The sequence below is a fragment of the Lygodium microphyllum genome, chromosome 27, assembly GCF_053477565.2.
Source record: "Lygodium microphyllum isolate KBCC chromosome 27, Lygodium_microphyllum_v1.1.10, whole genome shotgun sequence".
In the NCBI taxonomy this organism is placed as follows: Eukaryota; Viridiplantae; Streptophyta; class Polypodiopsida; order Schizaeales; family Lygodiaceae; genus Lygodium; species Lygodium microphyllum.
The window spans coordinates 129,574,195-129,626,694 of record NC_141161.1 but is presented as its reverse complement, the minus strand read 5'-3'; the positions used below and the strand labels follow the sequence as shown (position 1 = coordinate 129,626,694).

Genomic DNA, 52,500 nt, shown 5'->3' with positions numbered 1-52,500 from the left:
TTTCGGAGGCATTTGTGGTGTGGCGTGGAGGGAGCGGGGTTTTTCGAGGTGGGGTGCGGGGGGGCGTCGTGGGGGGGTGCGGTGGGGTGGGGGGGTGTGCCGTGTCATGGGGGAGTGACGCGGGGGAGAGGGGGGCACGTCGCGTCGTGTCGTGTCATTGGAGGGTTGGGGGATGTCATGGGGGGCGCGTCACGTCGTGTTGTATTATGGGTGGGGGGGATGTCATGGTGAGGGGGGCCGAATTTTGGAGGGGGGGGAGAAGGGGGGAGGGTGGGGGGGCCGAATTTTGAAGGGGGGCGAATTTTTGAGGGGGGGGCGAAGGGGTGGGGTGGGGTGGTGTGTGATCGGGGGGGGGGGCGAATTTTGGAGGGGGGGGAGGGGTGGTGTGGTGTGGTGTGTGTTGAGGGGGGGGGGGGGGGAATTTTTGAGGGGGGGGTGTTACACACTAGGAGTGCGTAAGGTAAATATCCCCAAGTTGGTTTTGGCACAACATAACACGTCACGTCACAACACGTCACAGCACGACACGACGCGTCACAGCGCGTCACGACACGGCACGGCACGGCACGACACAGCACATCACGACATAACACGATTGCAAGAAGAGAGAGTGAGAGAGTTTTGAGAATGAAAGTGAGAGGATGTATTAGATTGAGAAGGATTTACAAAGGAACGGGTAATTCGAAGATGGCGCACCACGCAGCCTAGTCTCGTCTCAACACCGTTTTGTAAGGAAGCAAGAGGATGCTCCCTTATACACTCCCCCCCCACGAGAAAGCTCAATGTCCTCATTGGGCGAGAGAGGGACTGGATATTTGACTGAAAAGAAATCGGGGGTCTCAATCCACTCCTAGAGAGCAGATCAGTGTCTTAGCCCGCTATTTACAAGGGAAGTATGTACAAGCCACGTCTTATCCACGGAATTTTTACAAGTGTGAGATAAGACGGATAGTTAGAGATGGAGAAGTATTATGCCTTGCCCACTGACTCAATTACACTTGTGGAACAAAGGACTTTGCCAAAAAGATGAAGTAGATTGATTCTGTCCACTCCTCACTGTACAAATCGTGAGACAGAAAATCACTCAGGAGGTAAAAGTGGATGATAGAGATCTAGATTTTCTCTTTCGTTGTAGAACTGCAGCAGTAAATCACGGGCATGTTCGATGACTAAAGGTTCAATCACCCATGCAGCCTCTTTGATTGGGCGATTCTTCCATTTGATCTGGAATTCAGGATGTTTGCCGGTGAAGCGAGTTGCCAGAATGATTTCAGGTTCAAAGGGTAGTTGTTTAAGCTGATCTGGCAAAGGACGTTGGCGCCCGAATCTAGTGTCGGCATGGAACCTCCGAAGTAGTTGTACATGAAAGGCATCATGAATTAAAACGTTGGGTGGCAACTGGAGTTTGTAGGTGACATCATTAATGCTGGTTACCACATTGTAGGGGCCATAAAATCTGTTGTTGAACTTCGGAGTTAGGTTTTTGGGCAGATCTATATTTTTGGAACTGACCAACATCAAATCACCAGGGAAAAACTGTACATGTTTGCGGCGATTGATGTTGTATCTCTTGGCTACTAGAATCTTGTTTTGACGGAGGGTGTCTTGAGCGACTTGCATGCGCTGTTTCCAATTGAGCAGAAACTCTTCAGCATCTGGATCTGTGATAAATTGCTTACCTACTGCTAAGGCCATGGGAGTTATGACTTCTTTACCAGTTGCCATCTCAAAAGGAGTAAACCCAGTAGAACTATGGAGAGTGGCGTTGTAATGAAATTCAAGGATATCCAGAAATTGCGCCCAATCCTTCTGATCTGCTCGAACATAACTTCGAATGTAATCCTGAATACCCTGATTGAGTCTTTCTGTCTGCCCATCGGTTTGCGGATGGTATGCTGAAGAAAACCGGAGTTGCGTATCCAATACCTTGAATAATTCCCTCCACATGTTGCTTAGAAATCGGGGATCCCGATCTGAGATGATGGCCAAAGGTAGACCATGATATTTGAAAACTCTTGAAAAGAACAGTTTGGCCACCTTGGGAGCTGTAATGGGCGGTTCTGTTGGAATGAAATGAGCTTGCTTTGAAAAATAATCAACTACCACAAAAATCGTTGTACAACCATGAGACTTTGGAAGCTCTGTGATGAAGTCCATACTGACCACGTCCCAAGGACGGGACGGTACGGGCATCTCTTGCAGCTCTCCTGGTGGCTTCATGCGCTGTGCTTTGACCATTTGACAGGTAGGACAGGTGTGAACATATTGTGTAACATCCTCCCGCATCTTCGGCCAGTAGAAAAATCGTTTAAGCCGATCGAAGGTTCGGATCTGACCGGAATGGCCCCCAATAGGACTATCATGACACTCCCAGAGTATTTGGTTGCGGAGAGCTGCCACCTTCGGAACATATAATGCTGATTGATAATGAATAAGTCCATCTTTGAATTCATACATGCCCCATGGTGTGTTACCCAATTCTATGTCTCTGATTAGCTGCTCTGCTTCTTCATTTCCCTGCATGTGCTCTCTAACTTGATCAGCAAATCTACTTTCAGCAACTGTGATAGCTTGTAACTCAACTCTTCGACTGAGAGCATCTGGCATTTTGTTAGAAGATCCAGGCTTGTGTAAAATTTCTATATCAAACTCTGCTAGGAAATCCTGCCACCTGGCTTGTTTGGGAGAAAGCTTGGGTTGGGTTTGGAAATATTTGAGAGAGATATTGTCTGTATAGACCTTGGTGGGTTTGTCTTGAACATAGTGTCTCCACTTCCTTAAGCAATATACCACTGCGAACATCTCTTGTTCATGTGTTGCCCACCTCCTTTCTGTAGCATCTAATTTCTTAGATTCATAACAAACTGGGTGTCCATCTTGCATAAGGACCCCCCCAATGGCGTATGCTGAGGCATCAGTATGGACTTCGAATGTGGGGGAGAAATCTGCCATCTTGAGTACTGGTGCTTGTATCATCATCTGCTTGAGTTGGTCAAAAGCCTGTTGTTGCTTATCTGTCCACTGAAAAGTAGTTGTGGGGGATGTCAAATCTGTTAATGGTGCTGTAATCTTGCTGTAGTCTTGAATAAACCGGCGACAGAACACTGTAAACCCCAAAAATTCTCTGAGTTGTGGAAGCTTAGTAGGGGGTTGCCAGTTTGTAACCGCCTGCACCTTGTTAGGATCAATTGCAATACCATCCGGCTTTATCAGAAAGCCCAGAAAATCTATCTGCTCAACTGCAAACTGGCACTTCTCCGGCTTAACATAGAGTTGATGTTGACGGAGCCGCGAGAAGATTTTGTGCAAATGCTCCAAATGCTCCTCCAGAGTTTTGCTGTAAATTAAAACATCATCAATGTAGATGATTACAAAGTCATCTAGGAAATCAATAAAAACTTTATCCATTAGTTCACAAAAGGTTGCTGGAGCATTGGTGAGTCCCTCCGGCATCACCAGCCATTCATAACTGCCATAACGGCTTCGGAAAGCTGTCTTTTCTTCGTCGCCTTCTGCTATGCGAATCTGATGGTATCCCGACCTCAAGTCGAGACGCGTGAAGAACTTAGCACCTTGAAGCCAATCCAATAAATCATCAACGATAGGCACGGGATATCTATTTCTGACCGTGAATTTGTTGAGGGCGCGGTAATCGGTACATAGTCTGAGTGAGCCATCCTTTTTCTTAACAAATAGTACCGGAGCTCCATAGGGGGATCTACTTGGCCGCATGTGCCCAGAGGCTTCCATTTGACCAATCTGCTTCTTGAGCTCCACCAATTCCGTGCCTGTCATCCTGTAAATCGGCCCAGCTGGGGGTTGAGCCCCTGGCAAAAGATTAATCTTATGATCGACACTTCTGCGAGGAGGCAGCCCATCAGGCAAATGATCAGGCATGACATCTTGAAACTGATTGAGGAGCTGTTGCACCTTGTCATTCCCTATGGTCCAGATAATCTGCTGAATGACTGGCTCTTCCTCAATTAGGCGTGTAATGCAAAGACGTAAGTGTCCCCCATGTTTCAATTCTTTTTCTAGCTGCTTAGCTGTAATTTCTGACATCGGTGAGACTTGATTCTGATCCTGTTGTTCGTGATGGTGATCCTCTGTCTGCCCTATGAAGCTTGGAGTGGGACTGGGTTGGGGTAAAGAAGTCGATTCCTGATGTTGTTGAGGAACTTCGGGCTCTGTAGGTGTATCTTGCCGTTGGAGCGAAAAAGACTTATGAGGGTGGTGCACTGCTGCGTGACAACTTGTTACTGAAGGTTGCTTTGCTGGTGTATGCCTTGGAGCTGACTTTTTGGGACTCCATTTCTGTGTGTGGCTAGTATGAAGAGTAGAAGTTGAGGGACTCACCGGCTTATTGTCGAGATGACTAGTCACCGGAATTGGCGATGCTGAGGTCGCATGCTCCTGCAACCTTGTACGAAAATATGGAACCCACACCACTGTGGTTGGGGTTTGAAGATAAATCTTATTCCTTTGCATCCCTAAAATTTGCACCACGTGCTGATCTACCCAATCCATTCCTAAAATGCCCTCAAACCCATCCATGGGAACAACAATGAAGTTTAACTTTGCGCGCCACTGCCCTATTTGCACTCGAACATCCTTTACCATTTCACAAGCTTTGTATTTACCCTGCACGAATGACACTTCAAGGCCTGCTGCCTTCGAGAGCCTGACGCCAAGGCGTGCTGCTACCTGCGGTGAAAGAAAATTGTGTGTGGCACCTGTGTCCACCATTAAATTTTGGGAAATATCTTCCACTGCTGCCTGAACATAGATATTGTTGATGCGAGGAATACAAACAGGCATGGTAGGAGAGGTATTAGCCTCAACAGCACCCACTCTCGGTTTTTGATCCCAATTCTTACTGTCTTCTTCAATTTCTGTAATGTGAACTGTGGATGGGGGCAACGGGGTATTAGGTTGAACATAAGCTGCTCTAGAGCCACTTGTTGATGCCGTTGCCCCTTTGGGACAATCTCGAGCGAAGTGAGGCCCTCCACATAAATTACATGCTAGGGGGCCCCCTCTTCCTCTATATCCACTAGAATAACCCCCCCGTGATGAGAAATTGCTTCGACCGAAAGCTCCACCTGTAGATCTAAAAGATGTAGACGTACTGGCAGGGCTTGAGTCGGTCCTTGTGCCTTCAGTATATTCAATTCGAAGGGGTTGTTGACTTGACCACGCCGTTTCTGTACTAGCATTAGGTTGATTGAACCCTTGCGTTGTTCTGGGAGCCCATGATGTACCACCTGAAGACTGATTGCGCATGGACCCAACTTGCCTACCTTCAAAATCCCATAGCCTTTTAGCCATATTCATGGCATCTGCAACGGTAGCCGGCTCCTGTTTTTCTATTTCTTGACGAGCCCATCTTTGCAGACCATATAAAAAACCATGTAGTTTTGTCGTCGGGTCCATGTCGTGTAGCTGAAGCATAAGAGATCGGTATTTTTGAATGTATTCCCTCATTTTTCCATTGTATTGCTTGAGAAACCGCCATTCGTCTCTGACTTTGAAGGGTTCATTCTTGGGAACAAAATAGTCGATCATTGCTTTCTGTAGATCTTCCCAAGAAAGCTTGCCTCCGTGCTGTTCTTCTTCAAACATGAGCCACTTAGCCGCTTCTCCATCCAGTAGTTGAGCGGCTGCGAGACCTTTGCGGCGGCTTGAAATTTTCATCAATTTGAGGTAGCCATCCACCTCACGGATCCATCTATTTAAGCTGACAGAGTCTCTTTCTCCTCTGTACTTGTTCGGAGGTTGTGGTTTAAATTTTCCCATTTCGTCTGAAGACGAATCATCCCGATCCCTTCTGTCTTTCTTTCTGCGTCTTCTATGTGGTTCAACTTCATTATCTGTTTCAGCCTGAATTTTTCCCATAGCTTTGGGTAACATTGTAGCCAAAAGATCTTGCATCATACCCCGCATGGCCTCAATAGAGTTGGGCTCCCTACGAAGCGCCACCCTTTCCTTCACTGCTGCATCCAAATCATCCTCATGTTCCGTCGGGTACTCATCCCCGACCTCCATTTGAGGTTTACTGGCCCCAATTCCAAGAGCTACCGAGATTTCATCTCGTTCCTCTCTAGCCGCACTTTTGCTTTTGTTGCGTCCACCCATTTTTGATGACACAAATAGCTTTCCACTATGATCACTCCCACGCCCGTTGAAGGACCTGCCTTCGCGTGAGGAGAGGCTCTGATACCAAGTGTTACACACTAGGAGTGCGTAAGGTAAATATCCCCAAGTTGGTTTTGGCACAACATAACACGTCACGTCACAACACGTCACAGCACGACACGACGCGTCACAGCGCGTCACGACACGGCACGGCACGGCACGACACGGCACATCACGACATAACACGATTGCAAGAAAAGAGAGTGAGAGAGTTTTGAGAATGAAAGTGAGAGGATGTATTAGATTGAGAAGGATTTACAAAGGAACGGGTAATTCGAAGATGGCGCACCACGCAGCCTATTCTCGTCTCAACACCGTTTTGTAAGGAAGCAAGAGGATGCTCCCTTATAGGGGGGGAGGGGTGGTGTGGTGTGGTGCGTGTTGAGGGGGGGAAGGGGTGGGTGTGTGTGTTAAGGGGAGGGGAGCACGTCGGGTCGTGTCATGTCATGGGGCGGGGGGGGGGGGGGGGGGAGGGGGGCATCGCGACATGGTGTGGTGTGTGTTGGGGGGGGGCATCGCGGTGGGTGGGTGTGTGTGTTAAGGGGAGGGGGGTGGGGTGGGGTGGTGTGTGATGGGGGGGGGCGAATTTTGGAGGGGGGGGGAGGGGTGGTGTGGTGTGGTGTGGTGTGGTGTGGTGTGTGTTGAGGGGGGGGGGGGGGGGGCGGAAGGGTGGGGAGGTGTGTATTGAGGGGGGGGGGGGCGAATTTTTGGGGGGGGGGAGGGGTGGTGTGTGTTGGGGGGGGGGGGGGGCGAATTTTGGGGGGGGGGAGGGGTGGTGTGGTGTGGTGTGTGTTGAGGGGGGGGGATTTTTTTGGGGGGGGGGGGGGTGGGGTGGTGTGTGTTGGGGGGGGGGGGGGGGGCGAATTTTTTGGGGGGGGGGGAGGGGTGGGGTGGTGTGTGTTGAGGGGGGGGCAAATTTTTGGGGGAGGAGTGTGTGTTAAGGGGGGGGGCGAATTTTGGAGGGGGGGGGCCGAATTTTTGAGGGGGGGGAGGGGTGGGGAGGTGTGTGTTGAGGGGGAGGGTGGGCGAATTTTTGGGGGGGGGGGGAGGGTGGTGTGGTGTGTTGAGGGGGGGGGGGGGGGCGAATTTTTGAGGGGGGGGGGAGGGGTGGTGTGGTGTGTTGAGGGGGGGGGAGGTGGGGGGCGATGGAATTTCTGAGGGGAGGGGGGGGAGGGGTGGTGTGGTGTGGTGTGGTGTGTGTTGGGGGGGGGGGGGGGGGAAGGGTGAGGAGGTGTGTATTGAGGGGGGGGGCAAATTTTTGGGGCGGGGGGGAGGGGTGGTGTGTGTTGGGGGCAGGGGGGGGGGGGCAAATTTTGGAGGGGGGGGGAGGGGTGGTGTGGTGTGGTGTGTGTTGAGGGGGGGGGCCGAATTTTTTGGGGGGGGGGGTGGGGTGGTGTGTGTTGGGGGGGGGCGAATATTTTGGGGGCGGGGGGGGGAGGGGTGGGGTGGTGTGTGTTGAGGGGGGGGCGAAATTTGGAGGGGGGGAAGGGGAGGGGTGGTGTGATGTGGTGTGGTGTGTGTTGAGGGGGGGGAGGGGTGGTGTGGTGTGTGTTGAAGGGGGGGGGGGGGATTTTTGAAGGGGGGGTGAGGGGTGGTGTGGTGTGTGTTGGGGGGGGGGGGGTGGGGTGGTGTGTGTTGAGGGGGGGGGGGAATTTTTGGGGGGGGGGGAGGGGTGGTGTGGGGTGGTGTGTGTTGAGGGGGGGGGAGGGGTGGTGTGGTGTGGTGTGGTGTGTGTTGAGGGGGGGGGGGCGAATTTTTGGGGGGGGAAGGGGCGAATTTTGGAGGGGGGGGCGAATTTTTGGGGGGGGGGGGCGAAATTTGGAGGGGGGGAAGGGGAGGGGTGGTGTGGTGTGGTGTGGTGTGTGTTGAGGGGGGGGGAGGGGTGGTGTGGTGTGTGTTGAGGGGGGGGGGGAATTTTTGGGGGGGGGGGAGAGGGGTGGTGTGGGGTGGTGTGTGTTGAGGGGGGGGGGGGGGGGCGAATTTTGGAGGGGGGGAGTGGTGGTGTGGTGTGGTGTGTGTTGAGGGGGGGGGGGGCAATTTTTGGGAGGGGGGGGCAAAATTTGGAGGGGGGGGAGGGGTGGTGTGGTGTGGTGTGTGTTGAGGGGGGGGGGGGGGGCGGAAGGGTGGGGAGGTGTGTAGTGAGGGGGGGGGGGGGGGGGGGGCGAATTTTTGGGGGGGGAGGGGTGGTGTGGTGTGGTGTGTGTTGAGGGGGGGGGGAGGGGATTTTTTTTGGGGGGGGGGGCGAATTTTTTTGGGGGGGGGGGGGAGAGGTGGGGTGCTGTGTGTTGAGGGGGGGCAAATTTTTGGGGGAGGAGTGTGTGTTAAGGGCGGGGGGGGCGAATTTTGGAGGGGAGGGGCCGAATTTTTGAGGGGGGGGAGGGGTGGGGAGGTGTGTGTTGAGGGGGAGGGTGGGCGAATTTTTGGGGGGGGGGGAGGGTGGTGTGGTGTGTTGAGGGGGGGGGGGCGAATTTTTGAGGGGGGGGGGGGGAGGGGTGGTGTGGTGTGGTGTGGTGTGTTGAGGGGGGGAGGTGGGGGGCGGTGGAATTTCTGAGGGCGGGGGGGGGGGGGGGGGAGGGGTGGTGTGGTGTGTGTTGGGGGGGGGGGGGGGAAGGGTGAGGAGGTGTGTATTGAGGGGGGGGGGCGAATTTTTGGGGCGGGGGGGAGGGGTGGTGTGTGTTGGGGGCGGGGGGGGGGGGGGGGGCAAATTTTGGAGGGGGGGGAGGGGTGGTGTGGTGTGGTGTGTGTTGAGGGGGGGGCGGAATTTTTTGGGGGGGGGGTGGGGTGGTGTGTGTTGGGGGGGGCGAAATTCAGAGGGGGGAAGGGGAGGGGTGGTGTGGTGTGGTGTGGTGTGGTGTTTGTTGAGGGGGGGGGTTTTGAGGGGGGGGAGGGGTGGTGTGGTGTGTGTTGAGGGGGGGGGGGATTTTTGAAGGGGGGGTGAGGGGTGGTGTGGTGTGTGTTGGGGGGGGGTGGGGTGGTGTGTGTTGAGGGGGGGGGGGGGAATTTTTGGGGGGGGGGGAGGGGTGGTGTGGGGTGGTGTGTGTTGAGGGGGGGGGGGAATTTTGGAGGGGGGGGGGGGAGCGAATTTTTGGGGGGGGAAGGGGCGAAATTTGGAGGGGGGGGCGAATTTTTTGGGGGGGGGGAGGGGTGGGGTGGTGTGTGTTGAGGGGGGGACGAAATTTGGAGGGGGGGAAGGGGAGGGGTGGTGTGGTGTGGTGTGGTGTGTGTTGAGGGGGGGGGAGGGGTGGTGTGGTGTGTGTTGAGGGGGGGGGGGTGGGGTGGTGTGTGTTTAGGGGGGGGGGAATTTTTGGGGGGGGGGGGTGGTGTGGGGTGGTGTGTGTTGAGGGGGGGGGGGGGCGAATTTTGGAGGGGGGCGGAGGGGTGGTGTGGTGTGGTGTGTGCTGAGGGGGGGGGCAATTTTTGGGGGGGGGGAGGCAAAATTTGGAGGGGGGGGAGGGGTGGTGTGGTGTGGTGTGTGTTGAGGGGGGAGGGGGGGATTTGTAAGGGGGGGGTGAGGGGTGGTGTGGTGTGTGTTGAGGGGGGGGGGAGGAATTTTTGAGGGGGGGGAGGGGTGGTGTGGTGTGTGTTGGGGGGGGGGGGGGGTGGGGTGGTGTGTGTTGGGGGGGTGGGGGGGAAATTTTTGGGGGGGGGAGGGGTGGTGTGGGGTGGTGTGTGTTGAGGGTGGGGGGGGAGGGGTGGTATGGTGTGGTGTGTGTTGAGGGGGGGGGAGGGGTGGTGTGGTGTGTGTTAAGGGGGGGGGTGGGGTGGTGTGTGTTGAGGGGGGGGGAAGGGGTGGTGTGGGGTGGTGTGTGTTGAGGGGGGGGGGGGGGGGCAAATTTTGGAGGGGGGGGAGGGGTGGTGTGGTGTGGTGTGGTGTGTGTTGAGGGGGGGGCCAATTTTTTGGGGGGGGGGGCAAATTTTTGAGGGGGGGGGAAGGGTGGGTGTGTGTGTTAAGGGGAGGGGAGCACGTCGCGTCATCTCATGTCATGGGGGGGGGGAGGGAGGGGGGCGTGGCAACATGGTGTGGTGTGTGTTGGGGGGGGGGCATCGCGGTGGGTGGGTGTGTGTGTTAAGGGGAGGGGGGTGAGGTGGGGTGGTGTGTGATGACGGGGGGGGCGAATTTTGGAGAGGGGGGGGAGGGGTGGTGTGGTGTGGTGTGTGTTGAGGGGGGGGCGGGGAGGGCCGAATTTTTTAAGGGGGGGGAGGTGTGGGGTGGTTTGTGTTGAGGGGGGGGGCCGAATTTTAGAGGGGGGGGAGGGGTGGTGTCGTGTGGTCTGTGTTCAGGGGGGGGCGGTGGATATTTTGAGGGGGGGAGGGGTGGTGTGGTGTGGTGTGGTGTGTTGAGGGGGGCGGGTGGGGGGCAGTGGAATTTTTGAGGGGGGGAGGGGGTGTGTGGTGTGGTGTGTGTTGAGGGGTGGGGGAGGGGTGGGGTGGTGTGTGTTGAGGGGGGGGGCGAATTTTTGGGGGGGGGAGGGATGGTGTGGTGTGGTGTGTGTTGAGGGGGGGGGAGGGGTGGGGTGGTGTGTGTTGAGAGGGGGGCAAATTTTTTGGGGGGGGAGGGGTGGTGTGGGTTGGTGTGTGTTGGGGGACGGGCCGAATTTTGGAGGGAGTGGGGGAGGGGTGTGTGGTGTGGTTTGTGTTGAGGGGGGGGGGGGCGAATTTCTGAGGGGGGGGGGAGGGGTGGTGTGGTGTGGTGTGTTGAGGGGGGGGGGATGGGGGGCGGTGGAATTTTTGAGGGAGGGAGGGGTGGTGTGGTGTGGTGTGGTGTGGTGTGGTGTGGTGTGGTGTGTGTTGAGGGGGGGGGGAGGGGTGGGGTGGTGTGTGTCGAGGGGGGGGGCAAATTTTTGGGGGGGGAGAGGGGTGGTGTGGGGTAGTGTGTGTTGGGGGGGGAGGGGTGGTGTGGTGTGGTGTGGTGTGTGTTGAGGGGGGTGGGAGGGGTGGGGTGGTGTGTGTTGAGGGGGGGGCGAATTTTTGGGGGGGGGGGGGTAGGGGTGGTGTGGTATGGTGTGTGTTTAGGGGAGGGGGGCCGAATTTTTTAGGGGGGGGGTGGGGTGGTGTGTGTTGGGGGGGGGCGAATTTTGGGGGGGGGGAGGGGTGCGGTGGTGTGTGTTGACGGGGGGGGGGGGGGGGGGGAGGGGTGGTGTGGTGTGGTGTGGGGTGTGTTGAGGGGGGGAGGGGTGGGGGGTGTGTTTTGAGGGGGGGGACCAATTTTTTGGGGGGGGAGGGGTGGTGTGGGGTGGTGTGTGTTGGGGGGGGGGGGGGGGCGAATTTTGGAGGGGGGGAGGGGTGGTGTGGTGTGGTGTGTGTTGAGGGGGTGGGGGCCGAATTTTTTAGGGGAGGGGGTGGTGTGTGTTGGGGGGGGGGATTTTTGGGGGGGGGAGGCATCGCGGTGGGGGGGGGCAAATTTTGGAGGGGGGGAGGGGTGGTGTGGTGTGGTGTGTGTTGGGGGGAGGCATCGCGGTGGGTGGGTGGGTGTGTGTGTTAAGGGGAGGGGGGCACGTCGCGTCGTGTCTTGTCACCCCCCCATGACATCCCCACCCCACCCCCCACCCATGACACGACACGACGCGACGCGTCCCCCCCCTCCCCGCCCCCCCATGACATGACACGACGCGACATGCCTGCCTCCCCTTAACACACACACCCACCCACCGCAATGCCCCCCCCCCCCAACATACACCACACCATGTCGCGACGCCCCCCTCCCCCCCCCCGCGCCCCATGACATGACAAGACGCGACGTGCTCCCCTCCCCTTGACACACCCACCCACCCACCATGACGCCCCCTCAAAAATTCTGCCCCCCTCCCCCCCCCCCCAACGCACACCACACCACACCACCCCTACCCCCCCTCCAAAATTCGCCCCCCCCTCTCAACACACACCACACCACCCCTCCCCCCCCCCTCAAAAATTCGGCCCCTCTCAACACACACCACCCCCCCCTCCCCCCCCCTCAACACACCCCCCGTCAAAAATTCTGCCCCCCCCTCCCCCCCCCCACCCCCCCTCAAAATTTCGGCCCCCCCCCTTCAAAATTTGGCCCCTCTCAACACACACCACCCCCCCCCCTACAAAATTCGGCCCCCCCCCTACAAAATTTGCCCCCCCCCACCCCCCCTCAAAATTTGGGCCCCCCCCCCTTCAAAATTCGCCCCCCCCCCCCCCAAAATTCGGCCCCCCCTCAACACGCCATGTCGCGAGGCGCCCTTCCCCCCCCCCCCCCAAGGAAAATTTCGGGCTTTGTAGGTATGCCTTGCCGTTGGAGCCGAAAACACTGTGACAAACTCCAAAAATCACCCAAACATGCCCCGGCCCCATATCACACCTCAACTTGACATGATACGCCCCTTGGGACTCAACACGGCACCATAACACGACATATCGCGGCATAACACGGTTTTCCAACTCAACATAGCACCACAGCACGGCATAGCTCAACACGCCACGGAGGGCGACACGGAAGGTAACATGCCACGGAAGGTAACACGACGCGGCACCGCGACACGGCCCAGCGCCGACGCGACTCAACAGTCCACCTTGTTATCTCCCCCCATCGGGCAGGGAATTCCTCATGGCACTTGATATTTCTTGGTGCTTACGCAAGGACGCACCCCTGAAACCCTTCATAGTAGCACAAAGCCCCACTCACCTCTCGCCCCATAAAAAGACTACCCTTTCCCCCTCACTCTCACTGTTTGCACTCACCATCCCCACTCACCTATTCCTGGGGGAAGCCTTGAGCCACTTAACCATGCCCAAGCGACACGCACTACGGCCCCATGCCGCGACGCGCCCAAGGAGAGCCAAGCCTCGAGTAGGGTACCTCCCCTATACACACCCCCCCTACAAAAAACTCGAAGCCCACTTCGAGTTGAGTAGGTAATAAGAGTTTGTTATTTACAAGAGTAAACCCAACGCTCATACCTAACTTCAAAAAAGTGAAGGTAACTATACAAATGCCCCTACATAGTTATGCGCTCAAGTATACTTACAAGCTTCCATGTGACGCCTCCACTTCGTTAAGTCTTTTGCCAATGCTAACAGGTTGTGTCGACGTCGGCAGCTCTTCTGTTCGCTTTGCTCCTTGTAGTTGGATCTTTCTTTTCTGCACAACTGGATGACGCCGTGGTGATGCGCTTGAAGGCCACGTACCTCCCCATACTCTTCACTGATTTACAATCTCAATTGTCTTTCTATATGTAATAGGTCAAGGTTTAGACATTTTCTATGCTCTTCATGCCACTCCTCTAGTTTGTCATTCAGCACCTGTAATTCTTCTTTTAGCCCAACTTGTTTAGTTTTTACTCCATTCAATCTTCTTTCCAAATCCTGCTCCTCCCGCTTCGAAAAACCATATCCACTCTTTAGCCATTTCACCTTCGTTGCCCACAAGATCCTGCGTTCATCCTCACAATCATACCATCTTGCCAAAACCTTGTGTTTCGAATCATACAAATTCTCAATTCTACACTTTTCGGCTTCGATTCGTGCTTTTTCCATCTCCTTTTGGTCACTTTTCACTCTTTTCCCACTTTTCTAGTGTTTTCCCATTTTTTGAAAATTTTATGAATTTTTGAATTTTTTTGAATTTTTTAAGATTTTTTCTGAATTTTTCTGAAAAATTTTGAATTTTTGCCTATTTTTGCCCCTCCCCGCCTCCAGACGTCTCCGATGCGTCACGGGGTCCCGCTCTGATACCAAGTGTGACAAACTCCAAAAATCACCCAAACATGCCCCGGCCCCATATCACACCTCAACTCGACATGATACGCCCCTTGGGACTCAACACGGCACCATAACACGACATATCGCGGCATAACACGGTTTTCCAACTCAACATAGCACCACAGCACGGCATAGCTCAACACGCCACGGAGGGCGACACGGAAGGTAACACGCCACGGAAGGTAACACGACGCGGCACCGCGACACGGCCTAGCGCCGACGCGACTCAACAGTCCACCTTGTTATCTCCCCCCATCGGGCAGGGAATTCCTCATGGCACTTGATATTTCTTGGTGCTTACGCAAGGACGCACCCCTGAAACCCTTCATAGTAGCACAAAGCCCCACTCACCTCTCGCCCCATAAAAAGACTACCCTTTCCCCCTCACTCTCACTGTTTGCACTCACCATCCCCACTCACCTATTCCTGGGGGAAGCCCCGAGCCACTTAACCATGCCCAAGCGACACGCACTACGGCCCCATGCCGCGACGCGCCCAAGGAGAGCCAAGCCTCGAGTAGGGTATACATCTCGAGGCTTGGCTCTCCTTGGGCGCGTCGCGGCATGGGGCCGTAGTGCGTGTCACTTGGGCATGGTTAAGTGGCTCGGGGCTTCCCCCAGGAATAGGTGAGTGGGGATGGTGAGTGCAAACAGTGAGAGTGAGGGGGAAAGGGTAGTCTTTTTATGGGGCGAGAGGTGAGTGGGGCTTTGTGCTACTATGAAGGGTTTCAGGGGTGCGTCCTTGCGTAAGCACCAAGAAATATCAAGTGCCATGAGGAATTCCCTGCCCGATGGGGGGAGATAACAAGGTGGACTGTTGAGTCGCGTCGGCGCTGGGCCGTGTCGCGGTGCCGCGTCGTGTTACCTTCCGTGGCGTGTTACCATCCGTGTCGCCCTCCGTGGCGTGTTGAGCTATGCCGTGCTGTGGTGCTATGTTGAGTTGGAAAACCGTGTTATGCCGCGATATGTCGTGTTATGGTGCCGTGTTGAGTCCCAAGGGGCGTATCATGTCGAGTTGAGGTGTGATATGGGGCCGGGGCATGTTTGGGTGATTTTTGGAGTTTGTCACAACACCTATAGGGGAGGTACCCTACTCGAGGCTTGGCTCTCCTTGGGTGCGTCGCAGCATGGGGCCGTCGTGCGTGTCGCTTGGGCATGGTTAAGTGGCTCGGGGCTTCCCCCAGGAATAGGTGAGTGGGGATGGTGAGTGCAAACAGTGAGAGTGAGGGGGATGGGTAGTCTTTTTCATGGGGCGAGAGGTGAGTGGGGTGTTGGCCCATTATGAAGGGTTTCATGCATGAGCCCTTGCGTAAGCACCAAGAACTTTCAAGTGCCTTGAGGAAAAAGCTCCTTGCCCATTGGGGGGAGATATCATGGTGGACTGTGGAACCGTGTCGCGTTGCCGTGCCGAGTCGCGCTGAGGCACCGTGTTGAGTTGAGAAACCGTGCCGTGTTATGTTGGGGAACCATGTCGCGTTATGGTGAGATGTCGTGTTATGGTGCCATGTTGAGGCCCAAGGGGTGTGATATGCCATGTTTTGATGTGTTATGGTGCCGAGGCATGTTGTGGTGGTTTTTGGAGTCCGTGACACTTGGTATCAGAGCAGGACCCGCATGACGCATCGGAGACGTCCGGAGGCGGGGGATGGGTAAAAAAGGTAAAAATTCAAAAATTTTCAGAAAAATTCGAGAAAAATCATAAAAAATTCAAAAAAAAATCAAAAATTCACAAAAAATTCAAAAAATGGGAAAAAGCAAGAAAAGTGGGAAAAAAGTTAAAAATGACCAGAAAGAAGAAGAAAAAGAGCGTAACGAAGCCGAGAAGCTGAGGATTGAGAATTTGTATGCTTCAAAAAACAAGGTTTTGGCTCAGTGGTTTGATTGCGAAGATGAACGGAGGATTTTATGGGCTACAAAGGTGAAGTGGGTGCAGAAAGGCTACATTTTTTCTAAAGAAGAAGAAAATGATTTGGAAAACAGATTGGCTAGAGTGAGAGAAAAACAAAGCGACATCAAAATACTACTTCGAGCGTTGAATGGAAAAATCAATGAATGGGTTGAAGAACATAGAAGCAATGCAAAAATTGATTTGTTACTCATAGAGCGGGAGTTAAGAGTGGAAATCATTGAAGAGTATGGAGAGGGGGTAGCGGGAGACAAGATGCCAGATGAAAAAGGAAAAGCTATGAAACCCCAAGTAGTTCAAGAGAAGCCATGTACTCAAAATACAAATCTGAGTGGTAATATGTCAGATGAAAAGGTTAAAGCTGAGAGAACTCAAGTAATGCAAGAAAAATCATGTGCTCGAATGAAGGAGTCTAGTAGTAAAAGTGAGATGAGGGTCGATGGAGGAGACAATGTTGACTATGCTATCGTTGAAAATCAATTGTCTATGGCAAAAGAGGCATTATCTAGTGGAAAACTGAGTGGAGAACAACGTAGTGCATTTATACAGGTGATGAATACATTGAAGAAGGGGCTGGCGGAGCGAAAAGTTCAACATGGAGAAAAGGCCAAGCTACCAAAGGCCATAAGCGAATTGAGAGACGAAGACTCAGAGGCCGGAAAACCAGATACATGTAAAGAGGAGTTATGGTCAGATGAGCAGATAGACTGGGGGGCCGAACTGAAAATCCGTGAACAGATAATGAAAGAAGCAAACCAAAGGGATAGAGAGAGGGCCATACTAGATGAAAATGCAGGCCAGTTTGATGATGCAGTGATGGAAGAAGGGTGTGAAGGGAGTCACTGGGAGGAAAGAGAAGAGTGGATGGCAAACACGCCTTACCACGATCATTGTGACAAACCTGGAACAACCTACATGTATGAGGAGCCTTTCGAAGATCAGTATGCTAGATACAAGGACTACACATGGGAAGATAGAAGACAACAATTGGAAGGCTATGGAGAGCAAGCGTTTGATCCAGAGTATGAAGCCAAGTATGCGCATGGAGAATCAACTTGGGAAGAGAAAGACAGCTATTACCAGGGCTATTATGATCAACCTTTCGAACCAGGATACGAAGCAGATGCGGAGGAGGGGCAAGGTGGAAGTGAGGAGGCCTGCGGGCCGTATTATGTAGAGAATGACCACATAGTTGATCCATTACAACCAGTATGGAAAAATGAGTCTAGTTTTGTGTTTGAAGGAGTGTTGGTGGAGGAGTGCGCGGAAGAGAAGACGACCTGCGGGTCAGATCCATTACCGGAAGGGGTAATTTTGGAGGAGTGCTCAATGGGGGGCGAGGCAAAAGATGCCAAGCCCCAAACAGATGATTCTTTGGAGGGCAGGTTGGATGGACTGGGGGATGAGGAGATGGAAGATGTTGGCGGGGATGAAGAGGAAGACTCCTGTACCTGGAGGGAGGATAAAGAAATCGGGACAGGCATCGGAACTCCTGCACCTGGGGGGAGTAAAAATAATCCGGGACAGGTGGAACGGTCTGGAACTGAAGAACGGGTTGAGCCCGATTATGTTATTGAGGAGATCGGAGGGAAAGTGGAAAGGAGTGGAATGGGGCTAGAGGCCATTTTACTGAATGAAGAAGCCGAATGGCTAGCTCTGGAAGAACTCGTGAGCCGCGAGTATAAACGAATGGCCGAAAATGAGGAGCTTGTGGAAGAACTCGTGAGCCGCGAGTCTAAACGAACGATCGAACAGGACGAGCGCGTGGAAGAACTCGTGAGCCGCGAGTCTAAACGAATGGCCAAACAGGATAAGCTCGTGAGCCGCGAGGATAAAGAAACGGCCGTGTGTGAAGGAAGGGTTGAAGGAGAAGGCAGGGAACTCGTGAGCCGCGAGTCTAAACGAATGGCCAAACAAGATAAGCTCGTGAGCCGCGAGGATAAAGAAACGACCGTGTGTGGAAAGGAGAGCGGAGGAGAAGGCATGGTACTCGTGAGCCGCGAGGATAAAGAAACGGCCGTGCGTGGAGAGGAGAGTGGAGGAGAAGGCATGGTACTCGTGAGCCGCGAGGATAAAGAAACGGCCGGTTGTGGAGAGAAGGGTGGAGGAGAAGGCATAGTACTCGTGAGCCGCGAGGATAGAGAAACGGCCGTGTGTGGAGTGGAGAGTGGAGGAGAAGGCATAGTACTCGTGAGCCGCGAGGATAAACGAATGGCGGAGGGTATAGTGGAGAGTGGAGAAGGCACAATACTCGTGAGCCGCGAGGATAAAGAAACGGTCGGATGTGGAGTGGAGAGTGGAGGAGAAAGCAGAAGACTCGTGAGCCGCGAGGATAAACGAATGGCCGAGTGTGGGGAAGAACAGGATGGAGAAGAGGGAAAAGGTACGAAGGAGCGGACAAAGAAAAAACTTATTGATACTGCAAGACTCAAGGCGAAGGGGGAGAAAGCAGAGTCGATCCCGAAGCCCCAACAAACCAAGTCAGCTAGCAAGGGAAGGCATGTATGCTTCAACAATGAGCTGCAGGTGTTCTCTTGCGAAACTGATGCAGTCAGAGATTGTGCAAAAGTGGCTGATTACGAGGGAAGCGAGCCCTCATACAGCAGAGAAGACGGGGGTACTGGGGTGCCCCTTGTGTGGACAGATGGCGACGAGTGGATCTTCTGGAATGGGACTCAAGTTGCGGAGGTGCACGAGGCTGGGGACCTTGTACTTCGGATGAGAGTGTCTTTCAAGGAGTCCACTTCAAACTTGAAGTCTACTTGCACGTTCAAGCCTATTCCGGTCTCAGGGCCAAAGGGTTGCAACCTGCTGGGTGACATCATCGTGGTCGGATGGCTTCATGATTGAGCCGAGCAAGTTGTACGGAGGCTTCACCCTCCTGAGGATCAAAGTCAGATTCGGCTCAACAAGGAGCCTAGCTCATCTGCCAACGCCAAGTGTGAAGGCTTGGTTCCGACATGTGCCCATAGGTTTTATCTTGGCGGGAGAAGGCCAACACTCACAGCCAAAGAAATGGACTTGGCAGTGAGGGCAAGGCGGCATGCGGCAATCCCGCGTTTCGACTTGTGCAAGCTATTCTGTACTTACTTGCAAAATCAGGCCATTCAGGGCAATTTCGAGGTGGACACAGCGAGAGAGATGGCCCTCGCGCTGCAAGCTAGACGGTTTGATGGCTTTCATCAAGTCCATCTAACTTACATGCAGGTGACCCAGCTCAATCTAGCCAAGCAGGGCCTCTTAGTGCAAGCCGGCGCAGTATGGCAACCTTTTAGCAATGGCCTCTGCATTCATTTGCGCATCACTGAGATAAATCGGGCCGGAGAGGGCCAACATAGAAGGCTTCGGCAGGTGTGTGCGGTCAAGTCGGATCTGGTCAAAGAGGGCTCAAAACCAAGAAGGGTAAAGCACGCGGGGACAATGGACCTTACAAGGAGAGCGCGCCGACACTCAGCACCAAAGGTAAAATCTAAGCGCTGTGCAAGTAAACACCCGAAGATCCGTGCCAGGCAGGGCACTTCAAAAAGGAAAATAAAGACCAAGGACGGCGCGGCTAAATGGGATCGAGCGTTCCGCGCAAGGCGACATGCGGTTTTTGCAAAGAAACGACCTACTGCTGAAGGAGCCGCAAAGTCCAACATCCCATGCACACCACGAAGAATTAAGGAGCGTGGTGGTGGACTACTTCACGCTGGAGCAATGGATAGAGCAAGAAGAGCAAAGAGGTACGTGGCCTTACAGCGCATCACCACGACATCCTCCAACAAGGCATCACCGACTGATCCAGCTACAAAGAGCCCAACAAAAGAAAGAGCTTGTGACGTCAACACCACACTTTAGCATTGGGAAGATCCAACCAGGTGGAGGCGTCTCAAGGCGGCTTGTAAGTATACTTGAGAGCATAACTATGTAGGGGCATTCATATAGTTACCTTCACTTTTTTGAATCTAGGTAAGAGGGTTGGGTTTATTCTTGTAAATAACAAAACTCTTAGTACCTACTCAACTCGAAGTGGGCTTCGAGCTTTTTGTAGGGGGGGTGTGTATAGGGGAGGTACCCTACTCGAGGCTTGGCTCTCCTTGGGCGCGTCGCGGCATGGGGCCGTCGTGCGTGTCGCTTGGGCATGGTTAAGTGGCTCGGGGCTTCCCCCAGGAATAGGTGAGTGGGGATGGTGAGTGCAAACAGTGAGAGTGAGGGGGATGGGTAGTCTTTTTCATGGGGCGAGAGGTGAGTGGGGTGTTGGCCCATTATGAAGGGTTTCATGCATGAGCCCTTGCGTAAGCACCAAGAACTTTCAAGTGCCTTGAGGAAAAAGCTCCTTGCCCGTTGGGGGGAGATATCATGGTGGACTGTGGAACCGTGTCGCGTTGCCGTGCCGAGTCGCGCTGAGGCACCGTGTTGAGTTGAGAAACCGTGCCGTGTTATGTTGGGGAACCATGTCGCGTTATGGTGAGATGTCGTGTTATGGTGCCATGTTGAGGCCCAAGGGGCGTGATATGCCATGTTTTGATGTGTTATGGTGCCGAGGCATGTTGTGGTGGTTTTTGGAGTCCGTGACAACACCTATAGGGGAGGTACCCTACTCGAGGCTTGGCTCTCCTTGGGCGCGTCGCGGCATGGGGCCGTCGTGCGTGTCGCTTGGGCATGGTTAAGTGGCTCGGGGCTTCCCCCAGGACTAGATGAAAGGGGATGGTGAGTGCAAACAGTGAGAGTGAGGGGGATGGGTAGTCTTTTTCATGGGGCGAGAGGTGAGTGGGGTGTTGGCCCATTATGAAGGGTTTCATGCATGAGCCCTTGCGTAAGCACCAGAAACTTTCGAGTGCCTTGAGGAAAAAGCTCCTTGCCCGTTGGGGGGAGATAACATGGTGGACTATGGAACCGTGTCGCGTTGCCGTGCCGTGTCGCGCTGAGGCGCCGTGGTGGGTTGAGAAACCGTGCCGTGTTATGTTGGGGAACCATGTCGCGTATGGTGATAAGTCGTGTTATGGTGCCATGTTGAGGCCCAAGGGGCGTGATATGCCATGTTTTGGTGTGTTATGGGGCCGAGTCATGTTGTGGTGGTTTTTGGAGTCCGTGACACTTGGTATCAGAGCAGGACCCCTGTGACGCATCCGAGGCGTCCGGAGGCGGGGGAGGGGTGAAATAGGCAAAAATTCAAAAATTTTCAGAAAAATTCGAAAAAAATCATAAAAAAATCAAAAAAATTCAAAAATTCATAAAAATTTCAAAAAATGGAAAAAAGAAAGAAAAGTGGGAAAAAAGTCAAAAATGACCAAAAAGAAGAAGAAAAAGAGCGTAACGAAGCCGAGAAGCTGAGGATTGAAAATTTGTATGCTTCAAAAAACAAGGTTTTGGCACAGTGGTTTGATTGCGAAGATGAACGGAGAATGCTATGGGCTACAAAGGTGAAGTGGGTGCAGAAAGGGTATATTTTTTCTAAAGAAGAAGAGCGTGATTTGGAAAACAAGTTGGCCAGGGTGAAAGACAAACAAAGCGACATCAAAACACTACTTTGAGCGCTGAATGGAAAAATCAATGAATGGGTTGAAGAACATAGAAGCAGTGCAAAAATTGATTTATTACTCATAGAGCGGGAGTTAAGAATGGAAATCATTGAAGAGTATGGAGAGGGGGTAGCGGGAGACAAGATGCTAGATGAAAAAGGAAAAGCTATGAAACCCCAAGTAGTTCAAGAGAAGCCATGTATTCAAAATACAAATCTTAGTGGTAATATGTTAGATAAAAAGGCTAAAGCTGCGAGAACTCAAGTAACGCAACAAAAGTCATGTGCTCGAACGAAGAAGTCTAGTAGTGAAAGTGAGATGCGGGTTGAGGGAGGAGACAATGTTGACTATGCTATCATAGAAAATCAGTTGGCTATGGCAAAAAAGGTGTTATCTAGTGAAAAACTAAATGGAGAACAACGTAGTGCATTTATACAGGTGATGAATACATTGAAGAAGGGGCTGGCGGAGCGAAAAGTTCAACATGGGGAAAAGGCCAAGCTACCAGAGGCCATAAGCGAATCGAGAGACGAAGACTCAGAGGCCGAGAAACCAGATACAGGTGAAGAGGAGCTATGGTCAGATGAGGAAATAGACTGGGAGGCCGAACTGAAAATCCGTGAACAGATAATGAAAGAAGCAAACCAAAGGGATAGAGAGAGGGCCATACTAGATGAAGATTCAGGCCAGTTTGATGATGCAGTGATGGAAGAGGGATGTGAAGGGAGTCACTGGGGGGAAAGAGAAGAGTGGGTGGCAAATGCGCCATACCGTAATTATTGTGACAAACCTGAAGGAGACTACATATATGAGGAGCCTCTTGAAGATCAGTATGCCAGATACGAAGATGACATGTGGGAAGATAGAGGACAACAGTTGGGGGGCTATGGGGAACAATCGTTTGATCCAGAGTATGAAGCTAAGCATGCGCATGAAAAGTCAACCTGGGAAGAGAAAGATGACTATTTTCAAGACTATTATGATCAACCTTTCAAACCAGGATATGAAGCAGATGCGGACGAGTGGCAAGATGGAAATGAGGAGGCCTACGGGCCATATTATGAAGAGAATGACCACATAGTTAATCCAGCACAACCAATATGGGTAAATGAGTCTAGTTTTGTATTTGATGGAGTGTTGGTGGAGGAGTGCGTGGAAGAGAAGACGACCTGCGGGTCAGATCTATTACCGGAAGGGGTGGTTCTTGAGGAGTGCACATGGAAGGGAGAGGCAAAGGAAGCCGAGCCCCAAGCAGATGATACTTTGAAACAAGCAGCGGAGGGATTGGATGAGGAGATTGAGGATGTTGGCGGGGATGAAGGGTAAGACTCCTGTACCTGGAGGGAGGATAAAGAAATCGGGATAGGCATCAGAACTCCTGCACCTGGGGGGAGTATAAATAATCCGGGACAGGTGGAACGGTCTGGAACTGAAGAACGGGTTGAGCCCGATTATGTTATTGAGGAGATCGGAGGGAAAGTGGAAAGGAGGGGAACGGGGCTAGAGGTCATTTTACTGAATGAAGAAGCCGAATGGCTAACTGTGGAAGAACTCGTGAGCCGCGAGTCTAAACGAACGGTCGAACAGGACGAGCATGTGGAAGAACTCGTGAGCCGCGAGTCTAAACGAACGGCCAACCAGGATAAGCTCGTGAGCCGCGAGGATAAAGAAACGGCCGTGTGTGAAGGAAGGGTTGAAGGAGAAGGTAGGGAACTCGTGAGCCGCGAGTCTAAACGAATGGCCAAACAGGATATGCTCGTGAGCCGCGAGGATAAAGAAACGGCCGTGCGTGGAGAGGAGAGTGGAGGAGAAGGCATGGTACTCGTGAGGCGCGAGGATAAAGAAACGGCGGTGTGTAGGGAAAGGGATGAGGAAGAAGGCATGGTACTCGTGAGCCGTGAGGATAAAGAAACGGTCGGTTGTGGAGAGAAGGGTGGAGGAGGAGGCATAGTACTCGTGAGCCGCGAGGATAAAGAAACGGCCGTATGTGGAGTGAAGAGTGAAGGAGAAAGCAGAAGACTCGTGAGCCGCGAGGATAAACGAATGGCCGAGTATAGGGAAGAACAGGAGGGAGAGGAGAGGAAGGACACGAAGATGCGGACAAAGGACGAAACCCACGCTGGGGAGTGGAAAAAACTTAATGATACTTCAAGAACCAAGGCAAAGGGTGAGACAGCAGAGTCGATCCCGGAGCCCCAACAAACCAAGTCAGCTAGCAGGGGAAGGCATGCAAGCCTCAACAATGAGCTGCAGATGTTCTCTTGCGAAACTGATGCGGGCAGAGATTGTGCTCAAGTGGCTGATTACGAGGGAAGCAAGCCCTCATGCAGCAAAGAAGACAGGGGCACTGGGGTGCCCCTTGTTACTTGCACGTTCAAGCCTATTCCGGTCTCGGGGCCAAAGGGTTGCAACCTGCTGGGGGCCAAAGGGTTGCAACCTGCTGGGTGACATCATCGTGGTCGGATGGCTTCATGATTGAGCCGAGCAAGTTGCGCGGAGGCTTCACCCTCCAGAGGATCAAAGACAGATTCGGCTCAACAAGTAGCCTAACTCATCTGCCGAGGCCAAGTGTGAAGGTTTGGTCTCAACATGTGCCCATAAGGTTTATCTCGGCAAGAGAAGGCCAACGCTCTCAGCCAAAGAAATGGACTTGGCTGTGAGGGCAAGGCGGTATGCGGCAACCCCGTGTTTTGACTTGTGCAAGCTATTCTGTTCTTACTTGCAAAATCAGGCCAGTCGGGGCAATTTCGAGGTGGACACAGCGAGAGAGATGGCCCTCGCGTTGCAAGCTAGACGGTTTGATGGCTTTCATCAAGCCCATCTAACTTACAGGCAGGTGATCCAGCTCAATCTAGCCAAGTGGGGCCTCTTAGTGCAAGCCGGCGTAGTATGGCAACCTTGTAGCAATGGCCTCTGCATTTACTTACGCATCATAGGGATAGATCGGGCCAGAGAGGGCCAACACAAAAGGCTTCGGCAGACGTGTGCGCTCAAGTCGGATGTGGCCAAGCAGGGCTCAAAACATAGGAGGATAAAACATGCGGGGACAATGGACCTCGCCAGGAGAGCACGCCGACACTCAGCACCACAGGTAAAATCCAAGCGCTTCGCAGGTAAACTCCCAAAGATCCGTGCCAGACAGGGCACTCCTAAAAGGAAAAGAAGGACCAAGGATGGCGCGGCTAAGTGGGATCGGGCGTTCCGCGCAAGACGACATGCGGTTTTTGCAAAGAGACGATCTCTTGCTAAAGGAGCCGCAAAGTCCAACATCCCATGCGTGCCCCGAAGAATTAAGGAGCGTGGTGGTGGACTACTTCACGCTGGAGCGATGGATAGAACAAGAAGAGCAAAGAGGTACGTGGCCTTACAGTGCATCACCACGACATCCTCCAACAAGGCATCATCGACTGATCCGGCTACGAAGAGCCCAACAAAAGAAAGAGCTTGCGACGTCAACACCACACTTTAGCATTGGGAAGATCCAACCGGGTGGAGGCGTCTCAAGGCGGCTTGTAAGTATACTTGAGAGAATAACTATGTAGGGGCATTCGTATAGTTACCTTCACTTTTTTGAAGCTAGGTAAGAGGGTTGGGTTTATTCTTGTAAATAACAAACTCTTAGTACCTACTCAGCTCGAAGTGGGCTTTGAGTTTTTTGAGGTCGTGTCGTGTCATGGATGGGGAGGTGGGGTGGGGATGTCATGGGGGGGGGGGGGGACAGCAAGTCGTGACATGGTGTGGTGTGTGTGGAGGGTGAAGGGGGAGAGGGGGGCACGTCGCGTCGTGTCGTGTCATTGGAGGGTGGGGGGATGTCATGGGGGGCGCGTCACGTCGTGTTGTATTATGGGTGGGGCGGATGTCATGGTGAGGGGGGCCGAATTTTGGAGGGGGGGAGAAGTGGGGAGGGTGGGGGGGCCGAATTTTGAAGGGGGGCGAATTTTTGAGGGGGGGGGAAGGGGTGGGGTGGGGTGCTGTGTGATCAGGGGGGGGGGCGAATTTTGGAGGGGGGGGAGGGGTGGTGTGGTGTGGTGTGTGTTGAGGGGGCGGGGGGGGTGAATTTTTGAGGGGGGGGAGGGGTGGTGTGGTGTGGTGCGTGTTGAGGGGGGGAAGGGTTGGGTGTGTGTGTTAAGGGGAGGGGAGCACGTCGGGTCGTGTCATGTCATGGGGCGGGGGGGGGGGGGGGGGGGGGGGGGGGGAGGGGGGCATCGCGACATGGTGTGGTGTGTGTTGGGGGGGGGCATCGCGGTGGGTGGGTGTATGTGTTAAGGGGAGGGGGGTGGGGTGGGGTGGTGTGTGATGGGGGGGGGGGGGCGAATTTTGGAGAGGGGGGGGAGGGGTGGTGTGGTGTGGTGTGTGTTGAGGGGGGGGGAAGGGTGGGGAGGTGTGTATTGAGGGAGGGGGGCAAATTTTTGGGGGGTGGGAGAGGGGTGGTGTGTGTTGGGGGGGGGCGAATTTTTGAGGGGGGGGAGGGGTGGTGTGGTGTGGTTTGTGTTGGGGGGGGGGGGTGGGGTGGTGTGTGTTGGGGGGGGGCGAATTTTTTTGGGGGGGGGGGGGGGGGGGAATTTTTGAGGGGGGGGGGGAGGGGTGGTGTGGTGTGGTGTGGTGTGTTGAGGGGGGGGAGGTGGGGGACGGTGGAATTTCTGAAGGGGGGGGGGGGGGAGGGGTGGTGTGGTGTGGTGTGTGTTGGGGGGGGGGGGGGAAGGGTGGGGAGGTGTGTATTGAAGGGGGGGGGGCAAATTTTTTGGGGGGGAGGGGTGGTGTGTGTTGGGGGCGGGGGGGGGGGGGCAAATTTGGAGGGGGGGAGGGGTGGTGTGGTGTGGTGTGTGTTGAGGGGGGGGGGCGAATTTTTTGGGGGGGGGGGTGGGGTGGTGTGTGTTGGGGGGGGGCGAATTTTTTGGGGGCGGGGGGGGGGGAGGGGTGGGGTGGTATGGTGTGTGTTGAGGGGGGAGTGAAATTTGGAGGGGGGGAAGGGGAGGGGTGGTGTGGTGTGTGTTGAGGGGGGGGAGGGGTGGTGTGGTGTGTGTTGACGGGGGGGGGGGAATTTTTGAAGGGGGGTGAGGGGTGCTGTGGTGTGTGTTGGGGGGGAGGGGGTGCTGTGGGGTGGTGTGTGTTGAGGGGGGGGGCGAATTTTGGAGGGGGGGGAGGGGTGGTGTGGTGTGGTGTGTGTTGAGGGGGGGGTGAATTTTTGGGGGGGGAAGGGGCGAAATTTGGAGGGGGGACAAATTTTTTGGGGGGGGGAGGGGTGGGGTGGTGTGTGTTGAGGGGGGGGCGAAATTTGGAGGGGGGGAAGGGGAGGGGTGGTGTGGTGTGGTGTGGTGTGTGTTGAGGGGGGGGGATTTTTGAGGGGGGGGAGGGGCGGTGTGGTGTGTGTTGAGGGGGGGGGGAGGGGTGGTGTGGGGTGGTGTGTGTTGAGGGGGGGGGGGCGAATTTTGGAGGGGGGGGAGGGGTGGTCTGGTGTGGTGTGTGTTGAGGGGGGGGGCCAATTTTTTGGGGGGGGGCAAAATTTGGAGGGGGGGGGGAGGGGTGGTGTGGTGTGTGTTGAGGGGGGGGGGGGATTTTTGAGGGGGGGGAGGGGTGGTGTGGTGTGGTGTGTGTTGAGGGGGGGGGCGAATTTTTGGGGGGGGAAGGGGCGAAATTTGGAGGGGGGTGAATTTTTGGGAGGGGGGAGGGGTGGGGTGGTGTGTGTTGAGGGGGGGCGAAATTTGGAGGGGGGGAAGGGGAGGGGTGGTGTGGTGTGGTGTGGTGTGTGTTGAGGGAGGGGGGGGGATTTTTGAGGGGGGGAGGGGTGGTGTGGTGTGTGTTGAGGGGGGGGGTGGGGTGGTGTGTGTTGAGGGGGGGGGGGAAATTTTTGGGGGGGGGGAGGGGTGGTGTGTGTTGAGGGGGGGGGTGGGGTGGTGTGTGTTGAGGGGGGGGGGGAAATTTTTGGGGGGGGGAGGGGTGGTGTGGGGTGGTGTGTGTTGAGGGGGGGGCGAATTTTGGAGGGGGGGGGATGTTGAGAAACACGGGATCTAGAGCATGGCAGAAGCTATGGAGGTTGGAATGTAGAGATAAACCTCATGATGACATAGACAAAGAAGACAACTGTTACACAAGTGAATTAGGTTTCAAGATTGAGACTTGAACTCATAAACACAATCTTGTGTAGGACTGACAATGACACAAAGAGACAAGTACTATTGCATTATCTTCATATGAAAGTGATAGTCAAGTACATCATTATATAGGATTGCTTGGTGGCACATTTCATCCACTGTGCATATGGGATTTTGTCTCTCTTCCTAGAATAAACTGCATCTTCCTAACCTAGCTGTTCCATACAAAGGGGCATACACAAGGTGTGATTGATAGATTCTCAACACCCCTCCTCAATCACAACCTAAAAGTACAAAGTGTGTAGAGGCTTTAGTGAGAGCAGTACCTGCAAAGTGTGGGCATACCACAAACATGGCAAAACACCAGAGGCTGTCGCAGAAAAGGCTAAGTGTGGTACCATAAACATGGTGAACATCTAGAGGCTGTAACAGGGGCCTCACAAAGTGTACAGAGGCTGTAGTACAAGGCTACATGAGGAGTTTACAAAGCTTATGAAAGGAACATTAAGGCAGGTACAATGGTTTTAAAACAGAAAATGAGAGACAAGGACCGATAAGCCCTTGTGGTCTTTTTCAGCATATGCTATTTCTTTGTCAGCATCATGGAAAATCTTCTTATCTTTCTTCTCTTCTTCATGATCTTCTTGGTCTGCTTCTTTATGGACTTTGCTTGCATTGGTTGCGGTTGCGGTCTTCATGTCCATGTCTATGTCTATGTCCCCCTCAAGCAAAGAATTTCTTATTTTCCCCAAAGCAATAGGCATGTCTTCTAGTTCTTCAAATAAACACAAGGATGAAACTTGAATCAAGGCTTGAATCTTCCCTGCAAGTAGAATAGGCACATCTTCTATGTAGTGTAGATAAACAACACAAGTCATGTTGCTCTTCATGGAGTGTATCCACATAGCGATCTTTTTGTTCGTCATTTCCATGACCAAGGATGAGCAGCAAATCAACTCCAGATTCTCAGATTTATCAGTGGAAGGGCAGATTGCAGTGTGTCAAGAGACACAAGTAATATTAGTGTGAAAACACACTATGTAGTTTGATTCTTGATGCTTGTTGATGTCGTCTCGTTGAACTTGACCTTCACTTTGAATCCTCTGCTTGCTAGCTTGGAAGGAAAATCTTGCTGGGAACTTCAGTGACACAGTGGATCAGAGTGGCAGGGCCTTCAGTGAGCTTGGAGGAGTGAGAAATTGAAAAAAAATGAAGCTTTCAAGGTTTTGGCTATGGCTGACTTTTAGGGTTTCTGAGGCAGCCCTGGTTTTTTACAGATTGTGGGAGCTGTGGTTGACCATTTTCAAAACTTTTTTTATGAAAATGTAGCTCTCATGATGCTCTACCAAAGCCCCATAGAAATCGACTAGATCACGTCGCGTGCAGGCGGGCAGAATCGAAAATCAGAGACGGGCGCAGATTTCGGCCAGATCTGTTGATTTCTTCAATGCCGTCGTGTATGGACTCCAATGTCATCGTGTATGGTGCCACGCTGCAGCGCCTTGAGGTGTAGAGCAATCCCCCAGAAGGAATCGAAAGCTGATTCAGCTTCTATGATGAGATTGGAGTGCTCAAAGGTGAGCAGGTCAAATCTGGCTATGGTGGACCAAAAAACAGAGATTAAGAATTTGAGCAATGCTGAGCTGTGGTTAGGGCAATGTTGAGTTCTGAGTTGACACAGAGGAGCTATGGAAGCATAGGAATACTTTCCCAGAAGGAGTCACAGCAAGATATGACCTGTGGACAGAGATCCAGGAGCTTGAAGCAGGCAGGGTGCAGGGTGGCTATGGCTGCCAAGCAGTCCAAGATGAGAATGAAGTTGAAGATGAAGTCATGTACTTGAGCTGAGCTGGATAGAGATCATGAGAGACTGAGGGAGCAGAGAGAGGACCTGAAACATGCTAAGCCATGCTCAGCTGCGCTCTGATACCATGTTGAGAAACACGGGATCTAGAGCATGGCAGAAGCTATGGAGGTTGGAATGTAGAGATAAACCTCATGATGACATAGACAAAGAAGACAACTGTTACACAAGTGAATTAGGTTTCAAGATTGAGACTTGAACTCATAAACACAATCTTGTGTAGGACTGACAATGACACAAAGAGACAAGTACTATTGCATTATCTTCATATAAAAGTGATAGTCAAGTACATCATTATATAGGATTGCTTGGTGGCACATTTCATCCACTGTGCATATGGGATTCTGTCTCTCTTCCTAGAATAAACTGCATCTTCCTAACCTAGCTGTTCCATACAAAGGGGCATACACAAGGTGTGATTGACAGATTCTCAACAGGGGAGGGGTGGTGTGGTGTGGTGTGGTGTGTGTTGAGGGGGGGGGCAATTTTTGGGGGGGGGGGGGGAAATTTGGAGGGGGGCGGGGGAGGGGTGGTGTGGTGTGGTGTGTGTTGAGGGGGGGGGGGGGGCGAATTTTTGAGGGGGGAGAGGGGTGGTGTGGTGTGGTGTGTGTTGGGGGGGGGGGGGGGGCGAATTTTTGAGGGGGGGAGGGGTGGTGTGGTGTGGTGTGTGTTGGGGGGAGGCATCGCGGTGGGTGGGTGGGTGTGTGTGTTAAGGGGAGGGGGGCACATCGCGTCGTGTCTTGTCACCCCCCCATGACATCCCCACCCCACCCCCACCCATGACACGACACGACGCGACGCGTCCCCCCCTCCCCGCCTTCCCCATGACATGACACGACGCGATGTGCCACCCTCCCCTTAACACACACACCCACCCTGTAACGCACAATGCGTGCGTAGCATGCAATTCCCAACTTTGCGTTCGTCACCCACGGTTCTCACCGTGATCCCCCGCGGTCTTTCCCACCTTTAGCTTACAAGAAGGCACTTTGTTTTGAAAGAAAGTAGATTGCAAGAAGACTTTGCGATTGCAAGAAATAACATTCGTGTTATGTTGGCGCAAGGCCCGGGTGGAGGGGGAACACCCAGGCAATGCAAGAAGAAAATGTTGGTTACAATGGTTTGTGCGCTTATCCCCCCTCATACACACCCCCCCCATGAGGAAGCTCAATGTCCTCATTGAGCGGGAGTGGGACTGTTGACTCAAAATCCGGGGGTCTTAATCCACTCCTAGTGAGTAGATCAGTGTCTAAACCCGCTAAATGCCTTATCCACTGACTCAATACAGATGTGAGATAAGGTCTTTGTTTATTTTGGAACAGAAAAACAGACAATCCCTAGACCTAAGTTGCCTTGCCCACTGACTCGATTACAAATGTGGAGCTAAGGACTTTTTGAAGTAGGTTGAGTTTGATGTTCACTCCTGTGGTAATGGTGGATGATAGAGATCTGGATTCTCTCGCTCGTTGTAGAATTGAAGTAGTAGATCTCGAGCATGTTCGATGACTAGTGGTTCTGCCATCCAAGAGGCTTCTTTCATTGGTCGATTCTTCCACTTGATGTGAAACTCCGGGTGTTTGCCGATGAAGCGCGTCTCCAGAATAATCTCTGGCTCGAAAGGAAGCTGGGCGAGTTGTGCTGGAAGAGGTCGTTGTCGCCCAAATCTGGTATCTGCATGAAACCGCCGTAGTAGTTGAACATGAAAGGCATCATGGATAAGGACATTCGGCGGTAGCTGGATCTTATAAGTGACATCATTGAGCCTTGTGATGACTTTGTATGGCCCGTAGTACCTGTTGTTGAACTTGGGGGTGAGGTTCTTGGGCAAGTCAATGTTCTTAGAGCTGACCAACACCAAATCTCCAGGGAAGAACTCCACATGCTTCTTCCTTTTTGCATTGTATCTTTTGGCGATGAGTATCTTGTTGTTGCGTAGGCTTTCCTGGGCCACCAACATTCGTTGTTTCCACTTCAGTAGGAACTCTTCGGCATTTGGATCTTCGACATACTACTTACCTGCTGCCAAGGCCAGAGGGGTGATGACTTCTTTGCCTGTTGCTATCTCGAAGGGGGTGAAACCTGTAGAACTGTGCAGGGTCGCATTGTAATGAAACTCCAGGATGTCAAGGTATTGAGCCCAATCCTTTTGATCAGCTCGGACATAGCTGCGGATGTAATCTTCGATGCCTTGGTTGAGTCTTTCGGTTTGTCCATCTGTCTGCGGATGAAAAGCCGACGAGAAGCGGAGCTGAGTATCCATTAACTTGAAAAGCTCCCGCCACATGTTGCTGAGAAATCCGGGATCTCGATCAGACACAATGGCTAGAGGCAGCCCATGATACTTGAAGATCCTTGAAAAGAATAATTTTGCCACTTTCTGAGCAGTGATTGGCGGCTCGGTGGCAATGAAGTGAGCTTGTTTGGAGAGGTAGTCCACCACCACAAAGATGGCCGTGCAGCCATGCGACTTGGGCAATTCGGTGATGAAATCCATACTTACCACATCCCAGGGGCGGGATGGAATCGGCATCTGTTGTAGCTCTCCTGCGGGCTTCATCCTCTATGCCTTCACCATTTGACATGTCGGGCAGGTGCGTACATATTCGGTGACGTCCTCCCGCATCTTTGGCCAATAGAAAAATCTTTTCAGGCGATCAAAAGTCCTGATCTGACCCGAGTGTCCCCCAATGGGACTATCATGGCACTCCCATAGGATTTGATTCCTGAGTTCATCATTTTTGGGTACATACATGGCTCCTTGGTAGTAGATGATACCATTTCTGACTTCATACATTCCCCATGGAGTGGATCCTGCTTCAATGTCCTTCAGAAGTTGCTGAGCTTCTTCATTCCCATCCATCTTCTCCCGCACCTGAGCCCCAAATCTGCCTTCAGCAACGGTGATAGCTTGTAGTTCAGCTTGTCGACTCAAAGCATCCGGCATTTTATTGGAAGAGCCAGGCTTGTGGATAATCTCTATGTCAAATTCGGCCAGAAAATCCTGCCATCGGGCCTGCTTTGGTGATAGCTTTGGTTGAGTTTGGAAATACTTGAGGGAAATATTATCCGTATAGACTTTTGTTGGCTTATCCTGCACATAGTGCCGCCACTTCCTCAAGCAATGCACTACTGCATACATCTCTTTTTCATGAGTAGCCCACCTTCTCTCCGTTGGGTCCAGCTTCTTGGATTCATAGCATACTGGATGACCATCCTGCATGAGCACACCACCTATGGCATAGCTTGACGCATCAGTATGGACCTCAAACGGGCGTGTGAAATCTGCCATCTTTAAAACTGGGGCCTGGATCATCATGCTCTTCAACTGCTCAAAGGCTTGCTGCTCCCGATCCGTCCACTGAAAAGTAGTTGTGTTGGAGGTGAGATCTGTCAGTGGGGCAGTAATCTTACTATATCCTTGAATGAACCTTCGACAGAAAACTGTAAATCCCAAAAATTCCCGCACCTGACTTACCTTGCGGGGAGCCTCCCAATTCTTTACTGCCTGAACCTTCTTCGGGTCTATGGCAATCCCATTTTCTTTGACTAAATAGCCCAAAAATTCTATCTCTTGTACAGCAAACTCACACTTTTCTGGCTTCACAAACAATTGATTCTCCCGGAGCCGGGTAAAGACCTTCTCCAGGTGCTGTACATGATCTTCCAGGGTTCTGCTGTAGATGAGCACATCATCAATATAGATGATCACAAAATCATCAAGATAGTCGATGAAGATCTTATCCATGAGCTCACAAAAGGTAGCTGGTGCATTAGTGAGCCCTTCTGGCATGACCAACCATTCGTAGCTCCCGTATCGGCTTCTGAAAGCCGTCTTCACCTCGTCCCCTTCTGCTATTCTAATTTGGTGATACCCTGACCTCAAGTCGATTCTGCTGAAGTAACGGGCTCCTTGCAGCCGATCCAGCAGTTCATCTACCACTGGCACAGGGTACCTATTCCTCACTGTAGCTTTATTGAGAGCTCTGTAATCTGTACACAGACGAAGAGACCCATCCTTTTTCTTGACAAATAGGACTGGAGCTCCATAGGGTGATCTACTAGGTTGAATGTGGCCTGATGCCTCCATTTCTCCTAGCTGTTTCTTCAATTCCACTAGCTCCGTTCCCGTCATCCTGTAAGCTGGCCTGGCTGGTGGTTGCACTCCTGGTAAGAGCTCGATTCGGTGATCAACACTCCTGCGAGGCGGCAACCCGATCGGCAGCTTGTCGGGCATGACATCTTGGAACTTGTCCAGAACTTCCCTGACCCTTTCGTCACCTATTGTCCAGATGATTTGTTGAATCACTGGTTCTTCTTCAATGAGCCTCATCATACATAGCCTCAACTGTCCCCCATGCTTCAATTCTTTTTCTAGTTGCTTGGCCGTAATCTCCATAGGACCTGGGGCTCCCACTTGTGTTTCTTGACTCTTTTTTGTGGCTTTTTTTGCCACTGTTTCCATCCCTTTTGCTCTCTCCAATTGTACTTCTTCTGGTTGCTCCTTTGTCGTTGCTTTTTGCACCCACACCTTTGCAGGACTTTCTTTTTCTGAGCTGTTCACATTCTGCACCTTTGTCACCACCAATCTAGCGTCCACTGCATTGCCCGCTGGTGACTTGTTGTGACTCTTGCTTTTAGTGCGAAAGTATGGCACCCAGACCACCGACTGCGGTGCTTGCAAGTAAATTTTATTCTTTTTCATGCCCAGTATTTGCACGACATGGTTGTCTATCCAATCCATGCCTAATATACCTTCAAAATCATCCATAGGCACCACTATAAAATCCAGATTTGCCTGCCATTGCCCAATTTGAACTGGGACGCCTTTGGCTAACTCGCAGTATTTGTATTTTCCTTGCACAAATGATACCTCAAGACCCTCAGCTCTTATTGGCTTCACACCTAGCCGGGATGCTACCTGAGGAGATATGAAGTTATGAGTGGCCCCTGTGTCCACCATCATCACCTGGGGATGGTTCCCCAACTCAGCCTGAACAAACATGTTGCATATGCTAGGAATAAAGGTTGGCATAGTTGCTGGAGGCTTGGCCCCCACTGCTCCTGCCTTTGCCTTATATTCCCACTCCTTCTCTTCATCTTCTATCTCAGTTATTTGGACTGTCGATCTTGATCCTTCTGCTTCCGCTTGAGCATACGCGAATCTGGAGCCACTTGAAGAAGCTGCTCCCCTCGGACAATCCCTTGCGAAGTGCGGACCTCCACAATTATGACAAGCTAAAGGGCCTCCTCTTCCTTGCCCCATTCTACCTCCTCCTCCATATCTTCCTCTATTTGAGTTGTTCCCTCGGCCGACCCCAGATGTGGTTGGTCTGGAACTAGCAGAACTATTGGCTGGGGTTGTCTCGGACCGAGTCTCCGTGTACTCCAGTCGGAGGGGTTGCTTGCCATTCCATCCACTGTTCCCTTGCGTGTTGTTTTGGTAAGATCCCTGGTTTTGCCTATTTCCCCATGTCGAGTTGGACTGAGCGGTGTTGCCTCCTTGCGGAGCCCCACGCCCTGCCCCTCCTTGTCTGCCATCGAAATCAGTGAGTCTTTCAGCCATTGTCATAGCCTCCAGCACACTTCCCGGTTCCTGCTTTTCTATTTCTCTTCTAGCCCATGGTTGCATTCCATACAGAAAACCATGCAGTTTGGTGGTTACATCCATGTCGGGTAGCTGCAGCATTAGAGACCTATACTTTTGCACATAGTCTCTCATTCGGCCTGCATTCTGCCTCAAGTTTCTCCATTCGTCTCTGACTTTGAATGGTTCATTCTTTGGCACAAAGTATTCCTTCATGCTTCTCTGCAACTCCTCCCATGTTAGTTTCCTGCCAAACTGCTCTTCCTCATACATCAGCCACTTCGAGGCATCACCCTCTAGTAACTGTGCTGCCACCAATCCTCTTCTCTTGCTTGACACCTTGAGTAACTTCATGTAGCCGTCCACCTCTCTTATCCATCGGTTTAGGCTGACTGAGTCCCTCTCACCTTTGTATTTCTCTGGTGCTTGAGGCTTGTACTTTCCCATATCATCGGATGAGGAGTCATCCCGTTCCTTCTTTTCTTTCCTTCTGCATCTCCGATGAATCTCACCATCGTTGTCCGTCTCAGCTTGAGCCTTTCCTAGTGCTTTGGGTAGCATGGTAGCCAGCAAGTCCTTCATCATTTCTCGCATGGCATCCATTTGGTCTGGCTCGCGCCGTGGCTCCTCTTCTTCGTGCATAGCAGCATCTATTTCATTCTCATGCTCCGTTGCGTATCCTTCCCCAATCACCAGTTGAGGTCTGCTTGCTCCGATTCCAAGGGCCACCGAGATTTCATCTCGGTCATCTCGAATTCCACTCTTATTCTTGTTGCGTCCACCCATGTTGATGAACCGCAACTTGCTAGCTTTCCAAAATCTTCCTCACGCCTGTTGAAGGACTAGCCCTCGCGTGAGTTGAGCTCTGATACCAAGTGTAATGCACAATGCGTGCGTAGCATGCAATTCCCAACTTTGCGTTCGTCACCCACGGTTCTCACCGTGATCCCCCGCGGTCTTTCCCACCTTTAGCTTACAAGAAGGCACTTTGTTTTGAAAGAAAGTAGATTGCAAGAAGACTTTGCGATTGCAAGAAATAACATTCGTGTTATGTTGGCGCAAGGCCCAGGTGGAGGGGGAACACCCAGGCAATGCAAGAAGAAAATGTTGGTTACAATGGTTTGTGCGCTTATCCCCCCTCATACACCCACCGCAATGCCCCCCCCCCCCCCCAACACACACCACACCATGTCGCGACGCCCCCCTCCCCCCCCCCCCCCCCGCGCCCCATGACATGACAAGACGCGACGTGCTCCCCTCCCCTTAACACACCCACCCACCCACCATGACGCCCCCTCAAAAATTCTGCCCCCCCCCCCCCCCCCCCCCAACACACACCACACCACACCACCCCTACCCCCCCTCCAAAATTCACCCCCCCCTCTCAACACACACCACACCACCGCTCCCCCCCCCTCAAAAATTCGGCCCCTCTCAACACACACCACCCCCCCCTCCCCCCCCCCTCAACACACCCCCCGTCAAAAATTCGGCCCCCCCCCACCCCCCCTCAAAATTTCGCCCCCCCCCCCTTCAAAATTCGGCCCCTCTCAACACACACCACCCCCCCCCCACAAAATTCGGCCCCCCCCCCCAAAAATTCTCCCCCCCCCCCAGAAATTCGGCCGCCCCCCCCCCCTACAAAATTCGCCCCCCCCTCAAAATTCCGCCCCCCCTTCAAAATTTGGTGCCCCCCCCCCTCCAAAATTCGGCCCCCCCTCAACACGCCATGTCGCGAGGCGCCCTTCCCCCCCCCCCCCCCCCCCCCCCCCCCCCCCCCCGAGGAAAATTTCGGGCTTTGTAGGTATGCCTTGCCGTTGGAGCCGAAAACACCTATGAGGGGGGATAAGCGCACAAACCATTGTAACCAACATTTTCTTCTCGCATTGCCTGGGTGTTCCCCCTCCACCCGGGCCTTGCGCCAACATAACACGAATGCTATTTCTTGCAATCGCAAAGTCTTCTTGCAATCTACTTTCTTTCAAAGCAAAGTGCCTTCTTGTAAGCTAAAGGTGGGAAAGACCGCGGGGGATCACGGTGAGAACCGTGGGTGACGAACGCAAAGTTGGGAATTGCATGCTACGCACGCATTGTGCGTTACACTTGGTATCAGAGCTCAACTCGCGCGAGGGCTAGTCCTTCAACAGGCGTGAGGAAGATTTTGGAAAGCTAGCAAGTTGCGGTTCATCAACATGGGTGGACGCAACAAGAATAAGAGTGGAATTCGAGATGACCGAGATGAAATCTCGGTGGCCCTTGGAATCGGAGCAAGCAGACCTCAACTGGTGATTGGGGAAGGATACGCAACGGAGCATGAGAATGAAATAGATGCTGCTATGCACGAAGAAGAGGAGCCACGGCGCGAGCCAGACCAAATGGATGCCATGCGAGAAATGATGAAGGACTTGCTGGCTACCATGCTACCCAAAGCACTAGGGAAGGCTCAAGCCGAGACGGACCACGATGGTGAGATTCATCGGAGACGCAGAAGGAAAGAAAAGAAGGAACGGGATGACTCCTCATCCGATGATATGGGAAAGTACAAGCCTCAAGCACCAGAGAAATACAAAGGTGAGAGGGACTCAGTCAGCCTAAACCGATGGATAAGAGAGGTGGACGGCTACATGAAGTTACTCAAGGTGTCAAGCAAGAGAAGAGGATTGGTGGCAGCACAGTTACTAGAGGGTGATGCCTCGAAGTGGCTGATGTATGAGGAAGAGCAGTTTGGCAGGAAACTAACATGGGAGGAGTTGCAGAGAAGCATGAAGGAATACTTTGTGCCAAAGAATGAACCATTCAAAGTCAGAGACGAATGGAGAAACTTGAGGCAGAATGCGGGCCGAATGAGAGACTATGTGCAAAAGTATAGGTCTCTAATGCTGCAGCTACCCGACATGGATGTAACCACCAAACTGCATGGTTTTCTGTATGGAATGCAACCATGGGCTAGAAGAGAGATAGAAAAGCAGGAACCGGGAAGTGTGCTGGAGGCTATGACAATGGCTGAAAGACTCACTGATTTCGATGGCAGACAAGGAGGGGCAGGGCGTGGGGCTCCGCAAGGAGGCAACACCGCTCAGTCCAACTCGACATGGGGAAATAGGCAAAACCAGGGATCTTACCAAAACAACACGCAAGGGAACAGTGGATGGAATGGCAAGCAACCCCTCCGACTGGAGTACACGGAGACTCGGTCTGAGACAACCCCAGCCAATAGTTCTGCTAGTTCCAGACCAACCACATCTGGGGTCGGCCGAGGGAACAACTCGAACAGAGGAGGATATGGAGGAGGAGGTAGAATGGGGCAAGGAAGAGGAGGCCCCTTAGCTTGTCATAATTGTGGAGGTCCGCACTTCGCAAGGGATTGTCCGAGGGGAGCAGCTTCTTCAAGTGGCTCCAGATTCGCGTATGCTCAAGCGGAAGCAGAAGGATCAAGATCGACAGTCCAAATAACTGAGATAGAAGAGGAAGAGAAGGAGTGGGAATCTAAGGCAAAGGCAGGAGCAGTGGGGGCCAAGCCTCCAGCAACTATGCCAACCTTTATTCCTAGCATATGCAACATGTTTGTTCAGGCTGAGTTGGGGAACCATCCCCAGGTGATGATGGTGGACACAGGGGCCACTCACAACTTCATATCTCCTCAGGTAGCATCCCGGCTAGGTGTGAAGCCAATAAGAGCCGAGGGTCTTGAGGTATCATTTGTGCAAGGAAAATACAAATACTGCGAGTTAGCCAAAGGCGTCCCAGTTCAAATTGGGCAATGGCAGGCAAATCTGGATTTTATAGTGGTGCCTATGGATGATTTTGAAGGTATATTAGGCATGGATTGGATAGACAACCATGTCGTGCAAATACTGGGCATGAAAAAGAATAAAATTTACTTGCAAGCACCGCAGTCGGTGGTCTGGGTGCCATACTTTCGCACTAAAAGCAAGAGTCACAACAAGTCACCGGCGGGCAATGCAGTGGACGCTAGATTGGTGGTGACAAAGGTGCAGAATGTGAACAGCTCAGAAAAAGAAAGTCCTGCAAAGGTGTGGGTGCAAAAAGCAACGACAAAGGAGCAACCGGAAGAAGTACAATTGGAGAGAGCAAAAGGGATGGAAACAGTGGCAGAAAAAGCCACAGAAAAGAGTCAAGAAACACAAGTGGGAGCCCCAGGTCCTATGGAGATTACGGCCAAGCAGCTAGAAAAAGAATTGAAGCATGGGGGACAGTTGAGGCTATGTATGATGAGGCTCATTGAAGAAGAACCAGTGATTCAACAAATCATCTGGACAATAGGTGACGAAAGGGTCAGGGAAGTTCTGGACAAGTTCCAAGATGTCATGCCCGACAAGCTGCCGATCGGGTTGCCGCCTCGCAGGAGTGTTGATCACCGAATCGAGCTCTTACCAGGAGTGCAACCACCAGCCAGGCCAGCTTACAGGATGACGGGAACGGAGCTAGTGGAATTGAAGAAACAGCTAGGAGAAATGGAGGCATCAGGCCACATTCAACCTAGTAGATCACCCTATGGAGCTCCAGTCCTATTTGTCAAGAAAAAGGATGGGTCTCTTCGTCTGTGTACAGATTACAGAGCTCTCAATAAAGCTACAGTGAGGAATAGGTACCCTGTGCCAGTGGTAGATGAACTGCTGGATCGGCTGCAAGGAGCCCGTTACTTCAGCAGAATCGACTTGAGATCAGGGTATCACCAAATTAGAATAGCAGAAGGGGACGAGGTGAAGACGGCTTTCAGAAGCCGATACGGGAGCTACGAATGGTTGGTCATGCCAGAAGGGCTCACTAATGCACCAGCTACCTTTTGTGAGCTCATGGATAAGATCTTCATCGACTATCTTGATGATTTTGTGATCATCTATATTGATGATGTGCTCATCTACAGCAGAACCCTGGAAGATCATGTACAGCACCTGGAGAAGGTCTTTACCCGGCTCCGGGAGAATCAATTGTTTGTGAAGCCAGAAAAGTGTGAGTTTGCTGTACAAGAGATAGAATTTTTGGGCTATTTAGTCAAAGAAAATGGGATTGCCATAGACCCGAAGAAGGTTCAGGCAGTAAAGAATTGGGAGGCTCCCCGCAAGGTAAGTCAGGTGCGGGAATTTTTGGGATTTACAGTTTTTTTGTCGAAGGTTCATTCAAGGATATAGTAAGATTACTGCCCCACTGACAGATCTCACCTCCAACACAACTACTTTTCAGTGGACGGATCGGGAGCAGCAAGCCTTTGAGCAGTTGAAGAGCATGATGATCCAGGCCCCAGTTTTAAAGATGGCAGATTTCACACGCCCGTTTGAGGTCCATACTGATGCGTCAAGCTATGCCATAGGTGGTGTGCTCATGCAGGATGGTCATCCAGTATGCTATGAATCGAAGAAGCTGGACCCAACGGAGAGAAGGTGGGCTACTCATGAGAAAGAGATGTATGCAGTAGTGCATTGCTTGAGAAAGTGGCGGCACTATGTGCAGGATAAGCCAACAAAAGTCTATACAGATAATATTTCCCTCAAGTATTTCCAAACTCAACCAAAGCTATCACCAAAGCAGGCCCGATGGCAGGATTTTCTGGCCGAATTTGACATAGAGATTATCCACAAGCCTGGCTCTTCCAATAAAATGCCGGATGCTTTGAGTCGACAAGCTGAACTACAAGCTATCACCGTTGCTGAAGGCAGATTTGGGGCTCAGGTGCGGGAGAAGATGGATGGGAATGAAGAGGCTCAGCAACTTCTGAAGGACATTGAAGCAGGATCCACTCCATGGGGAATGTATGAAGTCAGAAATGGTATCATCTACTACCAAGGAGCCATGTATGTACCCAAAAATGATGAACTCAGGAATCAAATCCTATGGGAGTGCCATGATAGTCCCATTGGGGGGCACTCGGGTCAGATAAGGACTTTTGATCGCCTGAAAAGATTTTTCTATTGGCCGAAGATGCGGGAGGACGTCACCGAATATGTACGCACCTGCCCGACATGTCAAATGGTGAAGGCACAGAGGATGAAGCCCGCAGGAGAGCTACAACAGATGCCGATTCCATCCCGCCCCTGGGATGTGGTAAGTATGGATTTCATCACCGAATTGCCCAAGTCGCATGGCTGCACGGCCATCTTTGTGGTGGTGGACTACCTCTCCAAACAAGCTCACTTCATTGCCACCGAGCCGCCAATCACTGCTCAGAAAGTGGCAAAATTATTCTTTTCAAGGATCTTCAAGTATCATGGGCTGCCTCTAGCCATTGTGTCTGATCGAGATCCCCGATTTCTCAGCAACATGTGGCGGGAGCTTTTCAAGTTAATGGATACTCAGCTCCGCTTCTCGTCGGCTTTTCATCCGCAGACAGATGGACAAACCGAAAGACTCAACCAAGGCATCGAAGATTACATCCGCAGCTATGTCCGAGCTGATCAAAAGGATTGGGCTCAATACCTTGACATCCTGGAGTTTCATTACAATGCGACCCTGCATAGTTCTACAGGTTTCACCCCCTTCGAGATAGCAACAGGCAAAGAAGTCATCACCCCTCTGGCCTTGGCAGCAGGTAAGCAGTATGTCGAAGATCCAGATGCCGAAGAGTTCCTACTGAAGTGGAAACAACGAATGTTGGTGGCCCAGGAAAGCCTACGCAACAACAAGATACTCATCGCCAAAAGATACAATGCAAAAAGGAAGAAGCATGTGGAGTTCTTCCCTGGAGATTTGGTGTTGGTCAGCTCTAAGAACATTGACTTGCCCAAGAACCTCACCCCCAAGTTCAACAACAGGTACTACGGGCCATACAAAGTCATCACCAGGCTCAATGATGTCACTTATAAGATCCAGCTACCGCCGAATGTCCTTATCCATGATGCCTTTCATGTTCAACTACTACGGCGGTTTCATGCAGATACCCGATTTGGGCGACAACGACCTCTTCCAGCACAACTCGCCCAGCTTCCTTTCGAGCCAGAGATTATTCTGGAGACGCGCTTCATCGGCAAACACCCGGAATTTCACATCAAGTGGAAGAATCGACCAATGAAAGAAGCCTCTTGGGTGGCAGAACCACTAGTCATCGAACATGCTCGAGATCTACTACTTCAATTCTACAACGAGCGAGAGAATCCAGATCTCTATCATCCACCATTACCACAGGAGTGAACATCAAACTCAACCTACTTCAAAAAGTCCTTAGCTCCACATTTGTAATCGAGTCAGTGGGCAAGGCAACTTAGGTCTAGGGAATGTCTGTTTTTTCTGTTCCAAAATAAACAAAGACCTTATCTCACATCTGTATTGAGTCAGTGGATAAGGCATTTAGCGGGTTTAGACACTGATCTACTCACTAGGAGTGGATTAAGACCCCCGGATTTTGAGTCAACAGTCCCACTCCCGCTCAATGAGGACATTGAGCTTCCTCATGGGGGGGGTGTGTATGAGGGGGGATAAGCGCACAAACCATTGTAACCAACATTTTCTTCTCGCATTGCCTGGGTGTTCCCCCTCCACCCGGGCCTTGCGCCAACATAACACGAATGCTATTTCTTGCAATCGCAAAGTCTTCTTGCAATCTACTTTCTTTCAAAGCAAAGTGCCTTCTTGTAAGCTAAAGGTGGGAAAGACCGCGGGGGATCACGGTGAGAACCGTGGGTGACGAACGCAAAGTTGGGAATTGCATGCTACGCACGCATTGTGCGTTACAACACCTATGAGGGTAGTGGTGCTTGCTCCATCGAAACACTCCTTGGAGATCCAAGGGAGGGTGAGGTGAGGCGTATGGTCCCCGCATCCGTCTTGTCCGCGAGGAGTGTCTTGTGAGCAAATGCCATGTACCCCCCGCCGAACGGTTAGGCTCAAGCGACTTGTGGTGATCCTTGCGAGGACATCGCGTCGTGGCGGTCAACATGTGCCCACTAGGCGGTGAGGAGCGAAGTGCGGTGCCTTGAACACGTGTCTCGTTTTTGGCGAGATCGTGTTCGAGCTCCATGGTTCTCAATGCTAACGGCGATTCTCGTCGTGAATATTGTGCGGCTTGTATCGATACGGATGGACCGAAACCGATGGAACGATGTGATCGAGGTGCTTCTTCGTCGGCGGGGCTTGTTCCCAGTGGGGTTGAGTGTACCTCATGATGGGCTCTTGTTGACGCGAAACGGTGGAATGCATGAGCGTCTCCATCGTCTTTCGACTCGACACAAGCTCGGAATGTGGCAGACAAGACAACGTTGAGCACGCCTCGTGCGTGGTGGTGGCGATGGCCGATGCACGTGCTCGTGTGCGGCTTTGTCCACAGTGGGAAAGGAAAGCATGCCCTCGTCCCATCCCCATTTGTCATTTTCTTTTTCTCCCCGTAAACTCTCGAGCCTTCGTGCTCCTCCCCTCTTTCTCTTTACATCAAGAACAACACATTGGTGATGAGGTCGTGCCTTTTTGCCCCGCAGCCACACTTGATGTGGAGTCAGAACGCGCAGCAGCGGTGCTACTCGTGTGACGAAAGATAGCTACCTGGTTGATCCTGCCAGTAGTCATATGCTTGTCTCAAAGATTAAGCCATGCATGTGTAAGTATAAACTCTCTTGTACTGTGAAACTGCGAATGGCTCATTAAATCACTTATAGTTTCTTTGATGGTACCTTGCTACTCGGATAACCGTAGTAATTCTAGAGCTAATACGTGCACCAACTCCCGACTTCTGGAAGGGACGCATTTATTAGATAAAAGGCCGATGCGGGCTTGCCCGGTAATGCGGTGAATCATGATAACTTCCCGAATCGCACGGCCTTAGCGCCGGCGATGCTTCATTCAAATTTCTGCCCTATCAACTTTCCATGGTAGGATAGAGGCCTACCATGGTGGTGACGGGTGACGGAGAATTAGGGTTTGATTCCGGAGAGGGAGCCTGAGAAACGGCTACCACATCCAAGGAAGGCAGCAGGCGCGCAAATTACCCAATCCCGACACGGGGAGGTAGTGACAATAAATAACAATACTGGGCTTTTATAAGTTTGGTAATTGGAATGAGTACAATCTAAATCCCTTAACGAGGATCCATAAGAGGGCAAGTCTGGTGCCAGCAGCCGCGGTAATTCCAGCTCCAATAGCGTATATTTAAGTTGTTGCAGTTAAAAAGCTCGTAGTTGGATCTCGGGGCGGGGCGTGCGGTCCGCCTCCTTTGGTGTGCACTGATCGCCCCACCCTTTCTGTCGGAGACGCGCTCCTGGACTTAATTGGCTGGGACGCGGATTCGGCGATGTTACTTTGAAAAAATTAGAGTGCTCAAAGCCCGGGTGCGAGGTGGTCTGCCTTGCCATGGCCACCCGGCTTACGGGCCTCATAAGCCCAAACTAAAGGACCATCGTATCGAGACACTCCGAAAGGAACAAGCTGGTTGGAATGATAAGAAGCGACTCCATCCAGTCACTTTTGAGGCGTGCGAGGAAGCATGTGGTGTCGTGTAGCCAAGGTCTCATGCCCTAGTGCGACTCGCGCGGGAGTTTACTCTCGCCGCATGAAAGTGAAAGGTGAGCCATGAAGCTTTAGTTCCTTCTTCGTTTGGTCTCAACTCGTGATCTCACGAGGTGGGTTCAAGATACGGCTAGGCCATATTGCACCCCTTCAAGAAATTGAGTAGCGCGTGTGGTGACATGTTTGATGCCCACACCTGCTCAATCGCAAGGAGTATACGGTGATGTGTCTGGTACCCGTGTGCACTTGCCGCAGAGGAATGTAATGTGTGTTGCGTGCGTGTCTTACCCTCTTTATGGTGTAATGCCAGCATGACCGCCAAGGGGAATTACCCGAGACACTCCGAAAGGAGACAAGGAATGAGTTTGAAGAATCGAGTGCGACTCCATCCGGTCTCTTTTGAGGCGAGCGAGAAAGCAGGCGGTATCGTGGAGCCTAGATCTCACGTCCTAATGCCAATCGCGCGAGGGGAAACCCTTGCTGCGCAAAAGAGTCCGGTGAGCCATGAGCTCGTGCCCTCCTTTGAACTTGGTCTCAACTTGCACTTTGCGCAAGGTGGGTTTGAATTATGACGAGTGGCAGACTTCATCTTTTCAAGAAGTAAGGTAGTGCGGCGGTGACATGTTTGATGCCCACGCTTGCCTTATTGCAAGGAATATACACCGGGTCTTGTATGCCCTTGCTGCAAAGAGGTGGATTATGTTTTTCTCGAAGTATCCTACCCAAAAATTGGAAAATAAGCAGGGTTTTTTCCTTCTCCAAGGGAAACTTAGGCTAACTCCAAGTTTTCCAACAAGTCGAATAGACTGTTGGGAACTTAAGGAAGTTTAAGCCGGAGACATGGGGCGGAGCTTGCGCACTTACGCCAAAAAGCACTTCAAAGATAGGCCGTAGGGACTTGGGAAGTCCTCGCGGGGGCTTCCCGTCACGAAAGCCGTGGATCCAAGAAGTGATGAGTTACGTCAGGTGAAGGAGTCGTGCAGCCAACTTGGTAACACAAGAGCATGCAGGACCCTCACCCTCTCATTGACAAAGGCACTTACGTGGCAAAGAGACAGAATGCGAGATTCTGAGAGAAGCCGTGTCGCGGGGCACCTTCTCAAGGAAGAGTCACTTCATGCAAACTTGGAAGGGTTGTGTCCCGAGAGATGAACCCTGAGGATAAGAGCACGCGCAATGCCCCTTCATGCCCGTTACAAAAAGTGCCCCCGCTCCCCTGGGGAAAAGGGAGCAAAGTGCAGGTAGACCCGCAGGGTGGCTGTCTCCAAGCCCCCCCCAAAATCCCCCCCTTAGTGGGACTGCAAACGACTTGGGATCCTTCTGCGGAAGCGTCTCGTCGTGAGGAGTCAAAGGCCCTAAGGGGAGACAAGTGACGACAAGTGAAGGAGTCGTGCAGCAGACTTGGTACGCTAAGTGGTTGTAGGACCCTCACTCTCCCAACGAAACCAGCTCGCGACTGGGAACGAAGTGCGGCTTGTATCGATACGGAAGGAATGTAACATGTGGACAGTTCGAGAAGGTCCTAGAAGGGACCACGCAGCGGATTTGGAAGGCCCGCGGGAATGTGGCAGGCAAGACCACTTCAATCCTCACGTTGCACCCCTAGGGGATCCCAAGGGGAAAGATTGACCCCTTGAGGCGGCTAACCTCTTCGATGCCGTTGGGTCTCCTACAAGAGACTATGTTACTCAAGTGAGTGGAACGCCACAAGAAGATGGAAGGCCAAAGGCAGGATAGCAGGACCCGCGTAGCACCGTTTGTCTTCGACGAGTAGGGGCAAAACTGGGAGGATGAAGCGTTGGCGCTCCCACCAGGCCCTGATCTCCCAAGAGATGGACGTTGAGCATGCATCTCAACTTGATCCTTCAGTATGTCAAGGTCACCGGCTGTAAGAGACTCCCTGTCCGGATAAACGACCATGATCTGGGTGGTCTCATTTTTTCTTTTTACAAAAATGGATTGTTCACATAATGATATACGCTCTTCATGGGGCCTTCCTCTGGGTGGCCTCGGGAGCTCCGCGACGCTAGGGGCCACCCCCAGCGCTGTTATACCGGTACCGTGGCAGCGTCTGGGTAACATGAACGGGCCGGTCGTCAGACCCTTTGGTGATGCACGGGGACCTGGGGGACTAGTGAGTGTATCACCGGGCTTAAGCCAGGGCCCGAGGGGAGTTACTAGTGCTCCTATCCTCCCACGGCCTCATGGGGGGATAGTATCTCTTTTAGTGGGGCAATGCTCGACCAGTGCCGGGAACGGAGGCACACATTACTCATCATGGGTGGCATCACCAAGACAGGAGAGTGGGATCCACCCTATTGAGGTCGCACACCCTCCGAGTGCAGGGCAAAGCGACGAGACTTCTCAAGGGAACCAACTCGGTCCCGAATACATTCCCGTCAATGGTGTTGTCGAATCCCACCGTGCAGCCCATTCGAGTAGTTTCTATTGTGGGAGAAGACAGGCGTTAGCATCATTTGCCGAGGTGGTCACTCGCTCCAACACAAGAAGCGGGAGGGGAGAAGGGAATGTCCCTACTCCGACGAGGGACCATGTCACCGCTAGCGTAGAGAGGGTGGAGCCAAGCCACCCCACATCAGCAGGGTTAGCTTCGGAAGGATCGAACATAGAAAGAGCAGCGGTAACCAACACTTCGCTTAGACAAGCGACGGCAAGCGGGGAAATTGAGAAGCTATGCGTGTGGGGTGCTGAGAACTTGTCGGAGCGACCCTTCGGGCAACTCCTTAGACGAGCCTCAGGGGACTTGTGGCACCACATTTTGAAGTGGGATAGGGTCCAGAGCCTCAGGTCTGGGTGCAATTGTTTCGACATCCTAGTACATCGAAACGAGGCCAATGCATTATTGGAAAGATTGAAGTCGGAAAGCAGGTTTAATAGATGGCATATTAGAATGTCGGTGCCGTATCACTCACGCCATGCGTTACGCAACGAGACTTGTGAGCGAAAGCGTAACGTGAGACCCAAGATTGTATCTCTCAACATAAATGGCTTGCGCAGCAAGCGGGGTGAGGTCGACTACCTCGCTCATAGACTTGCATGGGGAGTGATTGGCCTGCAAGAGACTCGAATCTTTCAAGGAAGTTGGCCTATGAGACTCCCAGGCTACACTGCCTTCCAGGCCTTGGGTTCGCCAGAACCTGGAGAGAGAGGTCTGGTTACACTTGCAGCAACGAAGTATCGGGCTTTCGAGCTTAGCCGAACCTCCCCCAACATGTTATTCATTCAACTCCTACCCGCAGGAAAGGAGCCATGGATCCACGGGAACATATATATCCCGTAGAAACAACTCAAGGAGGCAAGGAAAAGCGCACTCAGTAAGCTTGCAGTGGCCCTCAACATACTTATATGCAAGGGCCTTCCGATCATCGTGGGAGGTGATTGGAACTGCAAGCGGAAAGCCTGCACGAGGTGGTTAAGGAGGGAGTGCCCCGAATTCTCAATCCTCACGATTCGAGGCTCGGCACTAACTTACCACTCACCTAGAGGGAAGGGAAAGTCAGACATTGACTACTTCATAGTCAACCAACAAGCAGCATCTTTGCTAGCACACGCGAAGGTTGAACGCAATGTGGACATATCAGATCACTGGCCTATCTCATGCTCAGTGAGAGCCTCGACGGATACGAGGGTACAAGAGGAACGTCCACAACCTCCGCGCATTGATGCTTCTAGAGTGGAGCTAGCGGCCCACTCATTCTTATCGAATAACAGGTGGAGCATCTTGAGAGATCTCCCAGGAGAGGGGGGCGACAACGTGCGTGTCCTGTGTGAGGAGTTTGAGCACACGGTGAAGTCAATCGCGCAAGAATCCGGCGTGATGACCGTCAAACCCCCACCTCGACCGAGGTGCGGTTTCCGCCTCTCCCCGAAGGTGAGGAGGGCGATCAACCAAAGACAAAAGGCCTGGCGGGTGGCCAGGAAGTTGATACCCAACTCGCAAGAAGGACGAAGGGCCTGGTCCCGGTATCGGAACCTAAAGACGAGAGCCATTAGAGAGTGTCGGAAGAGCTCCAAAGACTCATTTGACAAGTTCATAGAGAAGGGTGCGGAGCTTCTACGAGAAAGAAACCTCAAGAAATTCTGGACTCACCATAAGAAGTTGACGGGCGAGTGCAGAAGTAGCGGCATTGAGTCGCAACCCATCAAGGACCCATCGGGGAACTTGCAAACGGATCCAGAGGTCCTGAGGAACCTCTAGTTTAGACACTATCAAAAGATTTTTGAGGCAGGAGAAGGACATAGTAAAGACGCGGACTTCTGGAAGAATAAGGGCGACGACCTGCGACTATGGCCTCGAATGCGGGAGGTGGAGAGCCCCATCGAGTGGCAGGAAGTCCTCTTCATGTGTCGAAAACTCAAGCGACACAAGGCCCCGGGAATCGACGGGATTCCCCCCGAAGTCTTCAAACTATTGGCTAGAGACAAGGGACGTAAAGATAATCCTCAAGTACCACGCACCAAGATGGGGGAAGCAACTCTCCACGTGTTGAGAGCTATCTTCGACTCGGGAGAGATTCCCAAACACATTGACACCTCAGCGGTTGTCCCCATACCCAAGAAGGGGGACTCGACGTCAATGGACAACTATCGGGGTATCTCCCTCATCGCAGTGGTACTCAAGGTCCTCTCCTCCATTGTGGCACAGCGCTTGTCAGACAACCTCGAGAAGAGGAAATTCTTCCTCCGAGGACAAGTAGGATTTAGGCCAATGGAGGAATGCATTGACCAAATCGTGACACTGGATGAAGGGATTCCACGCCGCCATAACGTGGGTAAGCCAACCTATGCAGCGTACATTGATTTTCAGAAAGCATACGATACAGTACCTCATGAAGCACTATTCATGAAACTACAAGCGGCAGGTGTGGAGGGCAAAACTTTGAGATTTATCAAAGCGCTATATCACCGGTCCACAGTTCGGGTGAGGGTGGGAGATTCGTTATCCGAACCCATCCCCATAGAGAGGGGCGTGAGACAAGGGTGTCCCATGTCACCCACCCTATTCAACATCTTCATTAACGACATCATACGGGAAGGTGACAACCTAGGTTGCAATATCCCTGGGTTGAAGGAGAAACTACAAGCTCTGCTATTCGCAGACGACGTGATTCTCTTAGCGAACAACCCGGAAGACTTGCAGAGGAGTTTAGATAGGATTGTCGAATGGGCGAAGAAGTGGGAAATGAGATTCGGAATTAGCAAGTGCAAAGTTACCATGTTTTTTGGTAGCGATGCGGAGAGGACAGCCTTTAAGGCAAGACAATTCCATATTGGCGGAGAGGATGTTGAGCACTGTGCTGAATACAAATATCTCGGCGTGACTCTGGATGAACATCTCTCCATTGAAAAGATCACGAAAGAGAGGTTGGGATCGGGAAGGAGGGCATTATATGCCCACCAACACTTCCTCACCTCACGATCTGTGCCAATTTGGACCCGTCTGTCCTTCTTCAAATCTTGTGTATATCCCGTATTAACTTACGGGGCGGAGCTTATGGGGGCCCAAAACCAGGGAAAGTTGCGCTCGCTGGAGAGGATGGTGGCAACTGGAATGCGATGGATTGTGGGAAAGAGTAGCAATTCGACGACGGTGGGGGGCGCTACTTTGCACCATGAGTTACACATTCCCCCTGTAGCCGCATACTGCGGAGGCCAAAGAACCCGAGCTCTTGCCAAGTACCCACACCTCAAGACCTGGGCGCGAGAGATGACTCGGAATCCAGCCCCAAAAGGCGCGAGAGGTAAGTGGACGTGGAAAATGCGAACACGACATTGGAAGAAACGATACGTGCCTGATGTGCCGCTGAACGCGGTGCGCTCACACGTGTGGGCCAAATGGGACAAATAACACGACTGCGCGTCCCTCAAGCCGTATCTAAAACACAAGTTCATAGGTTCCACGGGGTACTTATTCCGAAGTAATCTCAGGAGAGGGGTGAAACATGGAGCAGAACGCTATCTACTCTTGGCACGCATTGGAGGATTGGTCCTTCGGGACAAGATTCACCCAAGAAGATCACAACAATGCCCTTGCTGCAATCAGCCAGAGGCTGGATCTTCACTTTGTCACATAATGCTCCAGTGTGACGCATTTACGAACCTTCGGGACCGTACTCTTGGCAACCTCATTCGAGAGAGTCGAGAGATTCTAGGCCTCGACGGCACCGATGAGGAAGCTGTCGTGATCCTCCTTGGAGGGGAGGCAAGTGGGAAGAGGTTACCCAACTAGGTGGCCTCGAAACCGCACTCGAGGGGTGTAGTGGCTGGACATGTTTCAGTCGTTGCATTCCTTGGTGAAGCTATACCGCGATACCTGCGAGAACTACATAGCTCATAAATTCCGATCCCTTGGGAAATGATGATGATACCCCGAAGACATGAAACACATGTGTCACTGAGCTGTATTCTTGCGATATCACCAAACGGTTGGCTTTACCAGAATTGGTTACCTGTAGCAATGGGGTCTTAAGGTAACCTGCGGGAATGGACTCCTCCTACGAGCCGACATCCAAGCTGGGCATGGCAATCCCTCTGCGGGAACCCGTCGGGATGGGGCGTTTTACCGGGTGAGAGTTAGGGCGATCCTTCCTCAAGTCCCGGACTACCTGGATTCCCACATGGGGGTCTTGGTGCCTACCCTCACTAGCCAGAAGGGCTAGTCTCCCAGGAGCTATCAACCAAAGGGAGCGGAGGAAAGCGGATGCGTCCGCCGAAGCCGGAGGTGAAAGGGTTTGGCCCTGTGATAGCGCGTACACTAACGTACTATACTCACTTGATGAGCATAGCATGAAGGTGCACACCCGACTCACAAAACAAAACAAAAAAAGTGCTCAAAGCAAGCCTATGCTCTGAATACATTAGCATGGAATAACGCGATAGGACTCTGGTCTTATTGTGTTGGTCTTCGGGACCGGAGTAATGATTAATAGGGATGGTTGGGGGCATTCGTATTTCATTGTCAGAGGTGAAATTCTTGGATTTATGAAAGACGAACTACTGCGAAAGCATTTGCCAAGGATGTTTTCATTAATCAAGAACGAAAGTTGGGGGCTCGAAGACGATCAGATACCGTCCTAGTCTCAACCATAAATGATGCCGACTAGGGATTGGCGGATGTTATTTTGATGACTTCGCCAGCACCTTATGAGAAATCAAAATTTTTGGGTTCCGGGGGGAGTATGGTCGCAAGGCTGAAACTTAAAGGAATTGACGGAAGGGCACCACCAGGAGTGGAGCCTGCGGCTTAATTTGACTCAACACGGGGAAACTTACCAGGTCCAGACATAGTAAGGATTGACAGATTGAGAGCTCTTTCTTGATTCTATGGGTGGTGGTGCATGGCCGTTCTTAGTTGGTGGAGTGATTTGTCTGGTTAATTCCGTTAACGAACGAGACCTCAGCCTGCTAACTAGTTACACGAAGGATCCTCTTCGTGGCCAACTTCTTAGAGGGACTATGGCCGTCTAGGCCATGGAAGTTTGAGGCAATAACAGGTCTGTGATGCCCTTAGATGTTCTAGGCCGCACACGTGCTACACTGATGAATTCAACGAGTTTACCACCTGGGCCGAGAGGTCTGGGTAATCTTTTGAAATTTCATCATGATGGGGATAGATCATTGCAATTATTGATCTTCAACGAGGAATTCCTAGTAAGCGCGAGTCATCAGCTCGTGTTGACTACGTCCCTGCCCTTTGTACACACCGCCCGTCGCTCCTACCGATTGAATGGTCCGGTGAAGTTTTCGGATTGCGGCGACGTTGGTGGTTCGCCACCGGTGACGTTGTGAGAAGTTCATTAAGGCTTATCATTTAGAGGAAGGAGAAGTCGTAACAAGGTTTCCGTAGGTGAACCTGCGGAAGGATCATTGACACACATCCGTCGGAACAATGAGAACCTTGGAATGTCCGTGAGGGATCGCGCTCGGAGGCGCGGTCGGCATCATCTCTCCCCTCCTCGGAGTCGGGTGACAGTGGGGGAGGCTATGCTTCGGGGTCGTCCCGCGACCGTGCGGGTGGAGGAGGAAGGAGGGACGCCTTCGACCTCTCTCCCTTGCTCGGGGCGATCCCCCTCCGTCGTGCTCGTTCGGGCACGCCGCCGCCTTGATAAACCCATTGCCCCTCCCCGCACGCGGGGGTGGCAGGAGGAACTTGATAAACCT

At 52.4% G+C, this 52,500-nt stretch overlaps 2 protein-coding genes and 2 pseudogenes across 2 annotated transcripts; 2 read left to right on the top strand and 2 right to left on the bottom strand.

Moving 5' to 3' along the window:
• Nucleotides 1–30,702: 30,702 nt before the first annotated feature.
• LOC148012909 (uncharacterized) lies at nt 30,703–31,242 on the bottom strand. The gene has a single exon (XM_087669226.1). It carries the CDS (start codon nt 31,240–31,242, stop codon nt 30,703–30,705), a length of 540 nt encoding a protein of 179 aa, XP_087525352.1.
• A 603-nt stretch (nt 31,243–31,845) lies between these two features.
• On the bottom strand, nt 31,846–35,655 carry LOC148012908 (uncharacterized). Its single transcript, XM_087669224.1, has one exon. The coding sequence runs from the start codon at nt 35,653–35,655 to the stop codon at nt 31,846–31,848; it is 3,810 nt and encodes a 1,269-aa protein (XP_087525350.1).
• Nucleotides 35,656–43,359: 7,704 nt separating this feature from the next.
• On the top strand, nt 43,360–44,227 carry LOC148012907 (18S ribosomal RNA; annotated as a pseudogene; the record flags this gene model as incomplete).
• Nucleotides 44,228–50,942: 6,715 nt separating this feature from the next.
• On the top strand, nt 50,943–52,202 carry LOC148012906 (18S ribosomal RNA; annotated as a pseudogene).
• Nucleotides 52,203–52,500: the final 298 nt, after the last annotated feature.

What these genes read in the sequence shown, in the direction of transcription:
- LOC148012909 (XM_087669226.1), bottom strand. Translation starts at nt 31,242, where the DNA reads ATGTTGGTGGCCCAGGAAAGCCTACGCAACAACAAGATACTCATCGCC.
- LOC148012908 (XM_087669224.1), bottom strand. Translation starts at nt 35,655, where the DNA reads ATGGGTGGACGCAACAAGAATAAGAGTGGAATTCGAGATGACCGAGAT.